The sequence below is a fragment of the Cherax quadricarinatus genome, chromosome 24 (genome assembly GCF_038502225.1).
Source record: "Cherax quadricarinatus isolate ZL_2023a chromosome 24, ASM3850222v1, whole genome shotgun sequence".
Taxonomy (NCBI): Eukaryota; Metazoa; Arthropoda; class Malacostraca; order Decapoda; family Parastacidae; genus Cherax; species Cherax quadricarinatus.
Window position 1 is genome coordinate 370202 of NC_091315.1, and position 69927 is coordinate 440128.

At 40.2% G+C, this 69927-nt stretch overlaps 1 protein-coding gene across 1 annotated transcript; it reads left to right on the forward strand.

Moving 5' to 3' along the window:
* Positions 1 to 46622: 46622 nt before the first annotated feature.
* On the forward strand, positions 46623 to 59375 carry LOC128690672 (uncharacterized). The gene is made up of 7 exons (XM_070088503.1): positions 46623 to 46941; positions 47126 to 47388; positions 48898 to 49008; positions 49104 to 49283; positions 53591 to 53776; positions 56110 to 56268; positions 59337 to 59375. The coding sequence occupies exons 1-7, from the start codon at positions 46791 to 46793 to the stop codon at positions 59373 to 59375; spliced, it is 1089 nt and encodes a 362-aa protein (XP_069944604.1). The 5' UTR covers positions 46623 to 46790.
* Positions 59376 to 69927: the final 10552 nt, after the last annotated feature.

A 69927-nucleotide genomic window follows, 5' to 3' on the forward strand; every position in this document is an offset into this window, starting at 1 on the left:
CTTACATGTAGCAAGAAAGTCACATCTTACATGTAGCAAGAAAGTCACATCTTACATGTAGCAAGAAAGTCACATCTTACATGTAGCAAGAAAGTCACATCTTACATGTAGCAAGAAAGTCACATCTTACATGTAGCAAGAAAGTCACATCTTACATGTAGCAAGAAAGTCACATCTTACATGTGGCAAGAAAGTCACATCTTACATGTGGCAAGAAAGTCACATCTTACATGTGGCAAGAAAGTCACATCTTACATGTGGCAAGAAAGTCACATCTTACATGTGGCAAGAAAGTCACATCTTACATGTGGCAAGAAAGTCACATCTTACATGTGGCACGAAAGTCACAGATTACATCTTAACAAGAAAGTCACATCTTACATGTGGCAAGAAAGTCACATCTTACATGTAGCAAGAAAGCCACACCTTACAAGTGGCAAGAAAGTCACATCTTACATGTGGCAACAAAGTCACATCTTACACATGTCAAGAAAGTCACATCTTACATGTGGCAAGAAAGTCACATCTTACATGTGGCAAGAAAGTCACATCTTACATGTGGCAAGAAAGTCACATCTTACATGTAGCAAGAAAGTCACATCTTACATGTGGCAAGAAAGTCACATCTTACATGTGGCAAGAAAGTCACATCTTACATGTGGCAAGAAAGTCACATCTTACATGTAGCAAGAAAGTCACATCTTACATGTGGCAAGAAAGTCACATCTTACATGTGGCAAGAAAGTCACATCTTACATGTAGCAAGAAAGTCACATCTTACATGTAGCAAGAAAGTCACATCTTACATGTGGCAAGAAAGTCACATCCTAAAAGTGGCAAGAAAGTCACATCTTACATGTGGCAAGAAAGTCACATCTTACATGTGGCAAGAAAGTCACATCTTACATGTAGCAAGAAAGTCACATCTTACATGTGGCAAGAAAGTCACATCTTACATGTAGCAAGAAAGTCACATCTTACATGTGGCAAGAAAGTCACATCTTACAAGTGGCAAGAAAGTCACATCTTACATGAGGCAAGAAAGTCACATCTTACATGTGGCAAGAAAGTCACATCTTACATGTGGCAAGAAAATCACATCTTACATGTAGCAAGAAAGTCACATCCTACATGTGGCAAGAAAGTCACATCTTACATGAGGCAAGAAAGTCACATCTTACATGTGGCAAGAAAGTCACATCTTACATGTGGCAAGAAAGTCACATCTTAGATGTAGCAAGAAAGTCACATCTTACATGTGGCAAGAAAGTCACATCTTACAAGAGCAAAAAAATCACATCTTACATGAGGCAAGAAAGTCACATCTTACATGTGGCAAGAAAGTCACATCTTACATGTGGCAAGAAAGTCACATCTTACATGTGGCAAGAAAGTCACATCTTACATGTGGCAAGAAAGTCACACATTACATGTGGCAAGAAAGTCACATCTTACATGTAGCAAGAAAGTCACATCTTACATATGGCAAGAAAGTCACATCTCTCATGTGGCAAGAAAGTCACATCTTACATGTGGCAAGAAAGTCACATCTTACATGAGTCAAGAGTCATATCTTACATGTGGCAAGAAAGTCACATCTTACATGTGTCAAGAAAGTCACGTCTTACATGTGGCAAGAAAGTCACATCTTACATGTGGCAAGAACGTCACATCTTACATGTGGCAAGAAAGTCACATCTTACATGTAGCAAGAAAGTCACATCTTACATGTAGCAAGAAAGTCACATCTTACATGTTGCAAGAAAGTCACATCTTACATGTAGCAAGAAAGTAACATCTTACATGTAGCAAGAAAGTCACATCTTACATGTGGCAAGAAAGTCACATCTTATATGTGGCAAGAAAGTCACATCTTACATGGGCAAGAAAGTCACATCTTACATGTAGCAAGAAAGTCACATCTTACATGTGGCAAGAAAGTCACATCTTACATGTGGCAAGAAAGTCACATCTTACATGTGGCAAGAAAGTCACATCTTACATGTAGCAAGAAAGTCACATCTTACATGTGGCAAGAAAGTCACATCTTACATGTGGCAAGAAAGTCACATCTTACATGTGGCAAGAAAGTCACATCTTACATGTGGCAAGAAAGTCACATCTTACATGTGGCAAGAAAGTCACATCTTACATGTGGCAAGAAAGTCACATCTTACATGTGGCAAGAAAGTCACATCTTACATGTGGCAAGAAAGTCACATCTTACATGTGGCAAGAAAGTCACATCTTACATGTGGCAAGAAAGTCACATCTTACATGTGGCAAGAAAGTCACATCTTACATGTGGCAAGAAAGTCACATCTTACATGTGGCAAGAAAGTCACATCTTACATGAGGCAAGAAAGTCACATCTTACATGTGGCAAGAAAGTCACATCTTACATGTGGCAAGAAAGTCACATCTTACATGTGGCAAGAAAGTCACATCTTACATGTGGCAAGAAAGTCACATCTTACATGTGGCAAGAAAGTCACATCTTACATGTGGCAAGAAAGTCACATCTTACATGTGGCAAGAAAGTCACATCTTACATGTGGCAAGAAAGTCACATCTTACATGTGGCAAGAAAGTCACATCTTACATGTGGCAAGAAAGTCACATCTTACATGTGGCAAGAAAGTCACATCTTACATGTGGCAAGAAAGCAAGAAAGTCACATCTTACATGTGGCAAGAAAGTCACATCTTAGTCACATACATAGCAAGAAAGTCACATCTTACATGTAGCAAGAAAGTCACATCATACATGTAGCAAGAAAGTCACATCTTACATGTGGCAAGAAAGTCACATCTTACATGTGGCAAGAAAGTCACATCTTACATGTAGCAAGAAAGTTACATCTTACATGTGGCAAGAAAGTCACATCCTACACGTGGCAAGAAAGTCAAATCTTACATGTGGCAAGAAAGTCACATCTTACATAGGGCAAGAGTCACATCTTACATGTGGCAAGAAAGTCACATCTTACATGTGGCAAGAAAGTCACATCTTACATGTGGCAAGAAAGTCACATCTTACATGTGGCAAGAAAGTCACATCTTACATGTGGCAAGAAAGTCACATCTTACATGTAGCAAGAAAGTCACATCTTACATGTAGCAAGAAAGTCACATCTTACATGTGGCAAGAAAGTCACATCTTACATGTAGCAAGAAAGTCACATCTTACATGTAGCAAGAAAGTCACATCTTACATGTGGCAAGAAAGTCACATCTTACATGTGGCAAGAAAGTCACATCTTACATGTGGCAAGAAAGTCACATCTTACAAGTGGCAAGAAAGTCACATCTTACATGTGACAAGAAAGTCACATCTTACATGTGGCAAGAAAGTCACATCTTACATGTGGCAAGAAAGTCACATCTTACACGTTGCAAGAAAGTCACATCTTACTTATGGCAAGAATGTCACATCTTACATGTAGCAAGAAAGTCACATCTTACATGTGGCAAGAAAGTCACATCTTACTTGTGGCAAGAAAGTCACATCTTACATGTGGCAAGAAAGTCACATCTTACATGTGGCAAGAAAGTCACATCTTACATGTGGCAAGAAAGTCACATCTTACATGTGGCAAGAAAGTCACATCTTACATGTGGCAAGAAAGTCACATCTTACATGTAGCAAGAAAGTCACATCTTACATGTGGCAAGAAAGTCACATCTTACATGTGGCAAGAAAGTCACATCTTACATGTGGCAAGAAAGTCACATCTTACATGTGGCAAGAAAGTCACATCTTACAGTGGCAAGAAAGTCACATCTTACATGTAGCAAGAAAGTCACATCTTACATGTGGCAAGAAAGTCACATCACATGTGGCAAGAAAGTCTTACATGTGGCAAGAAAGTCACATCTTACATGTGGCAAGAAAGTCACATCTTACATGTGGCAAGAAAGTCACATCTTACATGTGGCAAGAAAGTCACATCTTACATGTGGCAAGAAAGTCACATCTTACATGTGGCAAGAAAGTATACATGTGGCAAGAAAGTCACAGCAAGAAAGTCACATCTTACATGTGGCAAGAAAGTCACATCTTACATGTGGCAAGAAAGTCACATCTTACATGTGGCAAGAAAGTCACATCTTACATGTGGCAAGAAAGTCACATCTTACATGTGGCAAGAAAGTCACATCTTACATGTGGCAAGAAAGTCACATCTTACATGTGGCAAGAAAGTCACATCTTACATGTGGCAAGAAAGTCACATCTTACATGTGGCAAGAAAGTCACATCTTACATGTGGCAAGAAAGTCACATCTTACATGTGGCAAGAAAGTCACATCTTACATGTGGCAAGAAAGTCACATCTTACATGTGGCAAGAAAGTCACATCTTACATGTGGCAAGAAAGTCACATCTTACATGTGGCAAGAAAGTCACATCTTACATGTGGCAAGAAAGTCACATCTTACATGTGGCAAGAAAGTCACATCTTACATGTGGCAAGAAAGTCACATCTTACATGTGGCAAGAAAGTCACATCTTACATGTGGCAAGAAAGTCACATCTTACATGTCACATCTTACATGGCAAGAAAGTCACATCTTACATATGGCAAGAAAGTCACATCTTACATGTGGCAAGAAAGTCACATCTTACATGTGGCAAGAAAGTCACATCTTACTTGTGGCAAGAAAGTCACATCTTACATGTAGCAAGAAAGTCACGTCTTACATGTGGAAAGAAAGTCACATCTTACATGTGGCAAGAAAGTCCCATCTTACATGTGGCAAGAAAGTCACATCTTACATGTAGCAACAAAGTCACATCTTACATGTTTACAAGAAAGTCACATCTTACATGTGGCAAGAAAGTCACATCTTAAATGTGGCAAGAAAGTCACGTCTTACATGTAGCAAGAAAGTCACATCTTACATGTGCCAAGAAAGTCACATCTTACATGAGGCAAGAAAGTCACATCTTACATGTGGCAAGAAAGACACATCTTACATGTGGCAAGAAAGTCACATCTTACATGTGGCAAGAAAGTCACATCTTACATGTGGCAAGAAAGTCACATCTTACATGTGGCAAGAAAGTCACATCTTACATGTGGCAAGAAAGTCACATCTTACATGTGGCAAGAAAGTCACATCCTACATGTGGCAAGAAAGTCACATATTACATGTGGCAAGAAAGTCACATCTTACATGTGGCAAGAAAGTCACATCTTACATGTGGCAAGAAAGTCACATCTTACATGTGGCAAGAAAGTCACATCTTACTTGAGGAGAGAAAGTCACATCTTACATGTAGCAAGAAAGTCACATCTTACATGTGGCAAGGCAAGAAAGTCACATCTTACATGTGGCAAGAAAGTCACATCTTACATGTGGCAAGAAAGTCACATCTTACATGTGGCAAGAAAGTCACATCTTACATGTGGCAAGAAAGTCACATCTTACATGTGGCAAGAAAGTCACATCTTACATGTAGCAAGAAAGTCACATCTTACATGTGGCAAGAAAGTCACATCTTACATGTGGCAAGAAAGTCACATCTTACATGTGGCAAGAAAGTCACATCTTACACGTGGCAAGAAAGTCAAATCTTACATGTGGCAAGAAAGTCACATCTTACATGAGGCAAGAGTCACATCTTACATGTGGCAAGAAAGTCACATCTTACATGTGGCAAGAAATTCACATCTTACATGTGGCAAGAAAGTCACATCTTACATGTAGCAAGAAAGTCACATCTTACATGTGGCAAGAAAGTCACATCTTACATGTGGCAAGAAAGTCACATCTTACTTGTAGTCACATCTTACATGTGACAAGAAAGTCACATCTTACATGTGGCAAGAAAGTCACATCTTACATGTGGCAAGAAAGTCACATCATACATGTAGCAAGAAAGTCACATCTTACATGTGGCAAGAAAGTCACATCATGTTACATCTTACATGTGGCAAGAAAGTCACATCTTACATGTAGCAAGAAAGTCACATCTTACATGTGGCAAGAAAGTCACATCTTACATGTGGCAAGAAAGTCACATCTTACATGTAGCAAGAAAGTCACATCTTACATGTGGCAAGAAAGTCACATCTTACATGTGGCAAGAAAGTCACATCTTACATGTGGCAAGAAAGTCACATCTTACATGTGGCAAGAAAGTCACATCTTACATGTGGCAAGAAAGTCACATCTTACATGTGGCAAGAAAGTCACATCTTACATGTGTGGCAAGAAAGTCACATCTTATATGTGGCAAGAAAGTCACATCTTACATGTGGCAAGAAAGTCACATCTTACATGTGGCAAGAAAGTCACATCTTACATGTGGCAAGAAAGTCATATCTTACATGTGGCAAGAAAGTCACATCTTACATGTGGCAAGAAAGTCAGATCTTACATGTAGCAAGAAAGTCACATTTTACATGTGGCAAGAAAGTCACATCTTTCGTGTAGCAAGAAAGTAACATCTTACATGTGGAAAGAAAGTCACTTCTTACTTGTGGCAAGAAAGTCACATATTACATGTGGCAAGAAAGTCACATCTTAGTCACATCTTACATGTAGCAAGAAAGTCACATCTTACATGTGGCAAGAAAGTCACATCTTACATGTGGCAAGAAAGTCACATCTTACATGTAGCAAGAAAGTCACATCTTACATGTGGCAAGAAAGTCACATCTTACATGTGGCAAGAAAGTCACATCTTACATGTGGCAAGAAAGTCACATCTTACATGTGGCAAGAAAGTCAAGAAACATCTTACATGTAGCAAGAAAGGCAAGAAAGTCACATCTTACATGTGGCAAGAAAGTCACATCTTACATGTGGCAAGAAAGTCACATCTTACATGTGGCAAGAAAGTCACATCTTACATGTAGCAAGAAAGTCACATCTTACATGTGGCAAGAAAGTCACATCTTACATGTGGCAAGAAAGTCACATCTTACATGTAGCAAGAAAGTCACATCTTACATGTGGCAAGAAAGTCACATCTTACATGTGGCAAGAAAGTCACATCTTACATGTGGCAAGAAAGTCACATCTTACATGTGGCAAGAAAATCACATCTTACATGTAGCTTACATGTGGCAAGAAAGTGGCAAGAAAGTCACATCTTACATGTAGAAAGAAAGTCACATCTTACATGTGGCAAGAAAGTCACATCTTACATGTGGCAAGAAAGTCACATCTTACATGTGGCAAGAAAGTCACATCATACATGTAGCAAGAAAGTTACATCTTACATGTGGCAAGAAAGTCACATCTTACTTGAGGCAAGAAATTCACATCTTACATGTGGCAAGAAAGTCACATCTTACATGTGGCAAGAAAGTCACATCTTACATGTGGCAAGAAAGTCACATCTTACATGTGGCAAGAAAGTCACATCTTACATGTGGCAAGAAAGTCACATCTTACATGTGGCAAGAAAGTCACATCTTACATGTGGCAAGAAAGTCACATCTTACATGTAGCAAGAAAGTCACATCTTACATGTGGCAAGAAAGTCACATCTTACATGTGGCAAGAAAGTCACATCTTACATGTCACATCTTGGCAAGAAAGTCACATCTTACATGTGGCAAGAAAGTCACATCTTACATGTGGCAAGAAAGTCACATCTTACATGTGGCAAGAAAGTCACATCTTACATGTGGCAAGAAAGTCACATCTTACATGTGGCAAGAAAGTCACATCTTACATGTGGCAAGAAAGTCACATCTTACATGTGGCAAGAAAGTCACATCTTACATGTGGCAAGAAAGTCACATCTTACATGTGGCAAGAAAGTCACATCTTACATGTAGCAAGAAAGTCACATCTTACATGTGGCAAGAAAGTCACATCTTACATGTGGCAAGAAAGTCACATCTTACATGTGGCAAGAAAGTCACATCTTACATGTGGCAAGAAAGTCACATCTTACATGTGGCAAGAAAGTCACATCTTACATGTAGCAAGAAAGTCACATCTTACATGTAGCAAGAAAGTCACATCTTACATGTGGCAAGAAAGTCACATCTTACATGTGGCAAGAAAGTCACATCTTACATGTGGCAAGAAAGTCACATCTTACATGTGGCAAGAAAGTCACATCTTACATGTGGCAAGAAAGTCACATCTTACATGTGGCAAGAAAGTCACATCTTACATGTAGCAAGAAAGTCACATCTTACATGTGGCAAGAAAGTCACATCTTACATGTGGCAAGAAAGTCACATCTTACATGTAGCAAGAAAGTCACATCTTACATGTGGCAAGAAAGTCACATCTTACATGTGGCAAGAAAGTCACATCTTACATGTGGCAAGAAAGTCACATCTTACATGTGGCAAGAAAGTCACATCTTACATGTGGCAAGAAAGTCACATCTTACATGTGGCAAGAAAGTCACATCTTACATGTGGCAAGAAAGTCACATCTTACATGTGGCAAGAAAGTCACATCTTACATGTGGCAAGAAAGTCACATCTTACATGTGGCAAGAAAGTCACATCTTACATGTGGCAAGAAAGTCACATCTTACATGTGGCAAGAAAGTCACATCTTACATGTAGCAAGAAAGTCACATCTTACATGTAGCAAGAAAGGCAAGCAAGAAAGTAGCAGTCATCTTACATGTGGCAAGAAAGTCACATCTTACATGTGGCAAGAAAGTCACATCTTACAAGTGGCAAGAAAGTCATCTTACATGTGGCAAGAAAGTCACATCTTACATGTGAAAGTCACATCTTACAGCAAGAAAGTCACAAGAAAGTCATTACATGTGGCAAGAAAGCAAGAAAGTCACATCTTACATGTAGCAAGAAAGTCACATCTTACATATGGCAAGAAAGTCACATCTCTCATGTGGCAAGAAAGTCACATCTTACATGTGGCAAGAGTCACATCTTACATGTGGCAAGAAAGTGACATGTTACATGTGTCAAGAAAGTCACGTCTTACATGTGGCAAGAACGTCACATCTTACATGTGGCAAGAAAGTCACATCTTACATGTGGCAAGAAAGTCACATCATACATGTAGCAAGAAAGTCACATCTTACATGTGGCAAGAAAGTCACATCTTACATGTGGCAAGAAAGTCACATCTTACATGTAGCAAGAAAGTCACATCTTACATGTGGCAAGAAAGTCACATCTTACATGTGGCAAGAAAGTCACATCTTATATGTGGCAAGAAAGGCAAGAAAGTCACATCTTACATGTGGCAAGAAAGTCACATCTTACAGTCACATCTTACATGTAGCAAGAAAGTCACATCTTACATGTGGCAAGAAAGTCACATCTTACATGTGGCAAGAAAGTCACATCTTACATGTGGCAAGAAAGTCACATCTTACATGTGGCAAGAAAGTCACATCTTACATGTAGCAAGAAAGTCACATCTTACATGTGGCAAGAAAGTCACATCTTACATGTGGCAAGAAAGTCACATCTTACATGTGGCAAGAAAGTCACATCTTACATGTGGCAAGAAAGTCACATCTTACATGTGGCAAGAAAGTCACATCTTACATGTAGCAAGAAAGTCACATCTTACATGTGGCAAGAAAGTCACATCTTACATGTGGCAAGAAAGTCACATCTTACATGTGGCAAGAAAGTCACATCTTACATGTGGCAAGAAAGTCACATCTTACATGTGGCAAGAAAGTCACATCTTACATGTGGCAAGAAAGTCACATCTTACATGTGGCAAGAAAGTACATGTGGCAAGAAAGCAAGCAAAGTCACATCTTACATGTGGCAAGAAAGTCACATCTTACATGTGGCAAGAAAGTCACATCTTACATGTGGCAAGAAAGTCACATCTTACATGTGGCAAGAAAGTCACATCTTACATGTAGCAAGAAAGATCTTAAGTCACATCTTACATGTGGCAAGAAAGTCACATCTTACATGTAGCAAGAAAGTCACATCTTACATGTGGCAAGAAAGTCACATCTTACATGTGGCAAGAAAGTCACAAAGTCACATCTTACATGTGGCAAGAAAGTCACATCTTACATGTGGCAAGAAAGTCACATCTTAAGAAAGTCACATCTTACATGTGGCAAGAAAGTCACATCTTACATGTAGCAAGAAAGTCACATCTTACATGTGGCAAGAAAGTCACATCTTCATGTGGCAAGAAAGTAACATCTTACATGTGGCAAGAAAGTCACATCTTACATGTGGCAAGAAAGTCACATCTTACATGTAGCAAGAAAGTGTGGCAAGAAAGTCATATCTTACATGTGGCAAGAAAGTCACATCTTACATGTGGCAAGAAAGTCACATCTTACATGTGGCAAGAAAGTCACATCTTACATGTGGCAAGAAAGTCACATCTTACATGTGGTCACATCTTACATGTAGCAAGAAAGTCACATCTTACATGTGGCAAGAAAGTCACATCTTACATGTAGCAAGAAAGTCACATCTTACATGTGGCAAGAAAGTCACATCTTCATGTGGCAAGAAAGTCACATCTTACATGTGGCAAGAAAGTCACATCTTATCATGTGGCAAGAAAGTCACATCTTACATGTGGCAAGAAAGTCACATCTTACATGTGGCAAGAAAGCAAGAAAGTCACATCTTACATGTGGCAAGAAAGTCACATCTTACATGTGGCAAGAAAGTCACATCTTACATGTGGCAAGAAAGTCACATCTTACATGTGGCAAGAAAGTCAAATCTTACATATGGCAAGAAAGTCACATCTTACATGTGGCAAGAAAGTAACATCTTACATGTGGCAAGAAAGTCACATCTTACATGTGAAAGCAAGAAAGTCACATCTTACATATGGCAAGAAAGTCACATCTTACATGTGGCAAGAAAGTCACATCTTACATGTGGCAAGAAAGTCACATCTTACTTGTGGCAAGAAAGTCACATCTTACATGTGGCAAGAAAGTCACATCTTACATGTGGCAAGAAAGTCACATCTTACATGTGGCAAGAAAGTCACATCTTACATGTGGCAAGAAAGTCACATCTTACATGTGGCAAGAAAGTCACATCTTACATGTGGCAAGAAAGTCACATCTTACATGTGGCAAGAAAGTCACATCTTACATGTGGCAAGAAAGTCACTTCTTACATGTGGCAAGAAAGTCACATCTTACATGTGGCAAGAAAGTCACATCTTACATGTGGCAAGAAAGTCACATCTTACATGTGGCAAGAAAGTCACATCTTACATGTGGCAAGAAAGTCACATCTTACATGTGGCAAGAAAGTCAGTCACATCACATCTTACATGTGGCAAGAAAGTCACATCTTACATGTGGAAAGAAAGTAGCAAGAAAGTCATATCTTACATGTGGCAAGAAAGTCACATCTTACATGTGGCAAGAAAGTCACATCTTACATGTAGCAAGAAAGTTACATCTTACATGTGGAAAGAAAGTCACATCTTACATGTAGCAAGAAAGTTACATCTTACATGTGGCAAGAAAGTCACATCTTACATATAGCAAGAAAGTCACATCTTACATGTGGAAAGAAAGTCACATCTTACATGTAGCAAGAAAGTCACATCTTACATGTGGCAAGAAAGTCACATCTTACATGTGGCAAGAAAGTCACATCTTACATGTGGCAAGAAAGTCACATCTTACATGTGGCAAGAAAGTCACATCTTACATGTGGCAAGAAAGTCACATCTTACATGTAGCAAGAAAGTCACATCTTACATGTGGCAAGAAAGTCACATCACATCTTACATGTGGCAAGAAAGTCACATCTTACATGTAGCAAGAAAGTCACATCTTACATGTGGCAAGAAAGTCACATCTTACATGTGGCAAGAAAGTCACATCTTACATGTAGCAAGAAAGTCACATCTTACATGTGGCAAGAAAGTCACATCTTATATGTGGCAAGAAAGTCACATATTACATGTGGCAAGAAAGTCACATCTTACATGTGGCAAGAAAGTCACATCTTACATGTGGCAAGAAAGTCACATCTTACATGTGGCAAGAAAGTCACATCTTACATGTAGCAAGAAAGTCTCATCTTACATGTGGCAAGAAAGTCACATCTTACACGTCGCAGGAAAGTCACATCTTACATATAACAACAAAGTCACATCTTACATATAACAAGAAAGTCACATCTTACATATCAAACAGCAGATATGACTGACGTATGATCATTATGGGTCACATTTTCAAATACTTTGTGTTTTTATAATGCTGAATATAATATCCGAACGACAATTAATTCATGTCCACATTCACAGATCTGTTTTTATATAGTTACACAGAAAGTACTGGTATTTAATTTTGTCAACCAGTCACCATCGTTATTGCAAGTTCTGCTAAGTCATTTATCACAGTTTCACTACCTTTAGTACCTCATGTTCACCTCAGGTACTTCATATTCACCTCAGGTACTTCATATTCACCTCAGGCACTTCATATTCACCTCAGGTACTTCATATTCACCTCCGGTACTTCATATTCACCTCAGATACTTCATATTCACCTCAGATACCTCATGTTCACCTCAGGTACTTCATATTCACCTCCGGTACTTCATATTCACCTCAGGTACTTCATATTCACCTCAGATACTTCATATTCACCTCAGGTACCTCATATTCACCTCAGGTACCTCATATTCACCACAGGTGCCTCATATTTACCTCATTTACCTCATATTCACCTCGGGTACTTCATATTCACCTCAGGTAACTCGTATTCACCTGAGGTACCTGATATTTACCTCTGGTACCTCATATTCACCTCAGGTACCTCATATTCACCTCAGGTACCTCATATTCACCTCAGGTACCTCATATTCACCTCAGATACCTCAAAGTCACCTCACGTACTTCATATTCACCTCGGGTACTTCATATTCACCTCAGGTAACTCATATTCACCTCAGGTACCTCATATTTACCTCTGATACCTCATATTCACCTCAGGTACCTTATATTCACCTCAGGTACCTCATATTCACCTCAGGTACTTCATATTCACCTCGGGTACCTCATATTCACCTCAGGTACCTCATATTCACCTCAGGTACTTCATATTCACTTCAGGTACCTCGTATTCACCTCAGGTACTTCATATTCACCTCAGGTACCTCATATTCACCTCAGGTACTTCATATTCACCTCAGGTACTTCATATTCACCTCAGGTACCTCATGTTCACCTCAGGTACCTCATATTCACCTCAGGTACTTCATATTCGCCTCGGTTACCTCATATTCGCCTCCGGTACTTCACATTCACCTCGGGTACTTCATATTCACCTCAGGTAACTCATATTGACCTCAGGAACCTCATATTTACCTAAGGTACTTCATATTCACCTCAGGTACCTCATATTCACTTCAGATACCTCATAGTCACCTCACGTACCTCATATTCACCTCAGGTACCTCATATTTACCTCAGGTACCTCATATTCACCTCGGGTACTTCATATTCACCTCAGGTAACTCATATTCACCTCAGGTACCTCATATTCTCCTCAGGTACCTCATATTCACCTCAGGTGCTTCATATTCACCTCGGGTACCTCATATCCACCTCAGGTACCTCATAATCACCTCAGGTACTTCATATTCACCTCATGTACTTCATATTCACCTCATGTACTTCATATTCACTTGAGGCACCCCATATTCACCTCAGGTACCTCATATTTAATTCAGGTACCTCATATTTACCTCATGTATCTCATGTTCACCTCAGGTACCTCATTTTCACAGCAAGTACCTCATGTTTACCTCAGATACCTCTTATTTACCTCAGGTACCTCCTGTTCACCTCAGGTACCTCATATTCACCGCAGGTACCTCATATTTACTTCAGATACCTCATATTTACTTCAGGTACCTCATATTCACCTCAGGTAACTCATATTCACCTCAGATACCTCATACTCACCTCAGGTACCTCATGCTTATCTCAGGTACCTCATACTCACCCCAGGTACCTCATATTCACCTCAGGTACCTCATATTTACCTCATGTACCTCATATTCACCTCAGGTACCTCATATTTACCTCAGGTACCTCATATTTACCTCAGTACCTCATATTCACCTCAGGTACCTCATATTTACCTCAGGTACCTCATATTCACCTCAGGTTCCTCATATTCACTTCCAGTACCTCATATTCACCTCAGGTACCTCATATTTACCTCAGGCACCTCATATTTACCTCAGGTATCTCATATTCACCTCCGGTTCCTCATATTCACCTCAGGTACCTCATATTCACCTAAGGTACCTCATGTTCACCTCAGGTACCTCATATTCACCTCAGGTTCCTCATGTTCACCTCAGGTACCTCATATTTACCTCATGTACCTCATATTCACCTCAGGTACCTCATATTCACCTCAGGTACCTCATATTCACCTCAGGTACCTCATATTCACCTCAGGTACCTCATATTCACCTCAGGTAGCTCATATTCCCCTCAGGTACCTCATATTTATCTCAGGTACCTTATATTCACCTCAGGTACCTCATACTCACCTCACGTACCTCATATTCCCCTCATGTACCTCATATTCAACTCAGGTACCTCATATTCCCCTCAGGTACCTCATATTTCCCTCAGGTACTTCATATTCCCCTCAGGTACCTCATATTCTCCTCAGGTACCTCATATTTCCCTCAGGTACTTCATATTCCCCTCAGGTACCTCATATTCTCCTCAGGTACCTCATATTTCCCTCAGGTACTTCATATTCACCTCAGGTACCTCATATTCCCCTCAGGTACTAATCAAACACTGAATTTGACGAGTCTGAAAAAAATATCACTGAACAAAGGCATGACTGGTGCGTTGGATTAGCACAACTTGTAAAGTAACTTGTCTGCATCTTGTAAAGTAACTTGTCTGCAACTTGTAAAGTAACTTGTCTGCATCTTGTAAAGTAACTTGTCTGCATCTTGTAAAGTAACTTGTCTGCATCTTGTAAAGTAACTTGTCTGCATCTTGTAAAGTAACTTGTCTGCATCTTGTAAAGTAACTTGTCTGCAACTTGTAAAGTAACTTGTCTGCAACTTGTCTGCAACTTATAAAGTAACTTGTCTGCAACTTGTAAAGTAACTTGTCTGCATCTTGTAAAGTAACTTGTCTGCAACTTGTAATGTAACTTGTCTGCAACTTGTAAAGTAACTTGTCTGCATCTTGTAAAGTAACTTGTCTGCATCTTGTAAAGTAACTTGTCTACAACTTGTAAAGAAACTTGTCTGCAACTTGTAAAGTAACTTGTCTGCATTTTGTAAAGTAACTTGTCTGCATCTTCTAAAGTAACTTGTCTGCATCTTGTAAAGTAACTTGTCTGCATCTTGTAAAGTAACTTGTCTGCATCTTGTAAAGTAACCTGTCTGCATCTTGTAAAGTAACTTGTCTTCAACTTGTAAAGTAACTTGTCTGCATCTTGTAAAGTAACTTGTCTGCATCTTGTAAAGTAACTTGTCTGTAACTTGTAAAGTAACTTGTCTGCAACTTGTAAAGTAACTTGTCTGCATCTTGTAAAGTAACTTGTCTGCAACTTGTAAAGTAACTTGTCTGCATCTTGTAAAGTAACTTGTCTGCAACTTGTAAGGTAACTTGTCTGCATCTTGTAAAGTAACTTGTCTGCATCTTGTAAAGCAACTTGTCTGCATCTTGTAAAGTAACTTGTCTGCATCTTGTAAAGTAACTTGTCTGCATCTTGTAAAGTAACTTGTCTGCATCTTGTAAAGAAACTTGTCTGCATCTTGTAAAGTAACTTGTATGCATCTTGTAAAGTAACTTGTCTGCAACTTGTAAAGTGACTTGTCTGCAACTTGGAAAGTAACTTGTCTGCATCTTGAAAAGTAACTTGTCTGCAACTTGTAAAGTAACTTGTCTGCATCTTGTAAAGTAACTTGTCTGCATCTTGTAAAGTAACTTGTTTGCATCTTGTAAAGTAACTTGTCTGCATCTTGTAAAGTAACTTGTCTGCATCTTGTAAAGTAACTTGTCTGCATCTTGTAAAGTAACTTGTCTGCATCTTGTAAAGTAACTTGTCTGCATCTTGTAAAGTAACTTGTCTACAACTTGTAAAGTAACTTGTCTGCAACTTGTAAAGTAACTTGTCTGCAACTTGTCTGCAACTTGTAAAGTAACTTGTCTGCAACTTGTAAAGTAACTTGTCTGTATCTTGTAAAGTAACTTGTCTGCATCTTGTAAAGTAACTTGTCTGCATCTTGTAAAGTAACTTGTCTGCATCTTGTAAAGTAACTTGTCTGCACCTTGTAAAGTAACTTGTCTGCAACTTGTCTGCAACTTGTAAAGTTACTTGTCTGCAACTTGTAAAGTAACTTGTCTGCATCTTGTAAAGTAACTTGTCTGCAACTTGTAAAGTAACTTGTCTGCAACTTGTAAAGTAACTTGTCTGCATCTTGTAAAGTAACTTGTCTGCATCTTGTAAAGTAACTTGTCTGCATCTTGTAAAGTAACTTGTCTGCATCTTGTAAAGTAACTTGTCTGCAACTTGTAAAGTAACTTGTCTGCAACTTGTAAAGTAACTTGTCTGCAATTTGTAAAGTAACTTGTCTGCATCTTGTAAAGTAACTTGTCTGCAACTTGTAAAGTATCTTGTCTGCAACTTGTAAAGTAACTTGTCTGCATCTTGTAAAGTAACTTGTCTGCATCTTGTAAAGTAACTTGTCTGCATCTTGTAAAGTAACTTGTCTGCATCTTGTAAAGTAACTTGTCTGCAACTTGTAAAGTAACTTGTCTGCAACTTGTAAAGTAACTTGTCTGCAACTTGTAAAGTAACTTGTCTGCATCTTGTAAAGTAACTTGTCTGCAACTTGTAATGTAACTTGTCTGCAACTTGTAAAGTAACTTGTCTGCATCTTGTAAAGTAACTTGTCTGCTTCTTGTAAAGTAACTTGTCTGCAACTTGTAAAGTAACTTGTCTGCAACTTGTAAAGTAACTTGTCTGCATTTTGTAAAGTAACTTGTCTGGAACTTGTAAAGTAACTTGTCTGCATCTTGTAAAGTAACTTGTCTGCATCTTGTAAAGTAACTTGTCTGCATATTGTAAAGTAACTTGTCTGCATCTTGTAAAGTAACTTGTTTGCATCTTGTAAAGTAACTTGTCTGCAACTTGTAAAGTAACTTGTCTGCATCTTGTAAAGTAACTTGTCTGCATCTTGTAAAGTAACTTGTCTGCAACTTGTAAAGTAACTTGTCTGCAACTTGTAAAGTAACTTGTCTGCATCTTGTAAAGTAACTTGTCTGCAACTTGTAAAGTAACTTGTCTGCATCTTGTAAAGTAACTTGTCTGCAACTTGTAAGGTAACTTGTCTGCATCTTGTAAAGTAACTTGTCTGCATCTTGTAAAGTAACTTGTCTGCATCTTGTAAAGTAACTTGTCTGCATCTTGTAAAGTAACTTGTCTGCATCTTGTAAAGTAACTTGTCTGCATCTTGTAAAGTAACTTGTCTGCATCTTGTAAAGTAACTTGTATGCATCTTGTAAAGTAACTTGTCTGCAACTTGTAAAGTAACTTGTCTGCAACTTGTAAAGTAACTTGTCTGCATCTTGAAAAGTAACTTGTCTGAAACTTGTAAAGTAACTTGTCTGCATCTTGTAAAGTAACTTGTCTGCATCTTGTAAAGTAACTTGTCTGCATCTTGTAAAGTAACTTGTCTGCATTTTGTAAAGAAACTTGTCTGCATCTTGTAAAGTAACTTGTCTGCAACTTGTAAAGTAACTTGTCTGCATCTTGTAAAGTAACTTGTCTGCAACTTGTAAAGAAACTTGTCTGCATCTTGTAAAGTAACTTGTCTGCAACTTGTAAAGTAACTTGTCTGCATCTTGTATAGTAACTTGTCTGCATCTTGTAAAGTATCTTGTCTGCAACTTTTAAAGTAACTTGTCTGTAACTTGTAAAGTAACTTGTCTGCATCTTGTAAAGTAACTTGTCTGCATCTTGTAAAGTAACTTGTCTGCAACTTGTAAAGTAACTTGTCTGCAACTTGTAAAGTAACTTGTCTGCAACTTGTAAAGTAACTTGTCTGCAACTTGTAAAGTAACTTGTCTGCATCTTGTTAAGTAACTTGTCTGCAACTTGTAAAGTAACTTGTCTGCATCTTGTAAAGTAACTTGTCTGCAACTTGTAAAGTAACTTGTCTGCAACTTGTAAAGTAACTTGTCTGCATCTTGTAAAGTAACTTGTCTGCAACTTGTAAAGTAACTTGTCTGCATCTTGTAAAGAAACTTGTCTGCATCTTGTAAAGTAACTTGTCTGCATCTTGCAAAGTAACTTGTCTGCATCTTGTAAAGTAACTTGTCTGCATCTTGTAAAGTAACTTGTCTGCATCTTCTAAAGTAACTTGTCTGCATCTTGTAAAGTAACTTGTCTGCATCTTGTAAAGTGACTTGTCTGCATCTTGTAAAGTAACTTGTCTGCATCTTGTAAAGTAACTTGTCTGCATCTTGTAAAGTAACTTGTCTGCAACTTGTAAAGTAACTTGTCTGCAACTTGTAAAGCAACTTGTCTGCGTCTTGTAAAGTAACTTGTCTGCAACTTGTAAAGTAACTTGTCTGCATCTTGTAAAGTAACTTGTCTTCAACTTGTATAGTAACTTGTCTGCATCTTGTAAAGTAACTTGTCTGCATCTTGTAAAGTAACTTCTCTGCATCTTGTAAAGTAACTTGCCTGCATCTTGTAAAGTAACTTGTCTGTATCTTGTAAAGAAACTTGTCTGCATCTTGTAAAGTAACTTGTCTGCAACTTGTATAGTAACTTGGCTGCATCTTGTAAAGTAACTTGTCTGCAACTTGTAAAGTAACTTGTCTGTATCTTGTAAAGAAACTTGTCTGCATCTTGTAAAGTAACTTGTCTGCAACTTTTATAGTAACTTGGCTGCATCTTGTAAAGTAACTTGTCTGCATCTTGTAAAGTAACTTGTCTGCATCTTGTAAAGTAACTTGTCTGCATCTTGTAAAGTAACTTGTCTGCAACTTGTAAAGTAACTTGTCTGCAACTTGTAAAGTAACGTGTTTGCAACTTGTAAAGTAACTTGTCTGCATCTTGTAAAGTAACTTGTCTGCAACTTGTAAAGTAACTTGTCTGCAACTTGTAAAGGAACTTGTCTGCAACTTGTAAAGTAACTTGTCTGCAACTTGTAAAGTAACTTGTCTGCAACTTGTAAAGTAACTTGTCTGCGTCTTGTAAAGTAACTTGTCTGCATCTTGTAAAGTAACTTGTCTGCATCTTGTAAAGTAACTTGTCTGCAACTTGTAAAGTAACTTGTCTGCAACTTGTAAAGTAACTTGTCTGCAACTTGTAAAGGAACTTGTCTGCAACTTGTAAAGTAACTTGTCTGCAACTTGCAAAGTAACTTGTCTGCCTCTTGTAAAGTAACTTGTCTGCATCTTCTAAAGTAACTTGTCTGCATCTTGTAAAGTAACTTGTCTGCAACTTGTAAAGTAACTTGTCTGCAACTTGTAAAGTAACGTGTTTGCAACTTGTAAAGTAACTTGTCTGCATCTTGTAAAGTAACTTGTCTGCAACTTGTAAAGGAACTTGTCTGCAACTTGTAAAGTAACTTGTCTGCAACTTGTAAAGTAACTTGTCTGCAACTTGTAAAGTAACTTGTCTGCGTCTTGTAAAGTAACTTGTCTGCATCTTGTAAAGTAACTTGTCTGCATCTTGTAAAGTAACTTGTCTGCAACTTGTAAAGTAACTTGTCTGCAACTTGTAAAGTAACTTGTCTGCAACTTGTAAAGGAACTTGTCTGCAACTTGTAAAGTAACTTGTCTGCAACTTGTAAAGTAACTTGTCTGCATCTTGTAAAGGAATTTGTCTGCATCTTGTAAAGTAACTTGTCTGCAACTTGTAAAGTAACTTGTCTGCATCTTGTAAAGTAACTTGTCTGCATCTTGTAAAGGAACTTGTCTGCAACTTGTAAAGTAACTTGTCTGCATCTTGTAAAGTAACTTGTCTGCAACTTGTAAAGTAACTTGTCTGCATCTTGTAAAGTAACTTGTCTGCAACTTGTAAAGTAACTTGTCTGCAACTTGTAAAGTAACTTGTCTGCATCTTGTAAAGTAACTTGTCTGCATCTTGTAAAGTAACTTGTCTGCAACTTGTAAAGTAACTTGTCTGCAACTTGTAAAGTAACTTGTCTGCATCTTGTAAAGTAACTTGTCTGCATCTTGTAAAGTAACTTGTCTGCATCTTGTAAAGTAACTTGTCTGCATCTTGTAAAGTAACTTGTCTGCAACTTGTAAAGTAACTTGTCTGCATCTTGTAAAGTAACTTGTCTGCAACTTGTAAAGTAACTTGTCTGCATCTTGTAAAGTAACTTGTCTGCAACTTGTAAAGTAACTTGTCTGCATCTTGTAAAGTAACTTGTCTGCATCTTGTAAAGGAACTTGTCTGCATCTTGTAAAGGAACTTGTCTGCATCTTGTAAAGTAACTTGTCTGCAACTTGTAAAGTAACTTGTCTGCATCTTGTAAAGTAACTTGTCTGCAACTTGTAAAGTAACTTGTCTGCAACTTGTAAAGTAACTTGTCTGCATCTTGTAAAGTAACTTGTCTGCAACTTGTAAAGTAACTTGTCTGCATCTTGTAAAGTAACTTGTCTGCAACTTGTAAAGTAACTTGTCTGCAACTTGTAAAGTAACTTGTCTGCAACTTGTAAAGTAACTTGTCTGCATCTTGTAAAGTAACTTGTCTGCAACTTGTAAAGTAACTTGTCTGCAACTTGTCTGCAACTTGTAAAGTTACTTGTCTGCAACTTGTAAAGAAACTTGTCTGCATCTTGTAAAGTAACTTGTCTGCAACTTGTAAAGTAACTTGTCTGCAACTTGTAAAGTAACTTGTCTGCATCTTGTAAAGTAACTTGTCTGCAACTTGTAAAGTAACTTGTCTGCAACTTGTAAAGTAACTTGTCTGCAACTTGTAAAGTAACTTGTCTGCATCTTGTAAAGTAACTTGTCTGCAACTTGTAAAGTAAAGGAACTTTTGTCTGCAACTGTACAAAGGAGAGTTAAGAGAGCAGAGATGATTAAAATGTCACGTATAGACGTTCAGACGTACAGACGTACAGACGTACAGACGTACAGACGTACAGACGTACAGACGTACAGACGTATTGGGAAATATAGGAAAGCTAAAGACACTGATGAGCTACAGTAAGGAAATATTTCTTCAGTCTCAGGATGGGAAATTCCTGAATGAGCTAAATCAAAATTTGTTGTCTAGAGCAGAGTAGTCAGAATGAAGAAGAAACCATGGAACGGGTGGGACTTGAATCCATGACAAGTGACTCACTTGCAATAGGTTGAAGTCCAAGCCGTTCCCTGATTTGTTTGCAATCCTGTATTTAGGATTTCGTGAGTCAGAATATTGAAGTGAAAAAAAGCATTGAAAAAATTCCACTTTTGAATGAAGGTTTTGCATTCAGAATACGACAGTGAAGACGAAATTAAAATATTACAGGATTAAATAGAATTCGATGAAGGTATATAGAGTAGTGTGTAAATTTATTGGGACAGAAGCAAACTTTGTGATTATTTTATAATGTCTTAGTCTCCTGCTTAATGTAGTTTGGGTTCTTTTCTTTTCAGATGAGTTTGCTACAGACTTCTTGCAACCATCCAGCTGTGTGGTTACCCCTACGACTCTCGTCAGTGCTACAACAGCTGTTGTTCCCTAAGGGTGTTTTTCATGGGTGAATGTGGTTTCGCCAAATTCTCCCACACAATTCTTGATTACTGCTGAAATTCACAGTGGATGTTACACCTAGAAAGCGTGCATGCATTCTAGCTCTTGGAAAACGTGTTGATTTGAGTATCAGACAGATCGACAAAAATTTTAGCCTAGAAAGGTCATCTGTCGGTCGGAAGAAATCGTAAGACAACACCTTATGATGAAGGTTATCGTAAGAAATAGTGTGAATGACCACAAGAAAACCAGCAAAAATCTACAGAGAGATTTTTATCTTCTACTGGCGTGAATGTTGATTCTTCAACTGTTCGACGAAGGCTCATTGAAGCCGACAGAACTGCCAGAAAGCCGGTAAAGAAACGCTTATTAACTTCTGTTATGAAGAAAAAACGGCTGCGGTGAGCACTCGATCATAATGGATGGACGACAGATGAATGGAGAACAGGTATATTTTCAGATGTGGCGCATTTTGACATACATGGGTACAGATCAGTGGTAGTTAGACGGAGCAAAGATGAAGCTCTTCGGAAAGGACACAGTCAACAAGCGCCAAAACACCCACCTAAGAAGATGTTTTGGGGTAGTTTTACTGCTAAAGAACTTGTTATTGTTGAGGGAACGATGAACAGTAATATATACAAGGCAATCCTGGCAACTCATTTGCTTCTCATTGTGGATAGACACTTTCCTGATGGAGAAAGCATTTTTCAGCAAGATCTTGTTCCATGCCACAATTCTTTTCTTCGAAAAGAGTGGGTTAAGCCTTCTAAATTGACCTGGAAACTCTCCTGACCTCAACCCAGTTGAGAATCTATAAGCAAGAATCAAACGCAGGATTGTGAAACAGGATTGTTCACCTGTAGAAATGCTAATTGCTGATGTTATTAGGGCCTGGTGCCAAGACGAAGAACCTGCCATAATGTGTTCAACATCGATTGACTCTATGCTCAAGCTTGTAGCAATGGTTATGGAAGCAAAGGGTAGTCGTATCTCTCTAAAAATCAATTTCATCTCATATCATTGCCGTGTATTTTTCAAATAAACATTAATATACACACTACTGTATAAATTGAGAAAGAACATAAAAATATAGTGACGAAAATGTATAAAAACTGTAAAGACAATTTGAAGGATGAAATCATCAAGAGACGAGGACAGGAAAATTAGGTTCTGGAATTGTGGAAAGCAGGTAATGTGGTTGTGATGAAACTAATTAAAAGAAAAGTAATGAAATTCAAGTTAGAAAAGCGGTATTTGGAAACTCTCGGTGTGAATTTAAGCTGTGCTGGAGGAGTGTGCAACTGCAGTCTGAAGGTGGAGACGCTGGCGACACTATCCTCATACATCACAGATACCAGGAAGCAGCAGTTACCTGGAAGTAAGGATACTCTGTCTGACAACATATCTGTTTAAAAGAAGTACTAGCTACATTTTCAAAATAACAGTATATATATATATATATATATATATATATATATATATATATATATATATATATATATATATATATATATATATATATATATATAAATCTTCATCAGAGTACAAAACAAATTCTGGCCACAAAATAGAGCGAAACACCAACGTCAAATACCTGGGAGTGATCATGTCGGAGGATCTCACCTTCAAGGACCATCATAACATTATATCAATCGCATCTGCTAGAAAAATGACAGGATGGATAATGAGAACCTTCAAAACTAGGGAGGACAAGCCCATGATGACACTCTTCAGGTCACTTGTTCTATCTAGGCTGGAATATTGCTGCACACTAACAGCACCTTTCAAGGCAGGTGAAATTGCTGACCTAGAAAATGTACAGAGAACCTTCACGGCGTGCATAACGGAGATAAAACACCTCAATTACTGGGAGCGCTTGAGGTTCCTAAACCTGTATTCCCTGGAACGCAGGCGGGAGAGATACATGATTATATACACCTGGAAAATCCTAGAGGGACTAGTACCGAACTTCCACACGAAAATCTCTCACTACGAAAGCAAAAGACTTGGTAGACGATGCAACATCCCCCCAATGAAAAGCAGGGGTGTCACTAGCACGTTAAGAGACCATACAATAAGTGTCAGGGGCCCGAGACTGTTCAACTGCCTCCCAGCATACATAAGGGGGATTACCAACAGACCCCTGGCAGTCTTCAAGCTGGCACTGGACAAGCACCTAAAGTCGGTTCCTGACTAGCCGGGCTGTGGCTCGTACGTTGGTTTGCGTGCAGCCAGCAGCAACAGCCTGGTTGATCAGGCTCTGATCCACCAGGAGACCTGGTCACAGACCGGGCCGAGGGGGCGTTGACCCCCGGAACTCTCTCCAGGTAAACTCCAGGTAATACACACACACACACACACACACACACCAGCAAGACTGGACTTAGTATTCATCTTGAGTAGAGCAGTTATTGAGGACATCACACATGAAAGATCCCTTGGGGCCAGCGATCATGTGGTTTTAAGCTTAGAATACATAGAGCTACAAGTGGAAGGGGCAGCAAGAAGGCCAGGACGAATGAAGCCAAACTACAAGAAAGGGGACTACACAGGGAAGCCAGTTAATGAGATGATGGAATATGTAGCAACAATGTGCAAGGAGGTTGAGGAGAGGTTTGTACCCAAGGGTAACAGAAATAATGAAAAAGCCAAGATGGTCCCATGGTTCACCCAAAGGTGCAGGGAGGCAAAAACCAAGTGTGCTAGGGAATGGAAGAAATATAGAAGGCAAAGGACCCAGGAAAATAAGGAGAGCAGTCGTAGAGCCAGAAATGGATATGCACAGATAAGAAGGGAGGCCCAACGACAATATGAAAACGACATAGCAGCGAAAGCCAAATCTGAGCCGAAGCTGTTATACAGCCACATTAGGAGGAAAACAACCGTCAAGGACCAGGTAATCAGGCTAAGGAAGGAAGGAGGAGAGACAACAAGAAATGACCGTGAAGTATGTGAGGAAATCAACAAGAGATTCAAAGAAGTGTTCACAAAGGAGACAGAAGGGGCTCCAGAAAGACGGAGAGATGGGGTACACCACCAAGTGCTGGACACAGTACACACAACCGAGGAAGAAGTGAAGAGGCTTCTGAGCGAGCTAGATACCTCAAAGGCAATGGGGCCAGATAACATCTCTCCATGGGTGCTGAGAGAGGGAGCAGAGGCATTATGTGTACCCCTAACAACAATATTCAATACATCTATCAAAACAGGGAGATTGACTGAGGCATGGAAGACAGCAAATGTAGTCCCAATCTTTAAAAAAGGAGGCAGATATGAAGCATTAAACTACAGACCAGTGTCACTGACATGTATAGTATGCAAAGTCATGGAGAAGATTATCAGGAGAAGAGTGGTGGAACACCTAGAAAGGAATGATCTCATCAACAGCAGCCAACATGGTTTCAGGGATGGGAAATCCTGTGTCACAAACCTACTGGAGGTCAATGACATGGTGACAGCAGTAAGACAAGAGAGAGAGGGGTGGGTGGATTGCATTTTCATGGACTGCAAGATGGCGTTTGACACAGTTCCACACAAGAGATTAGTGCAAAAACTGGAGGACCAAGCAGGGATGACAGGGAAAGCACTACAATGGATCAGGGAATACTTGTCAGGAAGACAGCAGCGAGTCGTGGTACGTGGCGAGGTGTCAGAGTGGGTGCCTGTGACCCGAGGGGTCCCAAAGGGGTCAGTCCTAGGACCAGTGCTGTTTCTGGTATTTGTGAACGACATGACGGAAGGAATAGACTCCGAAGTGTCCCTGTTTGCAGATGACGTGAAGTTGATGAGAAGAATTCATTCGATCGAAGACCAGGCAGACCTACAAAGGGATCTGGACAGGCTGCAGACCTGGTCCAGCAATTGGCTCCTGGAGTTCAACCCCACCAAGTGCAAAGTCATGAAGATTGGGAAGGGCAAAGAAGACCGCAGACGGAGTACAGTCTAGGGGGCCAGAGACTACAAACCTCACTCAAGGAAAAAGATCTTGGGGTGAGTATAACACCAGGTACATCTCCTGAAGCGCATATCAACCAAATAACTGCTGCAGCATATGGGCGCCTAGAAAACCTCAGAACAGCATTCCGACATCTTAATAAGGAATCGTTCAGGACCCTGTACACCGTGTACGTTAGGCCCATATTGGAGTATGCGGCACCAGTTTGGAACCCACACCTAGCCAAGCACGTAAAGAAACTAGAGAAAGTGCAAAGGTTTGCAACAAGACTAGTCCCAGAGCTAAGGGGTATGTCCTACGAGGGGAGGTTAAGGAAAATCGACATGACGACACTGGAGGACAGGAGAGATAGGGGGGACATGTTAACGACATATAAAATACTGAGTGGAATTGACAAGGTGGACAAAGACAGGATGTTCCAGAGATGGGACACAACAACAAGAGGACACAGTTGGAAGTTGAAGACACAGATGAATCACAGGGATGTTAGGAAGTATTTCTTCAGCCACAGAGTAGTCAGGAAGTGGAATAGTTTGGGAAGCGATGTAGTGGAGGCAGGATCCATACATAGCTTTAAGCAGAGGTATGATAAAGCTCACGGTTCAGGGAGATTGACCTAATAGCAACCAGTGGAAAGGCGGGGCCAGGAGCTTGGACTCGACCCCTGCAACCTCAACTAGGTGAGTACAACTAGGTAAGTACACACACACACACACACACCACATTTTATATATTTATATATATATATATATATATATATATATATATATATATATATATATATATATATATATATATATATATATATATATATATATATATATATAAATATATATATATATATATATATAAATATATATATATATATATATATATATATATATATATATATATATATATATATATATATAAATATATATATATATATATATATATATATATATATATTTATATATATATACATATATATATATATATATATATATATATACATATATATATATATATATATATATATATATATATATATTTATATATATATATATATATATATATATATATATATATATATATATATATATATATATATTTTTATATATATATATAAATATATATATATATATATATATATATATATATATATAATATATATATATATATATATATATATATATATATATATATATATATATATACATATATATATATATTTATATTTATATATATACATATATATATATATATATATATATATATATATATATATATATATATATATATATATATATATATATATATATATATTTATATATATATTTATATATATATATATATATATATATATATATATATATATATATATATATATATATATATTATATATATATTTATATATTTATATATATATACATATATATATATATAATATTTATATATATATATATATAATGTCGTGCCGAATATGTAAAACTGGTCAATTAGCAAGAACTCATTTAAAATTAAATCCTTTCTAAAATTTTCTCTTATACGTTTGAAGATATATTTTTTCATTAATGTTAATGTAAAAAAATTTAATTTTCCACCAAAAGAATCTTAGAAAACTTACCTAACCTTATTATAACCAGAACAATTTATTTTAGCTTAACCCAACTAAATATATTTTAGATTTTGTCGTTAGGTTAAGAATGTTTTTGGCGAAATTATTCCATATACAAATTTTCACTTTTCCTATATGGCAAGATGAGCGTTGCTATTTAAGCCAAGATCGCAAGTTCTGCCTATTCGGCACGACATATATATATATATATATATATATATATATATATATATATATATATATATATATATATATATATATATATATATATATATATATATATATATATATATATATATATATATATATATATATATATATATATATATATATATATATATATATATATATATATATATATACATATATATATATATATATACAAGTGACGACACTGTAGCCCCCAAGGATGAGACCACGGCCCAAGCACTTAGAGACAAGCATCCAACCAGGGACACCATAGCCATCAACGACAACCCTGAGGAAGACCCCATCACTGAACAATTAATTTTGCCAGAATCGGAAGTCTATAAGGCGATCGTGTCATTTCCAGTAGGATCTGCAGGAGGTTACACTGGAATTCGACCTCAGCACCTCAAAGAGATGGTAAATCTAGTACTCGGTGAATCTGCATCAATTCTTCTCACCGAGTTAACAACTTTCGTCAACAATTGCCTGGCTGGGCGAATCCCAGAAGAAATTAAACCTTTCTTTTTTGAAGCCTCGCTATGTGCTTTGAAGAAGAGGGATGGGGGAATCAAACCCATTGCAGTTGGAAACACTCTTCGCCGTCTCGTTGCCAAAGCAGCAGTGAGAAACATTCGCCTAGAAGCTGCCACTTTACTCCAGCCACACCAACTGGGCTTTGGGGTCTCTCAAGGCAGTGAAGCTGCAGCTCATGCGGCAAGGGCCTACATCAGGGACCTACCAGAAGACAAGGCCATAGTCAAACTTGATTTTAGAAATGCCTTTAATATGGTGAAGAGAGATGCTGTTTTTCCAGCTGTTCGGGTTCGGTTCCCCAGTCTCTTTCCCTTCATTTCAGCCGGCTACAGCAAACCCTCAATCCCTCCAAGTGTGAAATCATCACAGCGAACCAGGAAATAATCAATGCTGTGCGAAGAATCCTCCCAGAAGTCTCAACTACAACTCCGTCCAACAGTACCCTCTTGGGGGCACCGCTGGGTCACCAGGCCATCGATACTGTCCTCAGGGACAAATTGAATGACCTGATGAGAATGGAGGAGAGAATAAGCGATCTTGATACCCATGATGCTCTGTATCTCCTCACAAGGTGTCTTACTATGCCTAGACTCACTTACTTCTTGAGGTGTGCACCCTCTTTTGACAACCCAACACTCGATGAATATGACGCACGCCTGAGATAAACTTTTAAGAAGGCACTGAACCTGTCACTAGAGGATGAGCAATGGGATCAGGCAACCCTCCCAGTGCGACTGGGAGGTATAGGGGTGCGTAAAGCAACACATGTTGCTTTACCTGCTTTTCTGTCTTCGTGTTTGGCTTTCAGTGCATTAGTCAAGAAGATAGTGCCCGAACGCTTGAGAGACTTGGTAGGAGCTCAAGACCCCAGGTTTACTGAAGCAGCGATTCGGTGGGACACCCTTACAGACTCCTCCAGTAGACCAGCTCCTCCCAAACAGCACAAACAGTCCCACTTGGACAAACCAATCATGGAAAAAATCGCCAACGCAATGCTCTCCAATGCTTCAGGAAAGAACAAAGCTCGTCTCCTGGCAGTGAAGGCACCACACTCAGGAGATTTCCTGTTAGCTGTTCCCAATTCCTCCCTGGGCACGCGTCTCGACCCACAGGCCATTCGGATTGGGGTTGCTCTTCGCCTAGACGCCCCCATCCTCACCGAACATAGGTGTATTTGCGGCAGGGCGACAGCTGATCAATTCGGACTTCATGGTCTCGTGTGCCACACAGCAGAAGGGAAGTATGCCAGACATGAGGAGATCAATGACATAATAAAGAGAAGCCTCGCCACAGCCCGTTGCCCGGCTCAACGGGTACCCCAAGTGCAGAGGTCTGATGGAAGTCAAAAGCGTCCTGATGGAACCACTATGCTACCCTGGAAGGATGGAAAGCAGATTGCCTGGGACTACACCTGTGCTGTCACATTGGCAGACACCTACTTGCCATACTCTGTAGTGGAAGGGGGTGGAGCTGCCAGCCACAGGGAGACCCAGAAGATCCGAAAATATGAAGACCTTCCCCCTTGCTATAACTTCATTCCAATAGGGTCGGAGACCCTTGGAGCATGGGGCAAGTGTGGTCTAAAGTTCCTCAAAGAGCTGGGTGAAAAGCTCATCATAGAAACCAAGGACCACAGGGCGACCAGCTTCCTCTTTCAGAGACTCAGTGTTGCGATCCAGAGAGGAAATGCCTGCAGCATTCTGGGCACGCGGCCCACCGCAGGGGAGCTGGACGAAGTATTCGAGATGTAGCTCTGAGTTACCTATGTTGTTTTACTTTCTGTTGTATTTTTGTGAATGTTTGGCCAATATATATATATATATATATATATATATATATATATATATATATTATTTATATATATATATATATATATATATATATATATATATATATATTATTTTATTTTTTTTTTATTATCACACCGGCCGATTCCCACCAAGGCAGGGTGGCCCGAAAAAGAAAAACTTTCACCATCATTCACTCCATCACTGTCTTGCCAGAAGGGTGCTTTACACTACAGTTTTTAAACTGCAACATTAACACCCCTCCTTCAGAGTGCAGGCACTGTACTTCCCATCTCCAGGACTCAAGTCCGGCCTGCCGGTTTCCCTGAATCCCTTCATAAATGTTACTTTGCTCACACTCCAACAGCACGTCAAGTATTAAAAACCATTTGTCTCCAGTCACTCCTATCAAACACGCTCACGCATGCCTGCTGGAAGTCCAAGCCCCTCGCACACAAAACCTCCTTTACCCCCTCCCTCCAACCCTTCCTAGGCCGACCCCTACCCCGCCTTCCTTCCACTACAGACTGATACACTCTTGAAGTCATTCTGTTTCGCTCCATTCTCTCTACATGTCCGAACCACCTCAACAACCCTTCCTCAGCCCTCTGGACAACAGTTTTGGTAATCCCGCACCTCCTCCTAACTTCCAAACTACGAATTCTCTGCATTATATTCACACCACACATTGCCCTCAGACATGACATCTCCACTGCCTCCAGCCTTCTCCTCGCTGCAACATTCATCACCCACGCTTCACACCCATATAAGAGCGTTGGTAAAACTATACTCTCATACATTCCCCTCTTTGCCTCCAAGGACAAAGTTCTTTGTCTCCACAGACTCCTAAGTGCACCACTCATTCTTTTTCCCTCATCAATTCTATGATTCACCTCATCTTTCATAGACCCATCCGCTGACACGTCCACTCCCAAATATCTGAATACGTTCACCTCCTCCATACTCTCTCCCTCCAATCTGATATTCAATCTTTCATCACCTAATCTTTTTGTTATCCTCATAACCTTACTCTTTCCTGTATTCACCTTTAATTTTCTTCTTTTGCACACCCTACCAAATTCATCCACCAATCTCTGCAACTTCTCTTCAGAATCTCCCAAGAGCACAGTGTCATCAGCAAAGAGCAGCTGTGACAACTCCCACTTTGTGTGTGATTCTTTATCTTTTAACTCCACGCCTCTTGCCAAGACCCTCGCATTTACTTCTCTTACAACCCCATCTATAAATATATTAAACAACCACGGTGACATCACACATCCTTGTCTAAGGCCTACTTTTACTGGGAAAAAATTTCCCTCTTTCCTACATACTCTAACTTGAGCCTCACTATCCTCGTAAAAACTCTTCACTGCTTTCAGTAACCTACCTCCTACACCATACACTTGCAACATCTGCCACATTGCCCCCCTATCCACCCTGTCATACGCCTTTTCCAAATCCATAAATGCCACAAAGACCTCTTTAGCCTTATCTAAATACTGTTCACTTATATGTTTCACTGTAAACACCTGGTCCACACACCCCCTACCTTTCCTAAAGCCTCCTTGTTCATCTGCTATCCTATTCTCCGTCTTACTCTTAATTCTTTCAATTATAACTCTACCATACACTTTACCAGGTACACTCAACAGACTTATCCCCCTATAATTTTTGCACTCTCTTTTATCCCCTTTGCCTTTATACAAAGGAACTATGCATGCTCTCTGCCAATCCCTAGGTACCTTACCCTCTTCCATACATTTATTAAATAATTGCACCAACCACTCCAAAACTATATCCCCACCTGCTTTTAACATTTCTATCTTTATCCCATCAATCCCGGCTGCCTTACCCCCTTTCATTTTACCTACTGCCTCACGAACTTCCCCCACACTCACAACTGGCTCTTCCTCACTCCTACAAGATGTTATTCCTCCTTGCCCTATACACGAAATCACAGCTTCCCTATCTTCATCAACATTTAACAATTCCTCAAAATATTCCTTCCATCTTCCCAATACCTCTAACTCTCCATTTAATAACGCTCCTCTCCTATTTTTAACTGACAAATCCATTTGTTCTCTAGGCTTTCTTAACTTGTTAATCTCACTCCAAAACTTTTTCTTATTTTCAACAAAATTTGTTGATAACATCTCACCCACTCTCTCATTTGCTCTCTTTTTACATTGCTTCACCACTCTCTTAACTTCTCTCTTTTTCTCCATATACTCTTCCCTCCTTGCATCACTTCTACTTTGTAAAAACTTCTCATATGCTAACTTTTTCTCCCTTACTACTCTCTTTACATCATCATTCCACCAATCGCTCCTCTTCCCTCCTGCACCCACTTTCCTGTAACCACAAACTTCTGCTGAACACTCTAACACTACATTTTTAAACCTACCCCATACCTCTTCGACCCCATTGCCTATGCTCTCATTAGCCCATCTATCCTCCAATAGCTGTTTATATCTTACCCTAACTGCCTCCTCTTTTAGTTTATAAACCTTCACCTCTCTCTTCCCTGATGCTTCTATTCTCCTTGTATCCCATCTACCTTTTACTCTCAGTGTAGCTACAACTAGAAAGTGATCTGATATATCTGTGGCCCCTCTATAAACATGTACATCCTGAAGTCTACTCAACAGTCTTTTATCTACCAATACATAATCCAACAAACTACTGTCATTTCTCCCTACATCATATCGTGTATACTTATTTATCCTCTTTTTCTTAAAATATGTATTACCTATAACTAAACCCCTTTCTATACAAAGTTCAATCAAAGGGCTCCCATTATCATTTACACCTGGCACCCCAAACTTACCTACCACACCCTCTCTAAAAGTTTCTCCTACTTTAGCATTCAAGTCCCCTACCACAATTACTCTCTCACTTGGTTCAAAGGCTCCTATACATTCACTTAACATCTCCCAAAATCTCTCTCTCTCCTCTGCATTCCTCTCTTCTCCAGGTGCATACACGCTTATTATGACCCACTTCTCGCATCCAACCTTTACTTTAATCCACATAATTCTTGAATTTACACATTCATATTCTCTTTTCTCCTTCCATAACTGATCATTTAACATTACTGCTACCCCTTCCTTTGCTCTAACTCTCTCAGATACTCCAGATTTAATCCCATTTATTTCCCCCCACTGAAACTCTCCTACCCCCTTCAGCTTTGTTTCGCTTAGGGCCAGGACATCCAACTTCTTTTCATTCATAACATCAGCAATCATCTGTTTCTTGTCATCCGCACTACATCCACGCACATTTAAGCAACCCAGTTTTATAAAGTTTTTCTTCTTCTCTTTTTTAGTAATTGTATACAGGAGAAGGGGTTACTAGCCCATTGCTCCCGGCATTTTAGTCGCCTCATACGACACGCATGGCTTACGGAGGAAAGATTCTTTTCCACTTCCCCATGGACAATAGAAGAAATAAAAAAGAACAAGAGCTATTTAGAAAAAGGAGAAAAACCTAGATGTATGTATATATATATATGCATGTGCGTGTCTGTGAAGTGTGACCAAAGTGTAAGTAGGAGTAGCAAGATATCCCTGTTATCTTAGCGTGTTTATGAGACAGAAAAAGAAACCAGCAATCCTACCATCATGCAAAACAGTTACAGGTTTTTGTTTCACAGTCATCTGGCAGGACGGTAGTACTTCCCTGGGTGGTTGCTGTCTACCAACCTACTACCTATATATATATATATATATATATATATATATATATATATATATATATATATATATATATATATAAACACTGATCTCTGGCTGAAGGAGACTCGAACTCAAGCTGGACGCCAAGATATATATATATATATATATATATATATATATATATGTCGTGCCGAATAGGCAGAACTTGCCATCTTGGCTTAAATAGCAACGCTCATCTTGCCATATTGGACAAGCGAAAATTTGTGTATGCAATAATTTCGCCAAAATCATTCTGAACCTAACGAAAAAAATATATTTCATTGTGTTTGTTTAGTATTAAATTATTGTAAACAAATCTAAAATATATTTAGTTGGGTTAGGCTAAAATAAATTGCGCTTGTTAGAATAAGGTTAGCTAAGTTTTCTAAGATACTTTTGGTGCAAAATTAATTTTTTTTACATTAGCATTAATGAAAAAATATATCTTTAAACGTACACGAGAAATTTTTTAGAAAGGACTTAATTTTAAATGAGTTCTTGCTAATTGACCAGTTTTACATATTCGGCACGACATTATATATATATATATATGTATATATATATATATATATATATATATATATATATATATATATATATATATATATATATATATATATATATGTCGTGCCGAATAGGCAGAACTTGCGATCTTGGCTTAAATAGCAACGCTCATCTTGCCATATAGGACAAGTGAAAATTTGTGTATGCAATAATTTCGCCAAAATCATTCTGAATCTAACGAAAAAAAATATATTTCACTGTGTTTGTTTAGTATTAAATTTCTGTAAACAAATTTAAAATATATTTAGTTGGGTTAGGCTAAAATAAATTGTTCTGGTTATAATAAGGTTAGGTAAGTTTTCTAAGGTTCTTTTGGTGCAAAATTAAATTTTTTTACATTAACATTAATGAAAAAAATATATCTTTAAACGTATAAGAGAAAATTTTAGAAAGGACTTAATTTTAAATGAGTTCTTGCTAATTGACCAGTTTTACATATTCGGCACGACACATATATATATATATATATTATATATACGTATATATATTATATATATATATATATATATATATATATATATATATATATATATATAGGGAAGTGTCCTTGGCCCTCTTCTCTTTCTCCTATACATAAATGACCTACCAAATGCTTCGCAATTACTCAAACCCACACTATTTGCAGATGACACTACATACGTCTTCTCCCACCCGAGCCCAGTCACGCTAGCCAATACTGTAAATACAGAATTACAGAAAATATCTACCTGGATGAGGACTAACAAACTTACACTAAACATTGACAAAACCTACTTCATTCAGTTTGGTAACAGAGCTACAGATGTCCCTCTTAACATAATGATAAACGGATCACCTATCACAAAGCTAACAGAGGGAAAATTCTTAGGAATCCACCTTGATAATAGACTCAAATTTCATACACATATACAACAAATTTCTAAGAAAATTTCCAAGACTGTAGGCATACTATCGAAGATACGGTACTATGCTCCACAGTCAGCCCTCCTGGCCCTATATCACTCTCTTATTTACCCCTATCTCACCTATGGAATTTGTGCATGGGGCTCAACAACAAGTAACCATCTCAGACCACTAATTACCCAACAAAAGGCTGCAGTTAGAATGATAACAAATTCTCACTATAGGCAGCACACTCCACCAATATTCAATACACTAAACCTATTCACCATACAAAACATTCATACTTATTACTGCACCTATTACATACATAGAACACTTAACTCTGATATTAACCCTCCCCTCAAACATCTCCTTGCCAACCTCAACAGAACACATGACCATAACACAAGGCACAGATCACTCTTTGATGTTCCTCGTGTCCATCTCACACTATACAAAAACTCAATGCACATAAAAGGCCCTAAAATCTGGAATTCATTACCTGTAAATATAAAAGAAACACTACCTGTTTATAAATTCAAGTCTCTTCTCAAAGATCACTTACTCACCCAAAACCAAATAAATACTGAATAACTGAACCTTATAAATTGTATATCTTAAATGTTTCTCACAATTATATCACATAAATGTTAAACCTAAAACCCAATCTAACTTTATTATTTTTTAAATACACTACCTAACAGAATACTCCATTCTACTGAATGTACAACAATGCATACAACCATATGACCTGTCTTTGTAATACTCACTTGTGCTTTATAGTAATCTGTTTACATTAAAGTTTTATCACCGATGTCATCATTGCTTAGTTCATCTTAAGTTAATTTTAAGCCAGCCCGTAATGCTATGCATAGTATAAGTGGCTTTGGCATACTGCTCTTTTCTGTATTTTTTGTACCTCTGTATGTGTGCACAAATTTTTAAATAAATAAATAAATAAATAAATAAATAAATATATATATATATATATATATATATATATATATATATATGTATAATATATATATATATATATATATATATATATCTTCTTCCATAGCATCAAACGAGTTGATAAGACAAATTCTTCCTGATACCCTCAGCGACTCAGCAGGAATAGAAGACCTAAGCTATGCCAGTGCCTTCACTGAATGGAAGACTTGCTGCTCCAGCACCAAACCCTAGTGCAGCACTGGCTCACAAACAGTCAAGCTGGGATGGCCCTATCTCTGAAAAGGTGCTTGCCAACATGCTCAGGGTTGCAACATCGGATAGGGAGATTGCTCATCTCCAGGCTGTGAGCGCACATCACTCCGGGGACTTCCTCCAAACAGTTCCCATATCGGCAATGGGAACGCGACTTGACCCTAAGACCCTCCGTATTGCAGTGGTTCTGCGCCTTTCTGCCCGAATTCACACAGAAGATACGTGTATTTGCGGCGAAGTGCAAGCAGACCAATACGGTCTACATGGTCTTAACTGTTCCAAAACCAAGGGCTGGCATGCAAGACACAATGAGGTCAACGACATCATTAAGAGAACCCTTGCTACAGCTGGATGCCCAGCCGAGAGGGAGCCCCGATCACTAGCAGCCAGCAATACCCACAACCCAGCAAACTGCCCTGACGGGATCACCATCTATCCTTGGAAGAATGGCAAGCTCTGAGCATGGGACTATACCTGTGTGTCCACACTGGCTGACACCTATATCCATCACAGTGTGGGGCGACAGGGAGGAGCTGCTGACCACAGGGAGGAGTACAAGATCAGCAAGTACAGGGACATTAGCCAACAGTATCAATTTGTCCCAGTGGGATCAGAGACCTTGGGATCATGGGGAAAAAATGCCACACGTTTCCTTAAAGAATTGAGTTCCAGACTCATCGACACCACCAGGGACCCAAGGGCAGCCACTTTCATGTTCCAGCGCCTCAGCGTCGCCATCCAGAGGGGAAATGCTTGCTGAATACTTGGCTCACGTCCAGCCTCGGAGGAGCTGGAGGAAATTCATGATCTTTGATACATTGTGCCATTGTATTCGTGTTTATGCTTTTTCTGTAAATGTATTCTGTTTATTAATAAATGTTCACATAGAATATAAAATATATAGGGGGTGGTAGGAGAAGAAAATATTCAAACAGCTCCGGGGAGAAGTTTTAATTTTACCTGAGGTACGTTTATTGTCTTCTCTGAGGATGAGGGTCCCCAGTCCAGCTATAGAGGCGGTACAATATTTATAATATATACATATATATATATATATATATATATATATATATATATATATATATATATATATATATATATATATATATATATATATATATATATACATATATATATATATATATATATATATATATATATATATATATATATATATATATATATATATATATATATATATATATATATATATATATATATATAGAACAGCCACTGTGGAAAAAATAGTGAACGTCCAAACACTTTCATTGTCATATAATGAAGGAGTTGTAAAAAATATAAGGTGAGATTACACCTCGCGGTCAACTGACAACACCTGAGCCTTGATGATGTCGTAGGTAGGTGGTCAACTCACACCTGACTTGATGACAGGTGGTCCTGACAACACCTGCCTTGATGATGTCGTAGGTAGGTGGTCAACTGACAACACCTGACCTTTGATGATGTCGTAGGTAGGTGCTCAACTGACAACACCTGAGCCTTGATGATGTCGTAGGTAGGTGGTCAGGCGGTCAACTGACAACACCTGAGCCTTGATGATGTCGTAGGTAGGTGGTCAACTGACAACACCTGAGCCTTGATGATGTCGTAGGTAGGTGGTCAGCTGACAACACCTGAGCCTTGATGATGTCGTAGGTAGGTGGTCAACTGACAACACCTGAGCCTTGATGATGTCGTAGGTAGGTGGTCAACTGACAACACCTGAGCCTTGATGATGTCGTAGGTAGGTGGTCAGCTGACAACACCTGAGCCTTGATGATGTCGTAGGTAGGCGGTCAACTGACAACACCTGAGCCTTGATGATGTCGTAGGTAGGTGGTCAGCTGACAACACCTGAGCCTTGATGATGTCGTAGGTAGGTGGTCAACTGACAACACCTGAGCCTTGATGATGTCGTAGGTAGGTGGTCAACTGACAACACCTGAGCCTTGATGATGTCGTAGGTAGGCGGTCAGCTGACAACACCTGAGCCTTGATGATGTCGTAGGTAGGTGGTCAACTGACAACACCTGAGCCTTGATGATGTCGTAGGTAGGTGGTCAACTGACAACACCTGAGCCTTGATGATGTCGTAGGTAGGTGGTCAGCTGACAACACCTGAGCCTTGATGATGTCGTAGGTAGGTGGTCAACTGACAACACCTGAGCCTTGATGATGTCGTAGGTAGGTGGTCAACTGACAACACCTGAGCCTTGATGATGTCGTAGGTAGGTGGTCAACTGACAACACCTGAGCCTTGATGATGTCGTAGGTAGGCGGTCAACTGACAACACCTGAGCCTTGATGATGTCGTAGGTAGGCGGTCAACTGACAACACCTGAGCCTTGATGATGTCGTAGGTAGGTGGTCAGCTGACAACACCTGAGCCTTGATGATGTCGTAGGTAGGTGGTCAACTGACAACACCTGAGCCTTGATGATGTCGTAGGTAGGCGGTCAGCTGACAACACCTGAGCCTTGATGATGTCGTAGGTAGGTGGTCAACTGACAACACCTGAGCCTTGATGATGTCGTAGGTAGGTGGTCAACTGACAACACCTGAGCCTTGATGATGTCGTAGGTAGGCGGTCAACTGACAACACCTGACCTTTGATGATGTCGTAGGTAGGTGGTCAACTGACAACACCTGAGCCTTGATGATGTCGTAGGTAGGTGGTCAACTGACAACACCTGAGCCTTGATGATGTCGTAGGTAGGCGGTCAGCTGACAACACCTGAGCCTTGATGATGTCGTAGGTAGGTGGTCAACTGACAACACCTGACCTTTGATGATGTCGTAGGTAGGTGGTCAACTGACAACACCTGACCTTTGATGATGTCGTAGGTAGGTGGTCAACTGACAACACCTGAGCCTTGATGATGTCGTAGGTAGGTGGTCAACTGACAACACCTGACCTTTGATGATGTCGTAGGTAGGTGGTCAACTGACAACACCTGAGCCTTGATGATGTCGTAGGTAGGTGGTCAGCTGACAACACCTTAGCCTTGATGATGTCGTAGGTAGGTGGTCAACTGACAACGTAGGTACCTGACCTGCCTTGATGATGTCGTAGGTAGGTGGTCAACTGACAACACCTGAGCCTTGATGATGTCGTAGGTAGGTGGTCAACTGACAACACCTGAGCCTTGATGATGTCGTAGGTAGGTGGTCAGCTGACAACACCTGAGCCTTGATGATGTCGTAGGTAGGTGGTCAACTGACAACACCTGAGCCTTGATGATGTCGTAGGTAGGTGGTCAACTGACAACACCTGAGCCTTGATGATGTCGTAGGTAGGCGGTCAACTGACAACACCTGAGCCTTGATGATGTCGTAGGTAGGTGGTCAACTGACAACACCTGAGCCTTGATGATGTCGTAGGTAGGCGGTCAACTGACAACACCTGAGCCTTGATGATGTCGTAGGTAGGTGGTCAACTGACAACACCTGAGCCTTGATGATGTCGTAGGTAGGTGGTCAACTGACAACACCTGAGCCTTGATGATGTCGTAGGTAGGTGGTCAACTGACAACACCTGACCTTTGATGATGTCGTAGGTAGGCGGTCAACTGACAACACCTGACCTTTGATGATGTCGTAGGTAGGTGGTCAACTGACAACACCTGACCTTTGATGATGTCGTAGGTAGGTGGTCAACTGACAACACCTGAGCCTTGATGATGTCGTAGGTAGGTGGTCAACTGACAACACCTGAGCCTTGATGATGTCGTAGGTAGGTGGTCAACTGACAACACCTGAGCCTTGATGATGTCGTAGGTAGGTGGTCAACTGACAACACCTGAGCCTTGATGATGTCGTAGGTAGGTGGTCAACTGACAACACCTGAGCCTTGATGATGTCGTAGGTAGGTGGTCAGCTGACAACACCTGAGCCTTGATGATGTCGTAGGTAGGTGGTCAACTGACAACACCTGAGCCTTGATGATGTCGTAGGTAGGTGGTCAACTGACAACACCTGAGCCTTGATGATGTCGTAGGTAGGTGGTCAACTGACAACACCTGAGCCTTGATGATGTCGTAGGTAGGTGGTCAACTGACAACACCTGAGCCTTGATGATGTCGTAGGTAGGTGGTCAACTGACAACACCTGAGCCTTGATGATGTCGTAGGTAGGTGGTCAACTGACAACACCTGAGCCTTGATGATGTCGTAGGTAGGTGGTCAACTGACAACACCTGAGCCTTGATGATGTCGTAGGTAGGTGGTCAACTGACAACACCTGAGCCTTGATGATGTCGTAGGTAGGTGGTCAACTGACAACACCTGAGCCTTGATGATGTCGTAGGTAGGTGGTCAACTGACAACACCTGAGCCTTGATGATGTCGTAGGTAGGTGGTCAACTGACAACACCTGAGCCTTGATGATGTCGTAGGTAGGCGGTCAACTGACAACACCTGAGCCTTGATGATGTCGTAGGTAGGTGGTCAATTGACAACACCTGAGCCTTGTTGATGTCGTAGGTAGGCGGTCAACTGACAACACCTGAGCCTTGATGATGTCGTCAGCTACCTGGCCTTGATGATGTCGTAGGTAGGCGGTCAACTGACAACACCTGAGCCTTGATGATGTCGTAGGTAGGCGGTCAACTGACAACACCTGAGCCTTGATGATGTCGTAGGTAGGCGGTCAACTGACAACACCTGAGCCTTGATGATGTCGTAGGTAGGCGGTCAACTGACAACACCTGAGCCTTGATGATGTCGTAGGTAGGCGGTCAACTGACAACACCTGAGCCTTGATGATGTCGTAGGTAGGCGGTCAACTGACAACACCTGAGCCTTGATGATGTCGTAGGTAGGCGGTCAACTGACAACACCTGAGCCTTGATGATGTCGTAGGTAGGCGGTCAACTGACAACACCTGAGCCTTGATGATGTCGTAGGTAGGTGGTCAGCTGACAACACCTGAGCCTTGATGATGTCGTAGGTAGGCGGTCAACTGACAACACCTGAGCCTTGATGATGTCGTAGGTAGGTGGTCAACTGACAACACCTGAGCCTTGATGATGTCGTAGGTAGGTGGTCAACTGACAACACCTGAGCCTTGATGATGTCGTAGGTAGGTGGTCAACTGACAACACCTGAGCCTTGATGATGTCGTAGGTAGGTGGTCAACTGACAACACCTGAGCCTTGATGATGTCGTAGGTAGGTGGTCAACTGACAACACCTGAGCCTTGATGATGTCGTAGGTAGGTGGTCAACTGACAACACCTGAGCCTTGATGATGTCGTAGGTAGGTGGTCAACTGACAACACCTGAGCCTTGATGATGTCGTAGGTAGGCGGTCAACTGACAACACCTGAGCCTTGATGATGTCGTAGGTAGGTGGTCAACTGACAACACCTGAGCCTTGATGATGTCGTAGGTAGGCGGTCAGCTGACAACACCTGAGCCTTGATGATGTCGTAGGTAGGTGGTCAACTGACAACACCTGAGCCTTGATGATGTCGTAGGTAGGTGGTCAACTGACAACACCTGAGCCTTGATGATGACGTAGGTAGGTGGTCAACTGACAACACCTGAGCCTTGATGATGTCGTAGGTAGGCGGTCAGCTGACAACACCTGAGCCTTGATGATGTCGTAGGTAGGTGGTCAACTGACAACACCTGAGCCTTGATGATGTCGTAGGTAGGTGGTCAACTGACAACACCTGAGCCTTGATGATGTCGTAGGTAGGCGGTCAACTGACAACACCTGAGCCTTGGTGATGTCGTAGGTAGGTGGTCAACTGACAACACCTGAGCCTTGATGATGTCGTAGGTAGGTGGTCAACTGACAACACCTGAGCCTTGATGATGTCGTAGGTAGGCGGTCAACTGACAACACCTGAGCCTTGATGATGTCGTAGGTAGGTGGTCAACTGACAACACCTGAGCCTTGATGATGTCGTAGGTAGGTGGTCAACTGACAACACCTGAGCCTTGATGATGACGTAGGTAGGCGGTCAACTGACAACACCTGAGCCTTGATGATGTCGTAGGTAGGTGGTCAACTGACAACACCTGAGCCTTGATGATGTCGTAGGTAGGTGGTCAACTGACAACACCTGAGCCTTGATGATGTCGTAGGTAGGTGGTCAACTGACAACACCTGAGCCTTGATGATGTCGTAGGTAGGTGGTCAGCTGACAACACCTGAGCCTTGATGATGTCGTAGGTAGGCGGTCAACTGACAACACCTGAGCCTTGATGATGTCGTAGGTAGGCGGTCAGCTGACAACACCTGAGCCTTGATGATGACGTAGGTAGGCGGTCAACTGACAACACCTGAGCCTTGATGATGACGTAGGTAGGCGGTCAACTGACAACACCTGAGCCTTGATGATGACGTAGGTAGGTGGTCAACTGACAACACCTGAGCCTTGATGATGACGTAGGTAGGTGGTCAGCTGACAACACCTGAGCCTTGATGATGACGTAGGTAGGTGATCAACTGACAACACCTGAGCCTTGATGATGTCGTAGGTAGGTGGTCAACTGACAACACCTGACCTTTGATGATGTCGTAGGTAGGTGGTCAACTGACAACACATGAGCATTGATGATGTCGTAGGTCGTCAACTGACAACACCTGGCCTTGATGATGTCGTAGGTAGGCGGTCAACTGACAACACCTGAGCCTTGATGATGTAGTAGGTAGGTGGTCAACTGACAACACCTGAGCCTTGATGATGTCGTAGGTAGGTGGTCAACTGACAACACCTGAGCCTTGATGATGTCGTAGGTAGGCGGTCAACTGACAACACCTGAGCCTTGATGATGTCGTAGGTAGGCGGTCAACTGACAACACCTGAGCCTTGATGATGTCGTAGGTAGGCGGTCAACTGACAACACCTGAGCCTTGATGATGACGTAGGTAGGCGGTCAACTGACAACACCTGAGCCTTGATGATGACGTAGGTAGGTGGTCAGCTGACAACACCTGAGCCTTGATGATGACGTAGGTAGGTGGTCAGCTGACAACACCTGAGCCTTGATGATGACGTAGGTAGGTGGTCAACTGACAACACCTGAGCCTTGATGATGTCGTAGGTAGGTGGTCAGCTGACAACACCTGAGCCTTGATGATGACGTAGGTAGGTGGTCAACTGACAACACCTGAGCCTTGATGATGTCGTAGGTAGGTGGTCAACTGACAACACCTGAGCCTTGATGATGTCGTAGGTAGGTGGTCAACTGACAACACCTGAGCCTTGATGATGTCGTAGGTAGGTGGTCAACTGACAACACCTGAGCCTTGATGATGTCGTAGGTAGGTGGTCAACTGACAACACCTGAGCCTTGATGATGTCGTAGGTAGGTGGTCAACTGACAACACCTGAGCCTTGATGATGTCGTAGGTAGGTGGTCAGCTGACAACACCTGAGCCTTGATGATGTCGTAGGTAGGCGGTCAACTGACAACACCTGAGCCTTGATGATGACGTAGGTAGGTGGCTGACAACACCTGAGCCTTGATGATGACGTACAGGCGGTCACCTGAGCCTTGATGATGACGTAGGTAGGTGGTCAACTGACAACACCTGACCCTTGATGATGACGTAGGTAGGTGGTCAGCTGACAACACCTGAGCCTTGATGATGACGTAGGTAGGTGATCAACTGACAACACCTGAGCCTTGATGATGTCGTAGGTAGGTGGTCAACTGACAACACCTGACCTTTGATGATGTCGTAGGTAGGTGGTCAACTGACAACACATGAGCATTGATGATGTCGTAGGTAGGCGGTCAGCTGACAACACCTGAGCCTTGATGATGTCGTAGGTAGGTGGTCAACTGACAACACCTGAGCCTTGATGATGTCGTAGGTAGGTGGTCAACTGACAACACCTGAGCCTTGATGATGTCGTAGGTAGGTGGTCAACTGACAACACCTGAGCCTTGATGATGACGTAGGTAGGTGGTCAACTGACAACACCCGACCCTTGATGATGACGTAGGTAGGTGATCAACTTACAAAACCTGAGCCTTGATGATGTCGTAGGTAGGTGGTCAACTGACAACACGTGACCCTTGATGATGACGTAGGTAGGTGATCAACTTACAAAACCTGAGCCTTGATGATGACGTAGGTAGGCGGTCAACTGACAACACCTGAGCCTTGATGATGACGTAGGTAGGTGATCAAGGACTTGTCAGATACACCTTATATTCTACTCATGATTTAAGATTTTCACTTGTCAAATGTCCTTTAATTCTTGCAAAATTTAATTAATTTTAAATGAATTCAATTTGTATAATCACTAAGCAATATTTCCTTAATATCGAAACTGTTTTTATGAAAGTTGGTTCTATCATATTTTTCTCAACCTCGGATATGATTAATATAACTTTCTCGGTATTTTCAAAATCAATGGGATGGTTAAAGTCTGTCACATTAATATACTGAACATTAATCTCTTGTCCACTTCTAATTTATTATATATGTTGTTGTAATCTCTGATCAAGACTTTTCTCACTTTGACCTAATTAACTTTGTCACATTTTTTCATGTGTAGTTCCACACCACCTGCTGCCATCTGTCCAGGCTTGAAGGGTGATACCCTCTGGATGCCTTTGGTTACAATTAGATCTGCATAGTTGGGGTGACTCTCTTGTTGCTGGGCATCTGGCTGTTGTAAGGCTGTTGTGGAAAGGTTACATGCAGTGTGGTCAAAGCACTTTAAACTCCGTTAACAAACCGACCGACCTCTGTTTTATGCTTGAGTAAATGACTTCCTACTACTACTGGACCACTATGACAAGGTCCTGGATGCACTAAAAGACAAGCAAGGTGCAAATGTAACATACACAGACTTGGCAAAAGCCTTCGACAAGTGTGACCATGGTGTAATAGCGCACAAAATGCGTGATAAAAGAATAACAGGAAAAGTTGGTAGACGGATCTATAATTTCCTCACAAACAGAACACAAAGAGTAGTAGTCAACAGAGTAAAGTCTGAGGCAGCTACGGTGAAAAGCTCTGTTCCACAAGGCACAGTACTCGCTCCCATCTTGTTCCTCGTCCTCCTTTCTGATATAGACAGAGATGTAAGCCATAGCTCCGTGTCTTCCTTTGCAGATGACACCCCAATCTGCATGACAGTGTCTTCCACTGAAGACACTGCAAGACTCCAGGCAGAGATCAACCAAATCTTTAAATGGGCTGCAGAAAACAATATGAAGCTCAATGATGAGAAATTTCAATTCCTCCGATATGAACAGCGTGAGGAAATTAAAACTATATCGGAGTATAAAACAAATTCCAACCACACAATAGAGCAAAGAACTAATGTAAAAGACCTGGGAGTGATCATGTCGGAGGATCTCAACTTCAAAGATCATAACATTGTATCAGTAGCATCTGCTAGAAAAATGACAGGATGGATAATGAGAACCTTCAAAACTAGGGAGGCCAAGCCCATGATGACACTCTTCAGGTCGCTTGTTCTCTCTAGGCTGGAATATTGCTGCACACTAACAGCACCTTTCAAAGCAGGAGAAATTGCTGATCTAGAAAATGTACAGAGAACCTTCACGGTGCGCATAACTGCGATAAAACACCTCCATTACTAGGAACGTTTGAAGTTCCTGAACCTGTACTCCCTGGAACGCAGGCGGGAGAGGTACATGATTATATACATTTGGAAGATCCTAGACGGATTAGTACCAAACTTACACACAAAAATTACTCCCTATGAAATCAAAAGACTTGGCAGACGATGCAACATCCCCCCAAAGAAAAGCAGGGGTGTCACTAGCACGTTAAGAGACAACACAATAAGTGTCAGGGGCCCAAGACTGTTCAACTGTCTCCCAGCATACATAAGGTGGATTACCAACAGACCCCTGGCAGTCTTCAAGCTGGCACTGAACAAGCACCTAAAGTCGGTGCCTGACCAGCCGGGCTGTGGTTCATACGTCGGGTTGCGTGCGGCCAGCAGAACAGCCTGGTTGACCAGGCCCTGATCCACCATGAGGCCTGGTCACAGACCGGGCCGCGGGGGCGTTGACCCCCGGAACCTTCTCCAGATATACTCAGGTATACCCCGCACCCAGGGCTGAGGGACTGACTTCATCATAACTGCCACTACAGCTTTCAGTAGTGCATTCGACTAATGAAGCCGTTGTGCAGGCGACGTCTGCAGATAACTGTGAAAACTGTAAATCGTAAATTAGCAACGTACTTTTTCGATTATTATTATTATAATCAAGGGGGAAGCGCTAAACCCGGAGGATTATACAGCGCCTGGGGGGGGGGATGTGGAAGGCATTCAGGCTTAATTCGGGGAACTGGAGCACAGATCCAATTCCCAAATCAAGAGCCCCTCACCAACATCAAGGAACCTTCCTTGAGGGGATACTTTTTCGAAAATGTGCGTTTCTGTAATTGAGATTACCTGGAGTTTACCTGGAGAGGGTCTGAGACCAGGCCTCATGGTGGATCTGGGTCTGATCAACCAGTAATTAGTGTCACGATAAACATACTTACTTTAGGTGTAATATGCTTAAAATTTTAGTAAAACTTAATTAGATACTTATCTTGTAATAATTAATTTTTATAGATGTACATTTATACACTTAAATGTAGTTATCATTATACAAAATAAAAATTTATATTACATCTTAAATATCAACTTATTTAGCAGACCTATTTTTTTTTTGGTCTGTCATTTTTCGGTACTGGCGAGGAAGGTGGTAGTGATGGAAGTATCAGACGACACACCTGTCCTCAGAGGCAGAATGAAGGCCTTACCTGTGTTAATTTTACACTCCGTAATGTGCAGTCTGGTGACTGAAACTACACTGTCTCTGGGCATCAAGAACATTATTGTGGTTACCACAACTGACTTCGGTAAGTAACTGTTACTGTAAAATGCAAAAATGTGTATGACTATTTATATTGTTGTATAACTAAATAATCTAAGAATCTAAGCATTACTAATACAGAAATATACTAATAATTTTTCTTTAAGGGTCAAAGCATTACTTCAGTATCGATATAAGCAACTAAAAATTTCTTTTACAAATACGTGCAGACACTTATGATGTTGTGAGATGTATGTGGGCACTTGGTGTGAGCACTGAGGTGCACCTGGACTCACACTATATGACACAAGTTGCCTCCAACACCCTTCAGGCTCCTGTCACTGATAAGGATTGTTCCAGCATCCATAACCGGACATCTCTGTGGTCAAGGGTGGACTGGACATTCTTATATGGGCGGGAGCCACTTCCACGACACACAATGGCTGTCCTGGTGGTAGGACCTGCAAACTGGGTTGGCACTGCTGCTGTACAAGTCAGTATCCAGCAAAATTTATTCCACATATTTCATTGTGAAGCTGTGTTTTATGAACCAAAATAAAAAACGATGTGTTTTTGTCACTTTAGGATTCGAAGACGGTCTGTTTGATATCGAAAACCTCACAATTATTAAGCATGATAAGCATTTATTATACAATATCAGCGACGGAATGTTCAAATTAGATGCGTTTTTAGTTGAGGCAATAGTACACAGTCTAAAATTGGGCTCTTATACGAATGCATTAAACTGTCTTAAATATAGTGCCACACCGAAGAATTAAGACTTATTTTTTCTTCTTTTTCTGAAGGTTGAAATATAAACACAAATGCAGTATAATGTGATCCTTTATTGACAATGTTTCGCCCACACAGTGGGCTTTTTCAAGTCACACACAGATCTACCTGGGGTGGAAGGTACGAGAGTATTTATAGTCATGACTATAAATACTCCCGTACCTTCCAACCCCAGGTAGATCTGTGTGTGACTTGAAAAAGCCCACTGTGTGGGCGAAACGTTGTCAATAAAGGCTCACATTATAGTGCATTTGTATTTATATTTCCATTGTGTCGGTATTTTATACCATTTATTTCCTTCTGAAGGTTGAACTAGAGTTTGCCTCAGAATGATGTTGAATACATAACTGTGGCCGTTTTCCTTGTTATTACAGATTTCTCCCCCCCCCCCTTTAAATGGGTTTATCTTAATGAGCTCTATTTCCTGTGTATAATATATAGAGTCGCTGGCTACAGTAAGATTCATCTCCACAATAAAGATGACACATTGAGAGGCCGACTTATCAAGATAATTTCGTAGATATATTCTATTAAATTAAATTTTATGTAGGAGCAATAAAAATTCAAGGCAACATGAGAAAATGCCACTAATTATTTGAATTACAAAAGCAAAATGTAATTTAGAAAGTCAGAGGAACATAATGAGTATTCCTTATTAACTTCTTTGATAATAATATAATTTAATAATATAATATAATTTAATAATATAATTTAATTGATAATAATATAATTTAACGTTGAAAACTGAATATAGTCATGAATGTAACTAGGAAAATAAACATTTAATATTATTTAGAAAGAGATTCAATTTTCTCACATTAAAATAATCTTGGATTCACTAATTAACTACAAAATATTAATATTTAAAATTCTATGTATTTTCAGCTTCTCTCTAGAGGAGTGTTTGGCAGTGTAAGAATTAACGTGATTTTATGTATATTTACTGATAAAATGTATATAGTGAGAACTAAATCAATATTAAGGATATATTTCTAATATAATCAACATTTTCCCTCACATTTTGGTTAAAAATAACTAAATTAAAGCACCTTCTAACTTATGCTTTTTTGTATATTTCATTACTTACACATTTCTAAGATATATATTCATTATTTTGTACTTCCTTCCTCTGTATCCTCGACACAAATAAGTAAATATTATATAAACACAACTTATTCAAATTGCTAGACATACTTAATCATGTTCTCAGTTGGACACATTGATGCTGGCGCCAGTGGGAGGCAATATCCTCGGGAGAGATTTGTGTCCCAGCATCCCACTGGCAGTACGAGTGTTGCTCCTGGAGGATCAACGTGACAAGGTAAATTACAACATTGTTCAGCACTGTGTTTACTGATTACTAGATAGTATCCTCTCGATATATAACTGATTTTCATTTGTAATTTCCGTATAAAGGTGTTGGACGGAAAAAGTCAGTGTACGGGAGTGTTGAGAGAGGCAAGACTAACTGACGGTGGCAGGTACAACCTACATACTGTTGCTTGTCTGCAACACACTCAACTGCTTCACTCAACTCCACTCCTCTCCCGTCCATCTACCCTTAAAGGAGGTGTGATAAAGATTGCTTACATGAAGGTTAGTCTTGAGAGATGCTCTGACAAACACTGCTTTATTTCACTAATAAAAATATTGCAGATAAATCAGACTTCTAAAATTATATCAAATTTTCTTCTTTTTTATTGGACTGATATAATTTAAGTTTGGCTTATTTACAATTTACAGTTTAATTGGAAAAGGTTTACTATGTTTTTTAACAACAGAAATTGTGGACCAGTAGGCCTGTTACCTCTTAGTTTACCTGCCTCCCACCATACATAAGGGGGATTGCCAATAGACCCCTGGCTGTCTTCAAGAAGGCACTGGACAGGCACCCAAAGTTAGTACCTGACCAGCCGGGCTGTGGTTCGTACGTTGGATTGCGTGCAGCCAGCAGTAACAGCCTTGTTGATTAGGCTCTGGTCCATCATGAGGCCTAGTCACAGACCGGGCCGCGGGGGCGATGACCCCCAAAACCCTCCCCAGGTATACTCAGGTATAGTGAGGTGTAGCCTTAATGAAGTAGGTATCACCTTACAGGACGAGTTATCAACTTCTCTGAGATATGTCACCTCAGTATTTAATATATAGAATGTGCTCCACTTGCCTCTCCTTCCTGATCACTTCTACACAACTCTCTAATACTTTGGTCTGTTGTAATCACTGGAAGTCTCTTTGATCCTTTCACAATAAATCCTTTAAGGTTTGTTCTGGTAATTCTTAGATATAAACAAATTTACTGTTACTGGATGAGAGAAACAGATGTGCACTGGACTGCAAGATTACATGAAATTTCTTAAGAAGAGTTCAACAGGTGATAGTTATAACAACTACCATGAAGGAACTTAAATACAAATGAGACCAACAGAGGACAAAATAAATCCAAATCTTTATATATGTAAGATTTGCCTGCGTATAAAATTTAAGTACTTGTGTAAGAATTATGTAAGTTTTAATAAATAAACCAGTAAAATAAAAAAAAATCCAATTTATTTCTGGTCAGAGGAGACATCCGCCATTTACCTCACAGAAATCAATTTAACAAATAAAACTGACATATTGAGCACCAGTGGAATGTGATGCATTTAGATACGAATCAAATAAGGGAAGAATATGTCCAGTTCACTGAATAATACCATGATATTACGAGATTAAAACTGACAGTATAGCAGCTACATACCCAGGAATATGTACAAGTGGTGAAATATTGAATGTTCTCGCTGCACACAAGGAGGGCCCGGGTTCGATTCCCGGTGGGGTGGAAATATTTAGACGTCTTTCCTTACACCTGTTGTCCTGTTCACCTAGCAGCAAGTAGGTACCTGGGTGTTAGTCGACTGGTGTGGGTGGCATCCTGGGGGACAAGATTGAGGACCACAATGGAAATAAGACACAGTCCTCGATGACTCACTGACTTTCTTGGGTTATACTGGGTGGCTAACTCTCCGGGGTTAAAATCCGAAGAAAATCTTAACTTACCCATGAGCCATTGATACATTGCTAAAATGTTGTAAGTTTGAAGCTGATCGAATAAGGCGTTCCCGAGTCATAAACGCAAATCTTGAGAAAGAAAAGATGAATCTTACTGAGATATATTCTCAAAATAAGAAAGTCTCTCCTCGCTAAATTAAAAAGAAAATTAGTCACAAATTTTAATATTTTTATCAATTTGATTTTCCCATTTAAATTCTGTTTCAAAATTTCTACCATTCTAAGAAGACAAACATTTGATTTTGATGTTTTTGAAGAAAATCTAATTTGTTAAAATTTATTTAATAAAATTAGCAAATATAAACTTACAGAGGTTAACGCCAAACTTTTTTTAATAAAGATCACAATCGGTGAAGTTTGAAGCCGATCTACAGATCGACACCATGCCTAACCCTTCTAGGGTAGGGTAGGTGCCTGAGCCCGAGCTTTTAGCTCATAAAACTGTCATTCCCATTAGCCCTCTTGGGGCGGGGATGGCAGACCAGAGAGGCCTAGCTTGTGGCTAAGCCTGGGGACAGTTGGTCCCAAAGATGAGGAGGTACTTGTGCCTCCTCCCATGGGAGACTTAGGTCTCAGACACTCCCTAAAGAGGGAGCCAAGGCCGGGCCACCACTTGGAAAAGGCCCGGGCCGGGAGAATACCGGCGAATATTTAATAATAATAATAATAATAAGCCGATCTAAAACAACATTCTCCAGTCATTGATCTCTGTCCAAAGATTTGAAATTTCTAAGAATTTCAGAAAAATTTTATATGTATACTTACTCAGGGTAAACTTATGGGGTATCATTTATATTACAGAATACATCAGCATTAATAGTCTGAAGCCGATCGAAAGAAACATTCTTTAGTTACTGAGATAATCAGTCCCTCAGCCAAGACTGGGGGACTGATTACTAATATTTTGTATATAGTTTTACATTCTTCAAATTAAGTTCTTGTATTGATAAAGCCTCTGGATGGCGAGATATCTAAAAATAAGGATACCCAGATGTTACACATGTTGGTACTGTGTACCAGACATGTACAGCAGTACGACCCTTGGGTTCAGGTACCCACACTAGTGATAATGAAGTGAAGCCGATCAGATGAATCATTCTCCAGGTGTGTTATGGGTTCAGACAATTCCAAATATTCTATTTTATTGCATCAGTAAATTTGCTTTCATTCAAACTAAACTTAATTGTTATTTTCCTGTCCGTAAAATACTTCAGTCATTAAATATCGAAATATTGCAGAAGAGGTAAACGGGAATTTATTTAACATGATTTTAACGGGAATCAAAAATCTCGCAATATTTTGCAAATGTAATGTTGCAATGTTTGAGTTTATTCCACTGAAGGTCTCGAAGGTTTTCCAAGCCAGTGCTGGATTTTGGTCATGGGATCAACAACTTTGGTCATGGGACACTTGCTAATTGTCCCAAGATTCTGTCCCCAGTGACATGAACAAGAGTTGAAATTTTGAAGCTGACTGGACGAATCCATCTCGAGTTTGAATAAAATAAAAATAAGAAGTCGAAGGAATAAAATATAAACATAAAAACATTCAAGCAACATCTTTAGAGAAGCCAGAGTTTCCCTGTCTAATATCATGTTTATTTTCCACTATAATCTACCTCGACCATAATTACTATCGTATTTGTTCTGTTTCGTAAGGTAAACTCCAGGATCTTTCCTTAATTCATGGTATAGCTTAACTCAGACCTCTGCAACACACTTGTCCTCAATTATAAGGGAAAATAACGTAATTAGAAGACTGGGTAACTGACGTGTCCCTTAAAGGTCTCTCTACGAGGATACTTAATAATTCACTTCTTGTGGCCATGTGAGGTATTCCTAACAATATATACCTTCTCTCACAGATTGTTTCCTGCAGTAAGCAGAGCAGAACGTTATTGCTCTATCTGTATAAGCAATTATTTTGAGTAACTGGTTTTATGACATAAGAACTGCTCATCAACATGCCGGTGAGATGCTGGATGATGCTGCTATAACTGTGAATGGAAATTAACCAATAATTCAACAGTTTTATCTGCTATTCTCCCAAGTTATTTAAAACATACAAATTTTACACTTCATGCATCAACAGATTCAGAAAATTTATCATAATTCAGACATTTCGTTATACTTTTGAGAGTACTTTTCTAGCTACCTATCAGATCCTCCGCCATATGTGAATAATTGGTGATTATAATTGGTGATTATAATTGGTGATTATAATTGGTTATTATAATTGGTGATTATTCAGCTAGTTGCCATGATATTGCAGCCAAACTAATCGCCCTTAAAGTTTTTTTTTTTTTTTTGGTCTCGTTTCCTCCACATTATGTACAGAAGTAAATCACATTACATTTAAAAAGCCATTTATCTCAAAAAAAAAATAAAGTATTTTATTGAGTTCCACCTCGACTGTCTTTTGAGGTGCTTAAACTATTGATGCTAGTCCTTTTATGAATGTTAGTCTAAAGCTATTAGACTGATGATGGTCACCTGGTCCTCTAAATACAGTTCCTAGGTTACCTGATAGCGTTGAACTGCTGCTCGTCTGTCTTATGGGAGACTTGAGGTTCTGCTACTAGGCATCATGTACCTAGTCACAAAACTGCAGACCGTCGTGTTAGCCACTGGACCAGCTACCTACAATAAGATTCATCCAAAAATATAGCTAGTTGGATGGTCCAGTGGCTAACGCGACATCATGTGTATGTTGAAGTACGAGTTACTGGGGAAAATATAATATGCGAGATGCTTCTCTTTCATCCCGTTACTACCGACATGTCTTCTGTTGTTTACATTCATTCAAATACTTGGGGAAACTCTCCGTGATAATATCAACTGCTTATTTATTTACAGAATACCATCGAGATAATTTTAGTAAGAAAAGGAGAGTCTTTAGTGCTGCAAGAATTACTGGGAGAAATGTTAACCACGATTATGAAGAAACTCAACTTTACGATCCAGTTAAACGAGATTAGTGGCCGTGTTGATAAGATGTCTAATGGGTCATATGGCGGAGCAATAGGCACGTTACAGCGCAGGGTAAGCTTATTTTATCAGTAAATTAAAACAAAATATTATGCTGTTTTATGTTAGGATAATAAGTTAACAGTTATCCTTTATGATGTTTTTACTGTTTTAACCGTGTTAATTTCCCAACTAATACACATAAACTGAATTTAAGATGATTGTCTTTAAATATTTCAAGAAAGCGCATCTTTACCTTTTTTAACTCTCAGTGATAACACAAATCATCAATATTTATACTATATACATACACATATATATATATATATATATATATATATATATATATATATATATATATATATATATATATATATATATATATATATAATTAATTTCAACCTCCTCCTGTTTGAATACCCGTCTCCACAAGCAGTTTATATAGCAAAGAAACCACGAAACAAGTGGTTTTGAATCATTTGCCAAACTACGGCAGGCCAGAATTCTACCCTTTTTTGACAACCCACTCAACAAATATGACTCACTCCTGAGATCAATCTTTAAGAAGGCACTGAATCTTTCACTGGAAAATCAGCAATGGGATCAGGCAACCAACCCAGGGCGACTGGGAGGTATAAGAGTGTGCAAAGCAACGATGGTAGCTTTGCTTGCATTTCTGTCTTCGTGTTTGGCTTCCAGTGGACTAGTCAAGGAGATTGTCATGGAACGCTTGAGAGGTGCGGTAGCAGCTCAAGACCCCAGGTTCATTGAAGCAGCCGTGCCGTGGGACACCCTTGCAGACTCCTCCAGTAGACCAGCTCCTCCTAAGAGCACAAACAGTCCCACTGGGACAAACCGATCAGGAAGGGCACTGCAATGGATCAGAGAATACCTGACAGGGGGGCAACAGCGAGTCATGGTACGTGATGAGGTATCACAGTGGGCGCCTGTGACGAGCGGGATCCCACAGGGGTCGGTCCTAGGACCAGTGCTATTCCAAGTATATGACCTCTCGAATTTAATCCCGCCAAATGCAAAGTCATGAAGATAGGGGAAGGGCAAAGAAGACCGCAGACGGAGTGTAGGTTAGGTGGCCAAAGACTGCAAACCTCGCTCAAGGAGAAAGATCTTGGGGTGAGTATAACACCGAGCACGTCTCTGGAAGCACACATCAACCAGATAACTGCTGCAGCATATGGGCACCTAGCAAACCTGAGAATAGCGTTCCGATACCTTAGTAAGGAATCGTTCGTACGTCAGGCCCATATTAGAATATGCAGCACCAGTTTGGAACCCACACTTGATCAAGCACGTAAAGAAATTAGAGAAAGTGCAAAGGTTTGCGACAAGGTTAGTTTCAGAGCTAGGGGGAATGTCCTATGAAGAAAGGTTAAGGGAAATTGTCGTGACGACACTGGAGGACAGGAGGGTCAGGGAAGATATGACAACGACATACAAAATACTGCGTGGAATAGACACGGTGGACAGAGACAGGATGTTCCAGAGAGGGGACACAGAAACAAGGGGTGACAGTTGGAAGTTCAAGACCCAGATGAGTCAAAGGGATGTTAGGAAGTACTTCTTCAGTCATAGAGTAGTCACGAAGTGGAATAGCCTAGCAAGTGATGTAGTGGAGGCAGGAACCATACATAGTTTTAAGACGAGGTATGATAAAGCTCATGGAGCAGAGAGAGAGAGGACCTAGTAGCGATCAGTGAAGATGCGGGGCCAGGAGCTGAGTCTCGACCCCAGCAACCACAATTAGGTGAGTATAGTCAGGTGAGTACATGCAAGATTCTTTTTGTAAACAAATCCTAGTCACTGAAAAAGCGTCCTTAACCCATACTGAAAAAAAAATATCCCGTGCCTGCTGAATCACCCTTCATCCTTCTGAAATCACTCCTTACCCTATGAATATCACCCCCCCCCCCATCTACTGTACTCAATCTACTCATCAACTCTCCCCATTTGGAAAACACCCTGACCTCGACCCTTCAGAAATTTAATCTTCACTATGGAAATTGCTTCTCCCTATTAGGAAATTCTCTTAAATAAATTCCCCTCCCCATTAAAGAATCACATTTCTTACTCAAAAAAAAATTCTTCCTCCACTCTACAGACTTCACAGTACTCATGTCCTACTGAAATTTACTCTGCTATTACATAAATCACCAAATCCGTTCCATAAATCCCTCTAAACACTCACATATATACGCTGCCCCGTTGTTGTCCCTTGTTGATAAAGAAGTCCGGGACGATACAGGTGTCAATATATGACTACTTAACATATATAATGCATTTAAATAACAGTTTACGGTAAATGGAGATCAAAATAATTCAGATTCAGCACCTGTGATGTGACTGAGGTCTAGTTCCTGCTATAATTGTAACATGAATCATGTCCTCAGGAGGCGGACGTGTTGATGGCCACCATGTCGATGCTTCCTGAGAGAGCAACTGTACTCGACTACTCACAGTGGTTTTGGTTATATAATCTCAAGTTTTATACTAAGGTTCCCAAATTTCTTGAAGACAAGTTTCTACTTATGCAAATATATACATGGCAGGTGTGTTCTATACTGTTATATATACATGGCAGGTGTGTTCTATACTGTTATATATACATGGCAGGTGTGTTCTATACTGTTATATATACATGGCAGGTGTGTTCTATACTGTTATATATACATGGCAGGTGTGTTCTTTACTGTTATATATACATGGCAGGTGTGTTCTTTACTGTTATATATACATGGCAGGTGTGTTCTTTACGGTAATATATACATGGCAGGTGTGTTCTTTATTGTTATATATACATGGCAGGTGTGTTCTTTACGGTAATATATACATGGCAGGTGTGTTCTTTATTGTTATATATACATGGCAGGTGTGTTCTTTACTGTAATATATACATGGCAGGTGTGTTCTTTACTGTAATATATACATGGCAGGTGTGTTCTTTACGGTAATATATACATGGCAGGTGTGTTCTTTACTGTAATATATACATGACAGGTGTGTTCTATACTATTATATATACATGTGCAGGTGTGGTCATTCAATGCTTGTATGAGTGTCTTAGAGGTCATTCATTTACCTGGAGTTTACCTGGAGAGAGTTCCGAGGGTCAACGCCCTTGCGGCCAGGTCTATGACCAGGCCTCATGGTGGATCAGAGCCTGATCAACCAGGCTGTTACTGCAGGCTGCACACAATCCAACGTACGAGCCTCAGCCCGGCTGGTCCAGTGCCTGCTTGAAGACAGCCAGGGGTCTATTGGTAGTCCCCCTTATGTATGCTGGGAGGCAGTTGAACAGTCTTGGGCCCCTGACACTTATTGTATTGTATCTTAACGTGCTAGTGACACCCCTGCTTTTCATTGGGGGGATGTTGCATCGTCTGCCAAGTCTTTTGCTTTCGTAGTGAGTGATTTTCGTGTGCAAGTTCGGTACTAGTCCCTCTAGGATTTTCCAGGTGTATATAATCATGTATCTCTCCCTCCTGCGTTCCAGGGAGTACAGGTTCAGGAAATTCAAGCGCTCCCAGTAATTGAGGTGTTTTATCTCCGTTATGCGCGCCGTGAAAGTTCTCTGTACATTTTCTAGGTCGGCAATTTCACCTGCCTTGAAAGGTGCTGTTAGTGTGCAGCAATATTCCAGCCTAGATAGAACAAGTGACCTGAAGAGTGTCATCATGGGCTTGGCCTCCCTAGTTTTGAAGGTTCTCATTATCCATCCTGTCATTTTTCTAGCAGATGCGATTGATACAAGGTTATGGTCCTTGAAGGTGAGATCCTCCGACATGATCACTCCCAGGTCTTTGAAGTTGGTTTTTCGTTCTATTTTGTGGCTGGAATTTGTTTTGTACTCTGATGAAGTTTTAATTTCCTCATGCTTACCATATTGGAGTAATTGAAATTTCTCATCGTATTGTTTTCTGCAGCCCATTGAAATATTTGGTTGATGTCTGCCTGGAGCCTTGCAGTGTCTGCAATGGAAGACACTGTCATGCAGATTCGGGTGTCATCTGCAAAGGAAGACACGGTGCTGTGGCTGACATCCTTGTCTATGTCAGATATGAGGATGAGAAACAAGATGGGAGCGAGTACTGTGCCTTGTGGAATAGAGCTTTTCACCGTAGCCGCCTCAGACTTTACTGTTGACTACTACTATTTGTGTTCTGTTTGTGAGGAAATTATAGATCCATCTACCAACTTTTCCTGTTATTCCTTTAGCACGCATTTTGTGCGCTATTACGCCATGGTAACACTTGTCGAAGGCTTTTGCAAAGTCTGTATATATTACATCTGCATTCTTTTTGTCTTCTAGTGCACCTAGGACCTTGTCGTTGTGATCCAGTAGTTGGGACAGACAAGACACAACCTGCTCTAAACCCATGTTACCCAGGGTTGTGTAATTGATGGGTATCTAGATGGGTGGCGATCTTGCTTCTTAGGACCCTTTAAAGATTTTTATGATATGGGATGTTAGTGCTATCGGTCTGTAGTTCTTTGCTATTGCTTTACTGCCCCCCTTTGTGGAGTGGGGCTATGTCTGTTGTTTTTAGTAACTGTGGGACGACCCCCTTGTCCATGCTCCCTCTCCATAGGATGGAAAAGGCTCGTGATAGGGGCTTCTTGCAGCTCTTGATGAAGTCTGATGAGTCTGGCCCTGGGGCAGAGTGCATGGGCATGTCATTTATCGCCTGTTCGAAGTCATTTGGCGTCAGGATAACATCAGATAGTCTGGTGTTTACCAGATTCTGTGGCTCTCTCATAAAAAATTAATTTAGATCTTCGACTCTCAGTCTGGTTAGCGGCTTGCTAAAAACTGAGTTATATTGGGACTTGAGTAGCTCACTCGTTTCCTTGATGTCATCTGTGTAGGACCCATCTTAAGTAGGTTCCCAATACTGGATGTTGTTCTCGACTTTGATTTGGCATAAGAAAAGAAATACTTTGTGATTCTTTCGATTTCATTTATGGCTTTTAGTTCTTCCTGCGATTCCTGATTCCTATAAGATTCCTTTAGCTTAGGTTCGATGTTTGCTATTTCTCTGACCAGTGACTCCCTACGCATTTCAGATATATTGGCCTCTTTTAGCCGCTGTTATTCTTTTCCGTCACCTGTAAAGGGAGCGCCTTGTATAAGTGTCGTAGTGGACATTCGGTGCTTGTATGAGTGTCTTAGTGGTCATTCAGTGTTTCTAATAATTTTGAATTTGAACATGATATAGAGAAGTACAAAAGGATACAGTTAAATGCAGCATGCCAAAGCCACTTAAATGCAGAGTATTACGGGCAGGCTTAAAATTAACTTAAGATTAACTAAGCAATGATATATTCAGTGGTACAAAAATTATTGTAAAACAGATAACAATTTAGTACAAATGAGTATTACAAAGACAGGTCATATGGTCATTTACTGTGTTGTTGTGTAATCAGTAGAATGGAGTATTATCTTTGGTAATGAAGTTAAATAGTAACAAAGTTTGATTGGGTCACAGGTTGACATTTATGAGATACAATTATGAGATACAATTATTCAGTATTTATTTAGTTGTGGGTGAGTAAGTGATTTTTGAGAAGAGACTTGAATTGATAAACAGGTAGTGTTTCTTTATAATTATATTCACAGGTAATGAATTCTAGATTTTTGGGCTTTTATATGCATTGAGTTTGTGCATAGTGTGAGTGACTTAGTGGACATTCAGTGCTTGTATAAGTGTCTTAGCGGTCATTCAGTGCTTGTATGAGTGTCTTAGTGGACATTCAGTGCTTGTATGAGTGTCTTAGTGGACATTCAGTGCTTGTATGAGTGTCTTAGTGGACATTCAGTGCTTGTATGAGTGTCTTAGTGGACATTCAGTGCTTGTATGAGTGTCTTAGTGGACATTCAGTGCTTGTATGAGTGTCTTAGTGGTCATTCAGTGCTTGTATGAGTGTCTTAGTGGACATTCAGTGCTTGTATGAGTGTCTTAGTGGACATTCAGTGCTTGTATGAGTGTCTTAGTGGTCATTCAGTGCTTGTATGTCTTAGTGGACATTCAGTGCTTGTATGAGTGTCTTAGTGGACATTCAGTGCTTGTATGAGTGTCTTAGTGGACATTCAGTGCTTGTATGAGTGTCTTAGTGGTCATTCAGTGCTTGTATGAGTGTCTTAGTGGACATTCAGTGCTTGTATGAGTGTCTTAGTGGTCATTCAGTGCTTGTATGAGTGTCTTAGTGGACATTCAGTGCTTGTATGAGTGTCTTAGTGGACATTCAGTGCTTGTATGAGTGTCTTAGTGGACATTCAGTGCTTGTATGAGTGTCTTAGTGGTCATTCAGTGCTTGTATGAGTGTCTTGTATCAGTGTCTTAGCGGTCATTCAGTGCTTGTATGAGTGTCTTAGTGGACATTCAGTGCTTGTATAAGTGTCTTAGCGGTCATTCAGTGCATTCAGTCATTCAGTGCTTGTATGAGTGTCTTAGTGGACATTCAGTGCTTGTATAAGTGTCTTAGTGGTCATTCAGTGCTTGTATGAGTGTCTTAGTGGACATTCAGTGCTTGTATAAGTGTCTTAGCGGTCATTCAGTGCTTGTATGAGTGTCTTAGTGGACATTCAGTGCTTGACATTCAGTGCTTGTATGAGTGTCTTAGTGGTCATTCAGTGCTTGTATGAGTGTCTTAGTGGACATTCAGTGCTTGTATGAGTGTCTTAGTGGACATTCAGTGCTGCTTGTATGAGTGTCTTAGTGGTCATTCAGTGCTTGTATGAGTGTCTTAGTGGACATTCAGTGCTTGTATGGTCATTCAGTGTCTTAGTGGACATTCAGTGCTTGTATGAGTGTCTTAGTGGACATTCAGTGCTTGTATGAGTGTCTTAGTGGACATTCAGTGCTTGTATGAGTGTCATTTGTATGACATTCAGTGCTTGTATGAGTGTCTTAGTGGACATTCAGTGCTTGTATGAGTGTCTTAGTGGACATTCAGTGCTTGTATGAGTGTCTTAGTGGTCATTCAGTGCTTGTATGAGTGTCTTAGTGGACATTCAGTGCTTGTATGAGTGTCTTAGTGGACATTCAGTGCTTGTATGAGTGTCTTAGTGGTCATTCAGTGCTTGTATGTCTTAGTGGTCATTCAGTGCTTGTATGAGTGTCTTAGTGGACATTCAGTGCTTGTATGAGTGTCTTAGTGGACATTCAGTGCTTGTATGAGTGTCTTAGTGGACATTCAGTGCTTGTATGAGTGTCTTAGTGGACATTCAGTGCTTGTATGAGTGTCTTAGTGGACATTCAGTGCTTGTATGAGTGTCTTAGTGAGGACATTCAGTGCTTGTATGAGTGTCTTAGTGGACATTCACTGCTTGTATGAGTGTCTTAGTGGACATTCAGTGCTTGTATAGTGTCTTAGTGGACATTCAGTGTGCTTGTATGAGTGTCTTAGTGGTCATTCAGTGCTTGTATGAGTGTCTTAGTGGACATTCAGTGCTTGTATGAGTGTCTTAGTGGACATTCAGTGCTTGTATGAGTGTCTTAGTGGACATTCAGTGCTTGTATGAGTGTCTTAGTGGACATTCAGTGCTTGTATGAGTGTCTTAGTGGACATTCAGTGCTTGTATGAGTGTCTTAGTGGACATTCAGTGCTTGTATGAGTGTCTTAGTGGACATTCAGTGCTTGTATGAGTGTCTTAGTGGACATTCAGTGCTTGTATGAGTGTCTTAGTGGACATTCAGTGCTTGTATGAGTGTCTTAGTGACATTCAGTGCTTGTATGAGTGTCTTAGTGGACATTCAGTGCTTGTATGAGTGTCTTAGTGGACATTCAGTGCTTGTATGAGTGTCTTAGTGGACATTCAGTGCTTGTATGAGTGTCTTAGTGGACATTCAGTGCTTGTATGAGTGTCTTAGTGGTCATTTGCTTGTATGAGTGTCTTAGTGTGCTTGTATGAGTGTCTTAGTGGACATTCAGTGCTTGTATGAGTGTCTTAGTGGACATTCAGTGCTTGTATGAGTGTCTTAGTGGACATTCAGTGCTTGTATGAGTGTCTTAGTGGACATTCAGTGCTTGTATGAGTGTCTTAGTGGACATTCAGTGCTTGTATGAGTGTCTTAGTGGACATTCAGTGCTTGTATGAGTGTCTTAGTGGACATTCAGTGCTTGTATGAGTGTCTTAGTGGACATTCAGTGCTTGTATGAGTGTCTTAGTGGACATTCAGTGCTTGTATGAGTGTCTTAGTGGACATTCAGTGCTTGTATGAGTGTCTTAGTGGACATTCAGTGCTTGTATGAGTGTCTTAGTGGTCATTCAGTGCTTGTATGAGTGTCTTAGTGGTCATTCAGTGCTTGTATGAGTGTCTTAGTGGTCATTCAGTGCTTGTATGAGTGTCTTAGTGGTCATTCAGTGCTTGTATGAGTATCTTAGTGGTCATTCAGTGCTTGTATGAGTGTCTTAGTGGTCATTCAGTGCTTGTATGAGTGTCTTAGTGGACATTCAGTGCTTGTATGAGTGTCTTAGTGGTCATTCAGTGCTTGTATGAGTGTCTTAGTGGTCATTCAGTGCTTGTATGAGTGTCTTAGTTGTCATCAGTCAGTGCTAGTGGACATTTTATGAGTGTCTTAGTGGTCATTCAGTGCTTTTATGAGTGTCTTAGTGGTCATTCAGTGCTTTTATGAGTGTCTTAGTGGTCATTCAGTGCTTTTATGAGTGTCTTAGTGGTCATTCAGTGCTTTTATGAGTGTCTTAGTGGTCATTCAGTGCTTGTATGAGTGTCTTAGTGGTCATTCAGTAATGGTGGTGGCACTACTGTTACCTGGCACACTCACAGTAATGGTAATGGCACTACTGTTACCTGGCATACTCACCAGGCAGCTACGGTGAAAAGCTCTGTTCCACAAGGCACAGTACTCGCTCCCATCTTGTTCCTCATCCTTATATCCGACATAGACAAGGATGTCAGCCACAGCACCGTGTCTTCCTTTGCAGATGACACCCGAATCTGCATGACAGTGTCTTCCATTGCAGACACTGCAAAGCTCCAGGGAGACATCAACCAAATCTTTCAGTGGGCTGCAGAAAACAATATGAAGTTCAACGATGAGAAATTTCAATTACTCAGATATGGTAAACATGAGGAAATTAAATCTTCATCAGAGTACAAAACAAATTCTGGCCACAAAATAGAGCGAAACACCAACGTCAAAGACCTGGGAGTGATCATGTCGGAGGATCTCACCTTCAAGGACCATAACATTGTATCAATCGTATCTGCTAGAAAAATGACAGGATGGATAATGAGAACCTTCAAAACTAGGGAGGCCAAGCCCATGATGACACTCTTCAGGTCACTTGTTCTATCTAGGCTGGAATATTGCTGCACACTAACAGCACCTTTCAAGGCAGGTGAAATTGCCGACCTAGAAAATGTACAGAGAACTTTCACGGCGCGCATAACGGAGATAAAACACCTCAATTATTGGGAGCGCTTGAGGTTCCTAAACCTGTATTCCCTGGAACGCAGGAGGGAGAGATACATGATTATATACACCTGGAAAATCCTAGAGGGACTAGTACCGAACTTGCACACGAAAATCACTCATTACGAAAGCAAAAGACTTGGCAGACGATGCACCATCCCCCCAATGAAAAGCAGGGGTGTCACTAGCACGTTAAGAGACCATACAATAAGTGTCAGGGGCCCGAGACTGTTCAACTGCCTCCCAGCACACATAAGGGGGATTACCAACAGACCCCTGGCAGTCTTCACGCTGGCACTGGACAAGCACCTAAAGTCAGTTCCGGATCAGCCGGGCTGTGGCTCGTATGTTGGTTTGCGTGCAGCCAGCAGCAACAGCCTGGTTGATCAGGCTCTGATCCACCAGGAGGCCTGGTCTCAGACCGGGCCGCGGGGGCGTTGACCCCCGGAACTCTCTCCAGGTAAACAGTAATGGTATTGACACTAGTGTTACCTGGCACACTCACAGAAATGTTGGTGGCACTTCTGTTACCTTGCACATTCACAGTAATGGTAGTGACACTACTGTTTCCTGGCACACTCACAGTAATGGTAGTGGCACTACTGTTAGCTGGCACACTCACAGTAATGGTGGTGGCACTACTGTTACCTGGCCCACTCACAGTAATGGTAGTGACACTTCTGTTATCTGGCACACTCACAGTAATGGTAATGGCACTACTGTTACCTGTCACACTCACAGTAATGGTGGTGGCGCTACTGTTACCTGGCACACTCACAGTAATGGTGGTGGCACTACTGTTACCTGGCCCACTCACAGTAATGGTAGTGACACTTCTGTTATCTGGCACACTCACAGTAATGGAATGGCACTACTGTTACCTGTCACACTCACAGTAATGGTGGTGGCGCTACTGTTACCTGGCACACTCACAGTAATGGTAGTGACACTTCTGTTATCTGGCACACTCACAGTAATGGAATGGCACTACTGTTACCTGTCACACTCACAGTGATGGTGGTGGCACTACTGTTACCTTGTCTCGCTATCAGTAAGGGTAGTGCACACACTGGCAGTACTGGTAAGCGTTCTTCTCTCACCTGGACACAATGGCAGTAATGGCAGTGGTTCTCCTCTTACCTGGACACAATGGCAGTGGTTCTCCTCTTACCTGGACACAATGGCAGTAATGGCAGTGGTTCTCCTCTTACCTGGACACAAGGGCAGTAATAGCAGTGGTTCATCTCTTACCTGGACACAAGGGCAGTAATAGCAGTGGTTCATCTCTTACCTGGACACAAGGGCAGTAATAGCAGTGGTTCATCTCTTACCTGGACACAAGGGCAGTAATAGCAGTGGTTCATCTCTTACCTGGACACAAGGGCAGTAATAGCAGTGGTTCTCCTCTTACCTGGACACAAGGGCAGTAATAGCAGTGGTTCATCTCTTACCTGGACACAAGGGCAGTAATAGCAGTGGTTCTCCTCTTACCTGGACACAAGGGCAGTAATAGCAGTGGTTCATCTCTTACCTGGACACAAGGGCAGTAACAGCAGTGGTTCTCCTCTTACCTGGACACAAGGGCAGTAATAGCAGTGGTTCTCCTCTTACCTGGACACAAGGGCAGTAATAGCAGTGGTTCATCTCTTACCTGGACACAAGGGCAGTAATAGCAGTGGTTCTCCTCTTACCTGGACACAGGGGCAGTAATAGCAGTGGTTCTACTCTCACCTGGACAGACTTGGTGCTGTATTTTTGGGTTCCTGATCCTGGCATCAACGACACTGGCGTTGACGTGGAGCGCCACGCATGATGGCGCACACTGCACCACAGTAAGAATCATTGTTCTACGACATTCCTACAAGGAATTATGGTCATTTAAATCACCTAGGGTGACGTCAACACCCGCGGCAGGTGTGCTCACCTGTCGTCAATTTTCATGTTTTTTTCTGTTTTTTGTCGTGTATTTATTGTATTATTCTTTCTAAGATAATAATTGACGATTTGGCATTATAATACAGTGGGTGGGACTTATACGTAGACTTCCAGCCAACCAGGAACCTCCTGGCAACATTTTGCTTACGTCATGGAAAATTCCAGTCTCGGGGTGGCCGGGGAATATGGTTCAATATAACTCTATTATAGCTTCTACGGCTTATTTATCTATCACAATTCATCTAATATGACATAATAAACAATATAAATAACAAAGAAATATGGTAAATACTCCAGAATGAATAATATATGGCATATTCTCAGAGCGCTCCCTCTGGAATAATAGATTCCCATCCTCAGGGAGGGGCTTCCATTCTCCTTCTTTCACCTCCAGGGTCCTTATATTAAAGAAAACGTACATGGGTAACTATGCTATACACTCGTAATGTTGACAAAAATGCTATTTTCTCGAAAAAAAAAAATCGGTGGTCCGGCTGTTTCGCGGATTATCTCGGAAGTAAGTTATTCACATATATGAGCCAGTAAATTCGCTAATAATAGCAGGAATATAATGAAATTCACAAAGAACATAAAGGAAAGATTGTTTTACAAGCAAATGGAGGCCTCATTGAGATATCATAATTTGTTTTTGATTTTTGTGAGGGCAAAAGTCAAGATATTTGGCTGAATGTCAAAAACATACAAACTTTACTTTTTTTAAAAATAAAGAAAAGATAAATTACAGTTCGGACTCCATTGGAAATACAGTTTAGCATTGTTTTATGCGTAGATAATGCCAAAACAGCTTCTCCAAGTCCCATTTATTTATTTATTTATTTATTTAGAAATTTTAGCATACATACAGAGGCACAAAAAAATACAGGTAAGAGCAGCATGCCAAAGCCACTTATATGCATAGCATTACGGGCTGGCTTAAAATTAACTTAAGATTAACTAAGCAATGATGAAATCAGTGATAAAACATTATTGTAAACAGATAACTATAAAGCACAAATGAGTATTACAAAGACAGGTCATATGGTTGCATGCATTGTTGTACATTCAGTAGAATGGAGTATTCTGTTAGGTAGTGTATTTAAAAAAATAACAAAGATAGATTGGGTCCTAGGTTTAACATTTATGTGATATAATTGTGAGTAACATTTTGGATATACAATTTATAAGGTTCAGTTATTCAGTATTTATTTGGTTTTGAGTGAGTAAGTGAACTTTGAGAAGAGACTTGAATTTATAAACAGGTAGTGTTTCTTTTATATTTACAGGTAATGAATTCCAGATTTTAGGGCCTTTTATGTGCATTGAGTTTTTGCATAGTGTGAGATGGACACGAGGAACATCAAAGAGTGATCTGTGCCTTGTGTTATGGTCATGTGTTCTGTTGAGGTTGGCAAGGAGATGTTTGAGGGGAGGGTTAATATCAGAGTTAAGTGTTCTATGTATGTAATAGGTGCAATAATAAGTATGGATGTTTTGTATGGTGAGTAGGTAGAGTGTTCTGAATATTGGTGGAATATTGGTTGTGAGGAAGAGTTTGCCCCATTTGCATACACATATTGGCTTCTGTTGCTGAGGTATGACTTGAGGTAGTTGAGGGAGTGCCCTCTTATACCATAGTGTGACAATTTTACGTGGAGCAAGTCATGGTCAACTGTATCAAAAGCTTTACGTAAGTCAATGAAGATCCCCAGTGAGACTTCTTTTTTCTCTATTGCAGTGTATATATGTTCTAGCATGTGTATAATAGCATCATTAGTATTTTTATTAGGCCTGAATCCAAATTGGCAGGGGTTGAGAATATTTTGGGAGATGAGGTAGGAGTAGATTCGTTTATGAATTAATTTTTCGAAGATTTTTGAGAGAGGGTGTAAATTGGATATTGGCCTATAGTTATTCAACTCTGTTTGGTCTCCTCCTTTATGGATCGGGGTGACCCTTGCTATTTTGAGAACTGTAGGGAAGGTGGAGGATTCAATGGATTTGTTAAAGAGTGTTGCAATGATTGGTGATAGTACTTGTGACGCTTTTTTGTATATAAAGGGTGGTAAGGTATTTAAATCTCCTGCCTTGTTTTTCAGTGCGTTGATAATAAGGGAGACTTCGTATGGGTTAGTCGGAGCTAGGAACAGTGTGTTCGGGTAGTTGCCAGTGAGGTAGTCATTTGGTGGGGTATCTGAGCTTGGGATTTTATTGGCAAGGTTTTGACCTATAGTGGAGAAGAAATCATTGAGTCTGTTTGCTGTTTCTGTTGGTGGGAGTTGGGGTTCATCTGATTTTGCTAATTTTATTTCGCTATTTCGTGATATCTTTTTTGTTCCCAGAATTTCTGATAGGGTCTTCCAGGTCTTTTTTATATCACCTCGTAAGTTGGATAATCTGTTCTCATAATACAATTTTTTTGCCCTTCTTATCAGGCTGGTTAGGATTGACGAGTAACGTTTTGTTTGGTCTCTGGTTATGTGACCCATTCTGTACTGTTTTTCATATCGGTGTTTTGTATTTATGGATTTGAGAATGCTGGGTGTTAGCCAGGGACTGTTCAGTCTCTTAGCTGTCATCTGTTTAGTTTTTTTAGGGCAGTGCTTGTTATAAAGGTATTGGATCTTTTTTAGAAAATTATTAAAGCATTCGTCAATATCTGTATAGATTTCTAGCTCAGTGTGCCAGTCAATGTTTGTTACTGCTGTTGTGAAGTTATTAATGGCTGCCTCGTTGTGAAGTCTGAAGGTGACTTTAGTAGTGTCTTGGGATATTTTACCAAGAGTTGTTATGAGGAAAGTAGGGTAGTGGTCTGTGGTATTATCTGTAATTATGCCTGATTTTAAAGGGGATATGGTGTTGGTCCAGATGTGGTCAAGTAGGGAAACACTAGTCTCCGTAACTCTTGTAGGTTTTGTTACTGTTGGTAGCAACATGCAGTTACTCATAGTGTTTGTGAATTCAGTAACGTGTGGGTCCTGGTCTTGCAGGAGATTTATATTGAAGTCACCTGAGAGTAGTAAGTGATCTTTGTTCATGCGTGCATCAGTTATCATACTTCCTAGGTTTTGACTAAATTGGCTAATGTTTGATTGTGGAACTCTGTAGATGTTTATCAATGTGAGAGGTTTTTGTAGGTATTTGGATTTGAATTTAGCTATTATATATTCCCCATGTTCATCCCTTGTGCAAGTATTAGTGACACATTCTAGTTGGTCTGAGTAGTATATAGCAGTGCCACCCCCTTGTTGGTCTGGCCTACAGTTGTGTATGGCTGTGTAACCAGGAATGGCATAGACATCTGTAGTATCAGGCTTTAGCCAGGTTTCAGTTAGTGTAATGATGGACATATTGGCATGCAAGGAATTTAGTAATGCTAGGAGGTCATCGTAATGCTTGCTTAAAGATCTGATATTGTAGTTAAAGATAGTTATGTTGTTGTTGGCTCTGAGAAGTGCCTTTGATTGTTCTGCTGTGTAGTAATTACAGTAACTGTTTGAATCATAATCGTAAGATTTGTAGTGAATCTATAGTTAGAATTAAGTAAAAAATAAAGTAAATATTCTAAAGCTAAAAAAAAATAGCACGAAATTACTGTTCAATATGTATGATTATTAGTAAATGATTTTTTTCTCAGTTGTTTTTTGAGCTATCTTATTGAAACTTGGTCACATTACTATTGAAAGGAGCTTCTTTACGTACAAACAAAATGAAAGAAATCGAACGAAAAATAAAAAAGTTCAGTTGCGAACGTTAACTTACCCCTCAGTGCTTTTATGAGTGTCTTAGTGGTCATTCAGTGCTTGTATGAGTGTCTTAGTGGTCATTCAGTGCTTTTATGAGTGTCTTAGTGGTCATTCAGTGCTTTTATGAGTGTCTTAGTGGACATTCAGTGCTTTTATGAGTGTCTTAGTGGTCATTCAGTGCTTGTATGAGTGTCTTAGTGGTCATTCAGTGCTTTTATGAGTGTCTTAGTGGTCATTCAGTGCTTTTATGAGTGTCTTAGTGGACATTCAGTGCTTTTATGAGTGTCTTAGTGGTCATTCAGTGCTTGTATGAGTGTCTTAGTGGTCATTCAGTGCTTGTATGAGTGTCTTAGTATTCATTCAGTGCTTGTTTGAGTGTCTTAGTGGACATTCAGTGATTTTATGAGTGTCTTAGTGGTCATTCAGTGATTTTATGAGTGTCTTAGTGGTCATTCAGTGATTTTATGAGTGTCTTAGTGGTCATTCAGTGATTTTATGAGTGTCTTAGTGGTCATTCAGTGCTTGTATGAGTGTCTTAGTGGACATTCAGTGCTTTTATGAGTGTCTTAGTGGTCATTCAGTGCTTGTATGAGTGTCTTAGTGGTCATTCAGTGCTTGTATGAGTGTCTTAGTGGACATTCAGTGCTTTTATGAGTGTCTTAGTGGTCATTCAGTGCTTGTATGAGTGTCTTAGTGGACATTCAGTGATTGTATGAGTGTCTTAGTGGTCATTCAGTGCTTGTATGAGTGTCTTAGTGGACATTCAGTGATTGTATGAGTGTCTTAGTGGACATTCAGTGCTTGTATGAGTGTCTTAGTGGTCATTCAGTGCTTTTATGAGTGTCTTAGTGGTCAATCAGTGCTTTTATGAGTATCTTAGTGATCATTCAGTGCTTGTATGAGTGTCTTAGTGGTCATTCAGTGCTTGTATGAGTGTTTCAGTGGACATTCAGTGCTTGTATGTCTTAGTGGTCATTCAGTGCTTGTATGAGTGTCTTAGTGGTCATTCAGTGCTTGTATGAGTGTCTTAGTGGTCATTCAGTGCTTTTATGAGTGTCTTAGTGGTCAATCAGTGCTTTTATGAGTGTCTTA

What these genes read in the sequence shown, in the direction of transcription:
- LOC128690672 (XM_070088503.1), top strand. Translation starts at nt 46,791, where the DNA reads ATGGAAGTATCAGACGACACACCTGTCCTCAGAGGCAGAATGAAGGCC. An exon ending in TGGAGGATCAACGTGACAAG is followed by an intron (nt 49,009 to 49,103) that starts GTAAATTACAAC and finishes TTCCGTATAAAG; the next exon opens with GTGTTGGACGGAAAAAGTCA. An exon ending in TGCAAATATATACATGGCAG is followed by an intron (nt 56,269 to 59,336) that starts GTGTGTTCTATA and finishes TTATATTCACAG; the next exon opens with GTAATGAATTCTAGATTTTT.